This window comes from Barbatula barbatula, assembly GCF_947034865.1.
Source record: "Barbatula barbatula genome assembly, chromosome: 11".
Taxonomy (NCBI): Eukaryota; Metazoa; Chordata; class Actinopteri; order Cypriniformes; family Nemacheilidae; genus Barbatula; species Barbatula barbatula.
In genome coordinates, this window is record NC_136774.1 from 845,514 (window position 1) to 906,461 (window position 60,948).

The window sequence follows — 60,948 nt, forward strand, 5'->3', positions numbered from 1 at the left end:
ACTCCTCAATGGACTTTAGCTCAATATATAGACCTCGCCCTTCGGCTAAGCGGCTCGTCCTTTAGTGTGGGCTTTGGGGATGAGGGGTTCCACAATCTCACAGCATCCCTTCAGCCAGAGCTTCACGTCAGTCCTGCCGAGCAAGAGCCAGAGCTTCACGTCAGTCCTGCCGAGCCAGAGCCAGAGCTTCACGTCAGTCCTGCCGAGCCAGAGCCAGAGCTTCACGTCAGTCCTGCTGAGCCAGAGCCAGAGCTTCACGTCAGTCCTGCCGAGCCAGAGCTTCACGTCAGTCCTGCCGAGCCAGAGCCAGAGCCAGAGCTTCACGTCAGTCCTGCCGAGCCAGAGCCAGAGGCAGAGCTTCACGTCAGTCCTGCCGAGCCAGAGCCAGAGCTTCACGTCAGTGAAAGCAAAACGTTTCAAGTTACGACTGTAACCGTAGTGCCCTCAGATAGGGAACGAGACACTGTGTCAAGGTTGACACTATGGGGAACGCCAGTAGCGTGACGCATCTGAAAATGTTGTGTGAAACTAATCTCGTGACTTATCGTCGTGCCGCGATGACGTCACAAGTGACGCAGTACCGGAAGGTATAAATAGGAAGCGGACGCAGTGCAAATCAGCTTCTACAAAAATAATTGAAGCAAACGCTCCAGGCACAGAGAGTTATGGCAAGGCGACGCAGTGTCTCGTTCCCTATCTCAGGGAGCTACGGTTACAATCGTAACCTGAGACGTTCCCTTTCGAGGGAACTCAACACTGCGTCAAGCTTGACACTATGGGGAACGAAATGCCCACTACACGATAATGAATTGTGTCTGTCCAAGTGTGAAGGTGTCCACGCACATCTCAGGACAAAAGAGCCTGGGATCCAGGTAAGGAAGAGAGTTCCAGTCTGTAGTACCTTATAAACGTAAGTGGGGAAGACCATCCCACAGCATCACAAATATCCTACATAGACACCCCAACAGAAGGGCCCACGAGGAAGCCATACTCTGAGTTGAATGTGCCCTTACTAGCAGAGATGAAGGTATTCCACGCACCTCGTAAGCTAAAGAAATTTCCTCTACAATCCATTTACTAATGGTCTGCAGAGGCAGGTTGACCTCTGTTACAAGGTCCAAAACAGACCAAGAGTTGGTCACATTTTCGCCATAAAGAAAACCTTCATACATATTCTTCTAAGGCCCTTACAGGGCATGACAAATATAACCTTCGGTGATCCGCTGTCTGGTGAGGTGGAGGATGAAAAGCGGAACTAAGGTCCTGGCCACATTCCTAGGTACCTTAGGGACATATCCCGGTCTAGGGTGAAGAATAGCCTTAATCCTGCCAGGAGCAAACTCCAAACAAGATGGAGAAGCTGATAAAGCTTAAAGGTCGCCTGCCCTAAGAGAGGTCATGGCTACCAAGAAGGCTAGCTTGAGGGATAATTGTTTGTCCGAGCTAGACTCAATGGGCTCTAGAACCACAGTCAGGTTCCATGCAGGAACTCTCACCTGAGATGGAGGCCTCATCTTTAAGGTTCCACGCAGGAACCTAACAACTAAGGGATGTCTTCCCAGAGAACCCTCGGGTAGAGGGGAGTGAAAGGCAGAGATTGCTGCCACATATACTTTAATGGTAGATGGTGCAAGACCTGTTGAAAACCGGTCCTGCAAAAAGTCTAGTACTGAAGCCACCGGGCAGTTAACTGAGTCTAGATGCCTTTCATTACACCACAAGGTGAACAATCTCCACTTAAAGGCATAAAGTTTTCTTGTGGAGAGAGCGCTAGAATTAAGGATCGTCTCAACAACCTCAGTTGAGAGACCCCAATTCGACCAAAGGGGCTATTAATAATAGACTGATCCCTTCCTGTCGAACTCTCTCTAGAAGTGATCGGGGGAAAGCATTCAGACGCCATCGTGGCAATGTCTGTACCATGGCGTCCAGTCCCAACGGAGCTGGGCGAGTAGGGGAAAACCACAGAGGGCATTGAGACGTCTCTTGGGACGTAAACAGATCGATTATGGCTAAACCAAACCTTTGCCAGATCTGCTCCACCACTTCGGGGTGGAGACTCCTTTCCCCCGGCCTTGACAGCATGTCTGCACATGGGATGTACACTGCCCTGATCGATGTAAACTTCTCCTGGGCCCATAGGAGAACCTTGTGCGCCAGTCTGCAGAGAGGGCGTGATCTCAGGCCCCCTTGATGATTTATGGAAGAGACCACTGTCGTATTGTCTGTTCTGACTAGAACATGATGGCCTCTGAGGACTGGGAGGAAGTACCTCAGTACTTGTAGTACAGCTTACATCTCCAGGCAATTTTTGTGCAGTTGGTGATGCTGCTCTCTCCATAGCCCACTGGCTGAGTGATGTTCCACTATTGCCCCTCAGCCTGTGAGGGACGCATCCGTCGTCACTATCCTCATGTGATATAGCGTCCCCAATTTCAACCCTTGATTGAGAAACCAAGGATTCTTCCGTATACTTTAACCAGGGAATGAAGGCATCTGCGTGTTAACCTGATCATACGGAACGGGTTGCCTCTCAAGGAAAACCTTTTGCCTTTTAGCAACCACTGTAAAGGTCTCATATGCAGGAGGCCAAAGGAATCATGTTGGACGCTGCAGCCATTAGACCAAATATTCTTTGAAAATGCTTGACACTGTAGGCATGACCTTACTTGATCCTGTACACCGCTGTCAGGATCGATTCGACGTCTGCAGGGGACAATCGTGCCTGCATTGTGACCGAATCCCATACTATCTCTGTTGAGGAGTTAAGTTGCTCTTTTTGGCATTGAGCCGTAACCCCAAGCGCTTCATATGGTTGAAAACGAGATCTCGATGTCGAATCACCATCTCCTGAGACTGAGCTAATATAAACCAGTCGTCTATGTAATTAGGTATGCGGATCCCTTGAAGTCTTGAAGGAGGAAGGGCTGAATCCATGCATTTTGTAAAGGTGCGTGGGGAAAGAGCAAGGCCGAATGGTAGAACTCGATATTGGTAAGCTTTGCCCCCGAAAGCGAACCTGAGAAACTTCCGATGTTGAGGAAGGATAAGAATGTGGAAGTATGCATCTTTCAGCACTATTGTGGTTAACCAGTCTTATGATCTGATTCCGGCCACAATAATAGGGACAGTGAGCATCTTGAACTTGTATCTCCTCAGAGATTTGTTGAGATGTCTCAGATATAAAATGGGCCTTGGCCCTCCATCCTTCTTCAGAACTATGAAGTATCGGCTGTTAAAGCTTGTCTGACTCTCGTGGGGAAATACTCTATGGCCCCTTTTACCAAGAGAGACAAATCTTCCCTTTCAAACACCCCATTTGAGATTTTTAAGCTTTCTCCACTCGTAGAGCAAGTGTACTAAGGGGGTAAACCACTCGATATTGATGTCGGTTGTGTGAAGGCCGATGCCCTGACGTCCCAGTTAGCAAGTAGTAATCGGTCCGAGGCTGGCAGCCTTGCGGCGCCTGCGGCTCAGAATCAGCATCGGCGTATATGCTTCAGACCGGCTGCGGCCAGCATCCGGCTGCCGCACCTTAGGGTTTGGTTCAGACGTGTAGCATCGGCCCGCTTCTTGCTCAATGGAACTGGCGCGGATCTGGCTGCTGAAGCCTGTGCCAGCTCTGATTTAACTGTTTTAACTGTTAAACTAATGACTTATTTTCATGATACTGATTATTTGAGTCTTTTTTTAGATGTCTAATTTTATGAATTAGTAAAAAGGACAACATTGTTGTAAATCATAATAAAGTGCAAAAATGTATTATAAAAATAGATTATAATACATTTATGGATGATAAATGATAATGCATTGATACAATTCAATCCGGTCGTTTGTGCAATTATGTAAAAAAGTGCTTCGTTGCTGGTTATTCAAATCGGGACTGCGTGTTTATGCTACATATGGATGCAAAAAAATCTACTTCGTGTTTAATGTTAACGTGAAATATGAGAATGTGTGTGGAGAGTAACATTTGTTTCTATTGCATTATTTAAGTGTTGATTTAGCCGTAACTGCACCAAACCGCGAGCGTTCTTTTTTATTGCTTAACCTAATAATTTCTGTGTGTACCTCATTAATCACATAGCTGATATCAGCAAATGTGCTTATCCATACACAAAAACTGTAAGGTGGTCATAAAAAATATAAAGAGAGACTTTAAAGTGTTTATCAGAGCTAATGGATTGTGTAAATTTAAAATCTGGCAAAACAGTGACGCCCTTCCTAACCAGTGTGTGATTGGATGGCGGTCTCAGGGAATGGACGTATCCAGTGTGTGATTGGATGGCGTTCTCAGCGAATGGACGTATCCAGTGTGTGATTGGATGGCGTTCTCAGCGAATGGACGTATCCAGTGTGTGATTGGATGGTGGTCTCAGGGAATGGAATTTAAACGTGTACGCGCCAAGTAATTTCTCACTACAACTGTAGGAGATAAACGCAAACGTTTTATTCTGCTAGATTTTGCTTCTGGATCATCATCGAAAAGGTAAGCTTTTTTTTGTTGTTACTTGTTTATTGTTGAGTTTATTGGTTTTTAGCCTGTTAGATTGTTGTTTAGAAGGCTAAACATATTTTGCAACCTATAATCTTGCAGCAGGGCTGCATTGTTTAAGTATTTTAAAACACTAGTAAACGAGGCGTACACTAGTAACGTTACAGTTGCTTGTTGCAGATGTCTCCCATAAATTTTAAAGATTACATTAATACTATACAGTCGTGATTGTAATAGCCGTATCAAACTGTTTCTTTTAATCTTAACGACGTTATCCGTTCCACTTTTTCCCAATGCTCTTAACGTATTTAAACTGCGTGCTGGTGGTGTATTAACCTTCGTTGTATTTACGTATTGAACTAACTCTTTGCCCACAAGTTTTTACTTGTGTAACTAATTTTTTGTGCTGTTGACGGTTCAGCTGTTACACTAATGCTACCTGTTTACAAGTTCTCAATCGCTATTAGCACAACATTTTTGATGTTACTATCGTATTCCAATTTTTATAGACTTCAATTTATATACAAAAGGCTCATTGTTTGTAGCAGATTGCTGTCTGGGGGCTTTCCCTTCGCCTATTACCTTGTGAATATTGAAGCCATTCACACTGCTGCTATGCTAATGCAAGGCTACAGCTTATGCTATTGCCCATCCTAATAAATGGGTTGTGGGGGGGGGGGGGTAATTGCTTCAGAGTTTTGGTTATCAAAAAGTATGTCCTGTGTTTGTCTGTATTACAGTATTTATTTACTTTCACAGACCACGACAAGAACATTTCAGCGCAGACGATCACCTATGTAAGTCATGGCTGAAAATTATGAGAGTTACTCAGTGAATTCTAATATGCGAAAAAAGGCTAGGATAAGTGTTGCTAAGTTTTTGCAGTCTTTGCCTACTCATTCTTCGACTAGTAGTGACACTTTTTGGCATCCAGAGGTTTGTCAAAGGGAGGTAATTGAAGATAATCTTGATGAGTGTAATGTGATGAATGAGGAATCCCTTAACTTTGATTGTGCCGATAAGTGTGTACAGTCTGGTGTCTACATACAAAGGCGCATGACTTTCCCAGAGACCAGCGCAGGTTTAAGAACAAATGAAATGTTCAGGAGCATGTGTGATGAAGACCATCATATAACTAGCTGTCCACTAACTGAACTTGATATAAACATGGTATCAGGCTTCCCTCATGATTACATGCATTTAGTCTGTCTTGGTGTGATGCGAAAGTTATTAGACCTATGGACCAGTGGTCCTCTTAAAATTCGCTTGCCATCACAGAAAGTAGTCAAATTGTCTCAGAACTTGCTCGCTATTAAGAATTATGTCCCTTCAGAATTTGCTCGTAAACCAAGGTCAGTTGAAGAAAAAAACAGGTGGAAGGCAACAGAACTACGACAATTTTTACTGTACACAGGACCGGTAGTTTTAGTTGATGTTGTAAGCGCTCCTGTTTACAATAACTTTATGCTTTTCTCAGTTGCAATTTCAATTCTTGTTGATCCAACTATATGTTCTGTAATGTGTGATTATGCAAAGTCATTACTAGTGGCTTTTGTGGAGCACTTTGTGAAACTCTATGTGTATGTATATATGTGGTGTATAATGTACATGGCCTTGTTCACTTAGCTGATGACGTAAAATGTCATGGTCCACTTGACAACATATCTGGATTTCCGTTTGAGAATTATTTGGGTCAGTTAAAAAGATTGGTCAGACGACCATCTCATCCTGTTGCGCAGATTATACGCAGGCTATCTGAAATATCGAGTGGTGGTTCTAAAACTGATGTTTCTGTACGTTTTGGTCAAAAGGAGCATTGTGATGGTCCAGTTATACAGTTTGTTAATGTAGCTGTGAGACAGTACAAAGAAATACATCTCCAAATTTTTTGTCTTAAGGTTTCAAAAGGAGATAACTGTGTTAGTATTGGTAACAAAATTGGATTGGTACAGAACATCATTCTTCAGAATAATGATGCATATGTGGTATATGCAGAGTTTGAGTCGATCAGCAGTTTTTTTGAGTACCCAATTGATTCTTCCAGGCTTGGAATTGACCTTGTATGGAATCTATCTCAAGATCTGAAATGTGCAAAAATTAACGAGTCACTAAAAAAGTATGTAATGCTACCATTTCAAAAAGGTTTTGTCTGTCTGCCTTTATTGCACTTAAATTAATATCAATATCACTAATATTGTGTGCCATTTAAAACGGCCATGTGGTAATTCTTGCCACAACAGTATAATTTATTTATTAGAGGAATGTTTAAAGGTTTAAGACTACATGTAGTAATTATTATTTTTAACAGACATTGTGCCATTTCAGGATTTCAAGAATTTGTATTTGTTTAATATCATAAATTCTTGTCTTTTTGAAGATCTTTTTTAGGGAAAATGTTCCATATTGTAGAGTTTGTGGATTCATCGGAGGTGGAAGTTGTGCCGTCTTCATGGGTGGAGAAGGGTACCTGTGTCTGGCCATCATACAAATCGATGGCTAAAATTAACAAGGCTGTTACGCTGAAAGAATGTCCTGCCAATACTTGGACAAGCTTCAGGGTGCGAATTCTTCACACTGCAGGTATTAAAATAAAGCTTACAGTTGCTTACCTATAATTTTGTGTCTGGGGAATGTTGTCTCAACAATGTGATGTTTTATAGAAACGTATCAGGAAGCACGCCTTAAACTTCCGCAGGCAACTCTTATGTCAGATTTGCAGACAGATGACGATGATGATAGCATACTCAAAAAGAAAGAACAGGTTTGTTTGAATTTCAATTACCACAGTTGGTTTGTCACAATGTAAACTCTATCAACAGCATATTGGTTAATTAAAAATTGTTGATCCATTGTTATGCTGTGGACTATGACACTGTTAAAGATATGTTTTATCTCATCAGGGGAACTAAAAGGCACAACCCCGACAGTGAAGATGACGATACCCTAATTAGAAAAAAGGGGAAGAGCTGAAGATCCAGCAGACATTGAAGCACCATGGATACCACCCCCACCAGTCACCATGGAAGAAGTCTTGCAAACTCCTTGCAGGAGCAATAACTTTATGAGTCCCAGTACATCTAGGAGCATCCGTAGTCCTTCTGCTTGTGAGGAAGACCGACATGGTGTACTTGACAGACAATCTTGTAAGTATTCACATTTCATCCTCACTTTATCAACTTTTTAAAAGCCTCATAGTTTGTAAAAAAAAATTAAGTTGATGTATGCTCATTTATCATTTTTGTTTTTCAGCCATGATGACTGAAATCCTGAGGGAGCTGAAAATAATAAAACAACAAAATGTTTTGATCCTAAAAAACCAACAAGTTTTGTTTTAAAATGGTTGTGCAATTTGTCAATAAATATTTTCTTAAAATATGTTGTCTTAAGTCATTAAAACTTTAAAATACTATTCCAGAAATACTCTTTAAATTGTTAAATCTAGTGGTTTAATTATTCAAGCAATATTTTGCGGCAGCACAATTTATAACCGGGCCAGCTCTGGCGCGATGTGTATTTCAGTGCCTCGCCGATTCCATATTGACTCGCTGCAGCTGGGCCGATTGCTATCGGGCAGTGAGTACTTTTGCATCCGGCGTGATTACAGCGAATGGAGGCGGGCCGATGGGTATGGCTCTGGCAGGTAGGAATGTAAACGGAACTGGCCCGATTGTTTTTTGCTAACTGGGGTGGCTGACCAGAAGGGGATGGTCGAACTGTTGTCTTTATTTGCACATTCACTTGATCTACAACTCTGATGATTCCATGCTACAGAAACTGACGTGTCCCAAAGCATCATGGATGGCGGGGTTAACGTTAAGATTTCCTGAGGACTTCTTGGAAGGACCGGACTTTTCAGTCCTCCAAGAACCCTGAAAACCCGTCTGGACCTCTTTCCAGGAGCCTTCCGATTTGTGACTATAACTGTCCTAATATTCGGTTTCACCTGCCTAGCAGGTTTAGGAGGTTGCTACCTCGACCCCAAGCTCTCTGAGGGGGGGTACGAGTAGCTACGCTCTGTTTCTGCTGCTGCCTATGTAAGGAACTTGTAGATGGCTGGGGCTGTCCTTGGACTGCAGACCCCTGGGGGTAAGAGCGGCGAGGTCAATATTTATGAAATGCCCCAGCCTGCCCTTTTATCTCATGGAAACGGTCAACAGCTATCTCGACCACACCACCAAAGAGGCCTTGGTGTCATGCCATAGCAATTATCTTGGCATCATGCCATAGCAATTATCTCTAGCCCCCATCACATTCGGAAAATGCTAGAGCAGTGCATTGGGCTTCTGGATGGGGCGGGAGAAGCCACCATGCAGGCTCCCGTATCCCTTCCAGAGGCGATGGAACTGGGGGGCTGAGAAAAGGCAGAAGCCGACTCAGCACCCTCATTAACATCCATCTGCGAGCCCCACGAACGGAGACGCCGCGCCGCCTCGACAGTGGCGATCCATGAGGCTGCCGAATTTTGCCCGACTCATCAAACAAAGCAGCCCGAACAACGGAGTACACTCAGGGCTGCTGAAAAGAAATGGCACAAGACCAAGAGTCTTGCTGATCTAGGGGACTACCAATCACTACTGTCCTCTTTCTATGCTAGTGTTAACATGGTGAAAACATATGTTTATACCACCAAGGTGAGCAATGCACCTAACACTCGGCAGCTTTTGAAGACCTTTAACTCTCTTCTTTGCCCCCTCCAACTCCGCCCACTACCTCTTTCACTGCTGAGGACTTTGCGTTTTTTCACTGAGAAAACATCAGCCATCAGCAAACAATTCTCAGCACCGCAGACCTCGGTACACACTACCCTCACTTCTGACACCGAACTCTCCCCTTTCACCCCACTGTCTGACAATGAAGTCACCCGACTTCTCTCTCGCCCCCCCCACCACCTGTCCGCTTGACCCAATCCCCTCCCATCTCCTTCAGGGCACATCCACCACACTCACACCTGCAATCACACACATCATCAACCCCTCCCTGCTCACCGGCACTTTTCCATCCACATTCAAACAGGCCTAGGTCACGCCCTTACTCAAGAAACCCACATTGGACCCTACTATTACCGACAGAAACAGACCTGTCTCTCTCCTCCCTTTTATTGCGAAAACTCTTGAAAGGGCAGTTTTCAACCAAGCTTCCTCATACCTATCCCAGAACAATCTACTGGATGACAAGCAGTCTGGCTTCAAAACAAACCACTCCACTGAGACTGCACTGCTATCAGTCACAGAAGCACAGCGGCTAGCCAAGGCAGAATCCAAATCCTCGGTCCTGATTCTGCTAGACCTATCTGCAGCGTTTGACAAGGTCAATCACCAGATACTGCTAGCAACCCTGTCATCCTTAGGAATCTCTGGCTCCCCTCTCCGCTAGTTCCAATCCTACTGTTCTGGCAGATCATTCAAGGTGTCATGGAGGGGCTCGCAGTCCACTGCTCACCATATGATCACTGGGGTCCCTCAGGGATCGGTGCTTGGACCGCTGCTTTTTTCCATCTACATGACATCGTTGGGACCCATCATACTGGCACACGGCTTCTCGTATCACTGTTATGCTGATGACACCCACATCTACATCTCGTTTCACCCAGACGATATCACTGTAGCAGCTCGCATAACAGCCTGCCTAGATGACATCTCAGCTTGGATGAAAGAGCATCACCTGCAGCTGAACCTGGCCAAGACAGAACTTCTCGTGTTTCCGGCACACCCCACGGTCCAACACAATCTCACCATCCAGCTTGGCAAGTCCCCTATCACTCCCTCTGAATCAGCCAGGAACCTCTGAGTCATATTTGATGAACAGCTGTACTTCAATGATCACCAAAGACAATGCGATCATGCCGATACGCCTTATTTAACATTCGCAAGGTTAGACCCTACCTCACTTAGCATGCGGCACAACTCCTTGTCCGGTCCCTGGTCATCTCAAGGTTGGATTACTGCGATGCACTCCTTGCTGGTTTTCCTGCAAAGGCTATCCAGCTTTTTCAAAACATATATCAAACCGGCCTCCCCTTAAAAAGGGCATGAGGGTGCACCTGTGCCATACACAGTTTCTTGCTCTTGTAGCTCAACTGGTAGTGCCGCAATTGTCACAGGTTTCATCTCAACTGAGAAGATTTTTGCCTTGAATGCACCTAAACCTTTCCCACTAAACAATTTTATAGCCAAATGTCCGCATCATTTTGTTATTTTGCACAGAGATTGGTAGGTCTGTTAATACAGAATCTGTTGACTTCATAAAATATTACAAAACATGCTGTAACGTACTGGAATTTATTAGCAATGCAATGTAACGCAGCAACGATTGATCAAGTTTGCATGCCTGTAACTAAAAAAGATATCTTCATAGGCTTTTAGATTCTGGTTTGTCAACTTGTTTTCTGGTATTTTCATTAAGGCCGTTTATGATACAACCCATAGATTACAATCTTAATCTAACTATCTGCCAACCGCAGAATTTGCAATTTCGAAAAATCTAAATGAAGCGTAATGGTGCCACCTATAAAATGTCAACAAAGTAGAATGTTTTAAACAGCGTATCATCCACTGCTATGGGCTGTATTCAACAATATTACCTCAAACATACATTTTCAACACTTAATTTTTCCAGGACATACCAATGTTTCTAATGTATCAATCAGTCATATTTCTGTACATTCAACCACTACTGGTAGACGGTGTCACATTTAAAAGCGCTTTAAAAATGTACCTTTGCTAAAATCACAAAAAGTGAAATATCAATTTAGATTTTTTTTAGACATTTTGAGATGTTTGGTCGAATGCTTATAACCAAACAGATTATTGCCGCCATTGACTCCCATTGTAGGAAAAATGACACTGATAGTCTAAAGGCGCCCAGAACTGTTTGCTGTCCAACAATCTTCAAAATATCTTCATTTGTGTTTGACAGAACAAAGAAATGTATAAAGTAGTTTTTCCTACTATGGGTGTTGAGATCTGTGTGGTTATAATCATTCCTCAAAACATCTTTCGCTGTTTTCATCAAAAACAAACACATTTATACAGATCTGGAACAACTCGAATGAGAGGAAATTATGTCAGCATTTTTATTTTTGGGTGAACTGTCCCTTTACTAATAATATGTTTTAATGATATTGTTATAATACAGTATGTAAATAAATAAAGGCAACTTTTTTGGGTTTCAGCACTATTTGTTTTTTTAGACAATTCTCTTTAAATGAATATAAGCTGTATTCAAAGTGACCCACGGTGGTATTTAACCACTGAAAACGTCTCGGTTACGTATGTAACCTCTGTTCCCTGATGGAGGAAACGAGACGTTGTGTCGAACCGACAGATGGGGTTTGCCCTTGAGAACCTATCATTTTCTGACTATTTTGAAAAGGCCAATGAAATTGGCAAATTAAATTTGCATGCCGGGCTCCGCCCCCGGATATCCGGGTATAAAAGGGGAGCCGGCGTGCTCATCATTCACCTTTTGTGCTGAGCAGCCTGATAGCATCTCGTGACTGCTGCAGCGGATGGCTATAGTTGTGGCATGAAGGACACAACGTCTCGTTCCCTCCATCAGGGAACAGAGGTTACATACGTAACCAAGACGTTCCCTTTCTGTCGGTCTCTCGACGTTGTGTCGAACCGACAGATGGGGTTCCTATTGAAAACGCCACAGCACTAGCCGCGTCACAATCTATCGCGAAGCGACGTTGACCGGCCTAGGCGAGTCAGACGTAAACGCTGTCGCGAGATTGTAACCTTCCAGTAGGTAGGCAGGGGTCCCAGAGCTTTAGAAATGATGAGTAGCCCCTGCCCTCGGCCACCTCAGACGGCTCCATTGGCGAGAGCCGTCCGGTACCGTAGGACCCCTGGTTAAGCGCTATTCCCTCAATGGGGAGGTGCGCTACGGAGACCACTTCCCACCCTTGGGGGGAATACAGTGGAAACATCAACATGGTCTTACCGGCAGGGAAGAGCTCCTGGGAGGTATGTGCGGGATGCCTCAAGGTGGATGTCCACCTGGGGAAGGTCATGGGTTCCAGGAGGGGAACTAACTCATGACGAAATCTCAGACGGAACCACCCAGCTGGGGGGGGGTTACTACGTCTGAGCACTGAGGTCGTTTAGAGCTACATGAGGGTAACTCAACCTGGGCCCGCCAAAGGTGGGAGGCTGCTCCGCTCAGCCCGTTGCCTTGAGTGCTTAGTGATGGATGGACTGCCTATTCTTCACCCGAGGGGAAAGAAGGGAGGCAGATGATAGCGCACTGACCCATCTAAAGAGGGGCATGGCGCTCTTCGCAGGCGTACGCCCTACCGGCCGCCGGTCTCACATGGTGTTACCCTGTAAGACTCGAGCTGACACCGGTTCCACACGGAGGTTGTAGAACCTTGCAAGGTGTTGGGCGCAGCCCAACCCGCAGCTCTGCATATGTCTGCCAGAGAGGCGCCCTGAGCCAGTGCCCACGAGGAGGCAACACCTCTAGTGGAGTGTGCCCTCACTGCCAGCGGGCACGGGTAGTCCTGAGATCGGTACGCCGTCGTGACGTCCTTTTTGGAGACAGCTCTCCCCTCTGCTGACCTCCGAAACAAACAAAGAGTTGCTCAGAGCAAATAAGCTGGACTGCACAGTGGTGGAGTCGCCACGGGGCGTCAACTGACGAGAGAGCGCATCGGCTGTCTGGTTCAGGTTGCCCGGTATGTAAGTGGCATGCAGAGACTTCGTCACCTGCTGACTCCACAAGAAGAGGTGTTGAGCAAGTTGTGTTAACTGCCGTGAGCGAATGCCACCCTGATAGTTGATATACGCTACGGCAGTTGTGCTGTCTGATTGGACCAGTACGTGCTGGCCCTGCTAGAGGGACCGTAGTCACTTCAGTGCAAGCAGAACAGCTAGCAACTCCAAGCAGTTGATATGCCGGCACAGGTGGGCCCCCGTCCAGCGGCCCGACACTGCATGCCCTTTGCACACCGCACCCCAACCCTGTTGGGAGGCGTTGGTCGTACCACGACGCGCCACGGGACCTGCCCCAGGGGGACGCCAGTCTGTAAGAAGGTCATTGATGACCACGGGGTTAGGATACGACGGCAGAGAGGCGTAATGACGATCCGCCTCCTGCCTGTGTGCCACGCTCTCCAGGGAACTCGTCTCTCTAGCCAGTGCTGAAGCGGTCTCATGTGCATCTACCCGAGGGGAATTACCCCAACCGAGGACGCCATGTGTCCCAGGAGCCTCTGAAAAAGTTTCAGGGGGACCGCTGTTTGCCGCCTGAAGAGGTTCAGGCAGTTCAGCACTGACTGTGCGAGTTCTCAAGTGAGCCGCGCCATCATGGAGACAGAGTGGAGTTCCATACCGAGAAAAAAGGAGCTCTGGCGGGGGAGAGCTGGCTCTTTTTTCGGTTGACCCGTAACCCCAAACGGTCTATGTGCCGGAGCACCATATCCCTGTGCGTACACAACAGATCTCGCCGAGATAGTCGAGTACCCGCACACCTCTCTCCCTGAGGGGAGTGAGGGCGGCTTCCACGACCTTCGTAAAGGCCTGTGGGGACAGGGACAGACCGAATGGGAGGACCCTGTACTGATATGCCCGTCCCTCGAAAGCGAACCGTAGGTACGGTCGGTGGCGAGGGAGAATCGAGACATGAAAGTACGCGTCCTTCAGGTCGATAGCCACAAACCAATCCTGACACCTGACGGATGTCAAGATGCGCCTCTGCGTGAGCATCCTGAACGGCAGCTTTTGAAGGTGCTTGTTCAGGGTACGCAGATCCAGAATGGGGCGCAACCCTCCATTTTTCTTACGGGCTGTCAAACCCACTGGACATTTCGGCTGAGGGAACGGGCTCGATTGCCCTTCGCCAGAAGGGTGGCCACCTCCTGCCGTAGCACGGGAGCACCCTCGCCTCTGACTGAGGTGAAGAGGATGCCCCGAAACTTGGGCGGAGGTCTGGCGAATTGGATCGAGTAGCCGAGATGGATCGTATTCTCCAGCCACCTTGATGGTCTCGTGAGTGCTAACCAGGCACTCAAGACTGCAACAGGGCACTAGAGGAACGATCTGCTTCACCGACCCCGCGGAGGGTGGTTCGCTGGCTAGTGGTGCCGGCCCCACCTCGAGGGTGGGCTGGCTCCGCTGACTTAACTGCATGGCGGTGGCGCAGCTCAACGCACCGTCGAGGTGAGGGTGCTGAGGGCTGTGCAATTTTATACTCGGCTATGCGTGTCGCCACGACGCAACGTCGAGTTGCCAGACACCGTCCTGTGGAGAGTGAGTGCGGCTGAAGAAAGAAAGACCCAGAGAGAGAGAGACTGCTCTTTTTGTGAGGAAGTGGGCGCTAGGCCCCGAAAGGGGCCCAACAGATGTTGGGACGGGGCAGGGACCTTCCCTTTCCGACCGGCCAGCGATGGAATGGCGGGGATCGGGCCCGATCTCGATCTCCCCGGGTCCGGCTCATCAGGAACGCTTCTGCTTCCGCAGCGGCTGCTGACGAGACAGTGGTCGCTTCCTCGCCGCCTGGGGAGGGGGCACCGTAGCCGGAGTTGACGATGAGGAAGGCCGGGGCTGCTGGGAGGTAGATGTTCCCCGGGACCTCGACGGCCGAAAGGTGGCTGGGTCGCGGCAGGGCAGGATGTGCCTGATGGCCTCCGTATGCTTCTGCACTGCCGAAAACTGCTGAGAGAAGTCCTCGACAGCGTCACCAAACAGCCCTCCTTGCGAGATGGGAGCATCAAGAAAGCGAACCTTCTCGGCTTCCCGCATCTGCGCAAGGTTTAGCCAGAGGTGCCTCTCGTGGACCACTAGTGTGGACATCGTCCGACCCAAAGCCCGCGCCGTCACCTTAGTCGCCCGGAGGGCGAGGTCGGTGGCAGTGCGGAGCTCCTGCATGACCTTTGGGTCGGTCTTACCCTCGTGGAGCTCTTTCAGTGCCTTGGCCTGATGGACCTGCAGGATGGCCATGGCACTGAAGAGCAGAGGCAGCTTGTCCAGCGGCGTTGGAGGATTTCGACACTAGTGATGCCGAAACCCTACATGGCTTAGACGGGAGTCTAGGTTGATACCTCCACGTGGCCGCTGTCTGCCGGCACAGGTGCACCGCGACTGCACGTTCCACCTGGGGGACATCGACATAGCCTCTAGCTGCCCCACCATCAAGGGAAGAGAGCCGAAAAGGGCCGCTCCAGGTCTTGCTGATCTCCTCATGGACCTCATGGTCGCGCTCAGAACCGATGTACCAATTATCCAGCCGCGAGCGCTGGGGCGTGGGCAGTGCGGTGCACTGCAGCCCGATGCTCGCGGCGGCCCAAGAGAGAGCATGGCTGACATCTCAAGGTCTCCCGGAGGAGATGGCTCAAAGGAATCGTCATGGGCTGGATGCCAGTAGGTCGCCCTCCGATGCTGCGAGGGACATCTCATCTTCGTCACGCATCGTGTCCGATTGCGTGACGGAGGAGTAAGATGGTGTGGTACCGCCTTCCCGGGAACGGCCAGACGAGCGAGACGGGGCGTGAACGGTCCGCGAGCCATCGGCTGATGGATTGCCGCTCTCGGTAATCCCCATGCCACCCAAGCTGCTCGCTGCCACTGACGGCAGGGCCGTGGCCACTGCGGTCGCAAGCGGGAAGCAGACGAGGTGGTGGCTGACTGCTCCCGTGACCGCAATGTCTGTATAGTCATCACCCCTCACTGGAAGGGACAATACGCTGCACCAGGTCAAGATATCAGCTTCGTAAGTCATTCGATGCGAAGGCTCCGAAGGACAAAAGGTGAATGAATGAGCACGCCGGCTCCCCTTTTATACCCGGATATCCGGGGGCGGAGCCCGGCATGCAAATTTAATTCGCCAATTTCATTGGCCTTTTTAAAATAGTCAGAAGATGATTGGTTCTCAAGGTCGAACCCCATCTGTCGGTTCGACACAACGTCGAGAGACCGACAGAAAGGGAACTGAATTTACACATGAAGTCATATTGATATCATCTCTCAATGTTTGTATACAGGCTTTAAAAATGAAGATACCTAAAGACAAATATATTAAGAAACAGCATGTAAAATGTGAGATCTTAAAAGAAAAGATTTCTGTAATAGTCCTTGAGTTAAAGGCAAAGACCAAAGAGGATCTCTGTGTAAAACTAAAACAATATAGTTGATTACGTAGTAAATATTTACCAATGACATGAAATATTTTGTCCTTCTTCAACATTTAAGAAAATCTTTTTGTAAACGTGTGTTGGTGTGAATCCCGCATCTTTAGATTTTTCTCTCGTGTTCTCAGCGTTGGCCAGGTGTATTTATTTTTGTTCTTGTTTTCCTGAACACATGAGGGAAAATGTGCACCTGTGATTCAGCACATCTGTTAAATAATACATGTTGCTTTGAAAGCGCATATATCAAAAGAGCTCTTTCACAGCTGACACCCATGTGCAATTTTAACTGATGTCGGTTCCTCTGATGTTCTGTGCCGATGTTCCTAAAATCTTCATGATTATTTTAGCCTCATGCATCATCCTTAACAAAGAAGTAAGTGCACCTGGACCATGTTGTTGTTTTAAAAATTGGGATGTAATTATTATTACTGATAATAACAAAGCACACAGAAACAGAAATACATTGAAACATTATTTGTCTACACAATAAAAAAGACAATTCTTTCAAACCTGGAATGGACAGATCGTACAGTAATTTACTGTTAAACAGGCTGCTTAAGAATACAGTGGTTTAAACAAAGTCCAAAACATTATTATGAATATTCAAGTTTACATTTCTATATCCAAGATGTACAACACTCATACATTTGAAGTGCGCTGTGAATAAGCACAGCATAAGAGAATATTTTCCCTGAATGACAAGCAGTTGATGCGATGCTCTATATGACATAAGGCACAAAATTCACTTATTGCTGGATTCCTTTCAATGATCCCGCCAGCCAAAACCTGACAATACACGCTACACGCACGCACTTCTAAGGGAAGGACTTCATATTGAGTGATAAAGTAAATGTTACAAAACCTGTCAAGAACACATCCGCTTCATACTTCACCCTAACATCTTAAAGAAACAAATATACACAGGAGAATACATTTTCCTTTGCATAAACATGTAGCTTGTTGTAGACCATCAATATATGTTTATATACATTCACCAATTCTTACCATATATGAAATCTCCCAATTCACCCCACTCAAGAGGCAATACTGTAATGCAAAGCTTTCATACATCCTAGATAGCCTTTGCAGTACTGCCTTTAATAGATGCAACCTAAAGTAACACTCTTTTACAGCGTTTATCTAATACAGTTGTACAATGTAAATGATAATAGCCCTTGAGATTGATGAGAAAAAGGAGACCTAGAGAGAGATAGAGAGAGAGAGAGATTAAACCACTGTACTTGATCTATAACGCACATGCTGGTTATCATCCAATCTCTCTCTCTCTCTCTCTCTCTCTCTTCTGTCCACACACTGTATCGTCTGTAGTTGTGAAAACGGGACCTCGTCTAACATGTGCCAAAACGCCTTTACAACGGTCAAATACGACCTGGAGCGTGTGGCGTGTTTTCATGACATTTACCCAATACAGGTCCAGAATGATTATGACAAACATAGAAATCCAAATCTTAAAAAAGAACAGGACATAAAGTTTGTGGAATGTTGAATGTCAGTCCTCTTCTTCGTAACTCAGGTGACTTTGTTTCTTGCGGACATTCCAATGCAAACATTCGGCCAGACTCTCAAACCAGTCATTCATCGGATCACGGAAACAGATCGAGGGAACAGGGAAACAGGATGTAGTGATGGTGATACTACGAGGAAAAGAGGATTATTGACGCAAGATGCTTGACAATGACCCGATGACTCACTGGCCTCTCTCGGGTACTTTCATTTACTTCCTTACTGACTCCTCGATGCTCATAAATGCAATGAATAAGTCACTTTTTTCTAAAGCCCTCAGTGAATATGAATGTGTGATCTGCGCAGCAACACATTTAACAGATCAAATGAATGTGACATAACAGTGCAGAATAAATATGACATCTGAGCACACGGAGCTTCGGACGCCTTCTTATTCTCTTGAGCAACACAAATTTGTCCTTTACTATATAAAAAAAAAAGAAATGGGACATAAATCCGTGCAGGTTCACAGCGGGTGTGATGTTCATCTCACTAACCTGTCTCCGTGTGATATCTCCAGACGTTTTCGGCCATCGAGAGACACCCAGGCCGTATTTCTGGCGTCACGGCACAGCATAATCTAATAGAAGAGAAGAGGGTTAAGAGAGCATCTTCACACACTCACGGTGAGAGAAGAGCAGCTGTGTTTACCTTCAGCTCGACACCAGCAGGCACTATGATGGGTCTGAAGGACAGCGAGTGCGGGCAGATGGGTGTGATCATGGTGGCCGGGACATTGGGATGGATCATAGACGCACCGGCTGCCACAGCGTATGCTGTACTTCCTGTGGGCGTGGACACGATCACACCTGACAGACACAAAAACAGACACAAGGAAATTTTAACACGTAACGCTTATGGACTCAACTCATATCATAGCAAAAAATATAATAAATCAAATTTTGCGAAAACACTATTTTATTATAAATGTATTCTACATAACCACTCGATTATGGGTTTTACGATTAAACCTCACTTAACTTAAACAAGTCTTAAACCAAGAACCTAATTTGGGGCTAAAATCATCTTAATGTAGGTCTTAATAACCACTTTAATGTGCTATCTTTCAACGGATGTAAGTTTAATTGTTGGTGAATTATTTATGTGATGTTGGTCAAGGGTGTAACTGCTGTAGTCTTGTTCATTCCTCCAAGAAAGACTCACACATTAAATAAGCAAGCAGAACACATCGGAAATATTTTTGGCCTCACAGATTAAACACCTTTCATGCAGCGATGTGCCAAACAGGAAATAACCACACGGGGAAATAAAATAAACCAGTCCTTCTCATAATAATTATTTCAGCACATACGCGAGTGCCTTCACGCCTTTAATCCTTTGCTCATGAAAAGAAAACCATCAGGTTAAGGACAAACTAACCGTCCCCTTGTACAGTAGTGATGAGATGACCGTCCAGAAACAGGTCAACATTAGACAGATATGACGATGGACCTCTGCCCACCACCACTTCATTCAGCACCTGACACAGAAAGACAAACACACAGATGGAGGTCAAACTCTGTATTCTGATTGGACGAGCTGTCCTCGTTGAATGAGAATAAACATACACCTACGACTGACCCGCACGTTCTGTTTTGTTTCAATGTTTGTTTTCTACCCGGTTTCCTGTTAGTTGTATTAAAAGCAATGTGCTTGAATCTGATTTCTTCACACATTGATAGACTTCTGGATTACTGCTTAAATCAGGATCACACACACACACACCCACACAAGCTTATGCTCTCAAACACTTCCTTATGGCCTATTATCGTAAACCTTTTACACTATTACTCATGAATTCACTTCCTGAACAAATGATCTCATTTTTGAACACGTTCCCTGTACGGCCGTCCTGTAGACACACACACAAGCACGCACACACGTTTGGTTTATTATCTCCACAAACTCTATATTTTATCCCCTAAACCTACAAATCACAGAAAACTTTTTGCATGTTAGATTTTGAAAAGAATATTGTTCTGCATGATTCATATGCTTTTTTGCACGTGGAATCTCAACTTTGGTGCCCACTGTGACATGACGAGTCCCCATGAGTTGATGTGCATTCAGATTAAGGTCCCCGCCGGGATATAAAAGCAAGGCCACACACACACACACACAGGTGCTGGTCTGCTGCTACTAACTTGATAATGCTTATTTCTGTGAGCGGGCTCAGTGTCTCCTTTAGTGATGATCAGACTCTTTTCATCCACCGCTCCATTCTTCTCACTGCACGCTTTCACCACCTTCACCTTCAGACGAGTGCGCAGCATGATCGCAGCATTACCTACAGAGATGAACAGCCACATACTGAACACTAGATCAAATCCCATAGAATATCACAATGGGGTGGTTCTTCATTCAGGCCTGAAGACTAGTCCCAGACTTAAAATCAAGACTGAAACCAGGGCCATTGTTGCGTCTCAGACTGCACACTAGCAATGTTTATCTATAAGGCATGTTTGTAAAAACTACCAAGTAAACTACAGTCTTGTCTTAATCTAATCCCTGTCTGGAAAACCGAAGTCAAAGCCTCGTATTTATATATCATCTTGTACATGCTTGCCCTTTTAATTATTATAAAGGAATATTAGTTTGACCTTCTTAAAGCATGAGAAGAATGTTGAAGTCAGTATGAGCAGAAGAAACACTAATCCCAGCTTTCACAAACTGAACACACCATCATCCTCACAATTTACCTTCAATAACCTGTGTGACCTGAGACTGATATGTGTCGAAGTCAAAGGGTGTGAGAAACCCCAGAGAGCCCAGATGAAACGCCATGACGGGAGGAACACTCTCCTACACACACACACACACACAATGATCAACATCAATCTCAACACAATGCGCTGAACTTTAAAAATGAGTTCATTTACAGATTTATCCGTGTTACATAATATTTCATTGATGTATCACTGTTTGAAAATAAGAATGACATCTGTCAACATTTGCTTATAGAGTGGTTTTCAAACCTGGAAAATAGAGGAAGCATATAGTAACGTCCCATCTCCTCCCAAACAAATGATAAAGTCTACATGTTTGGATATGTCATCATAATCTGTAACACAAACAAACACGTTTCAATTCTAACACTGTTTTCATTTCTTTTGGCTTTCATTTCTTTTGGCTTCTTAGTCACACATAGTTTTGATGAGTTTACTATACTATCAAAACATTGATAAAGAGATAGTGACCCTAAACGTTTGAACGGTGGTGTGAAAGTAAAATGGTGTGAAAGATTTACATTAAGCAGATGCTTTTATCCAAAACGGCTTACAGGGAGTTCAGGGAGTAAGAAGCGATAAGTCACACAAGAGCAATAGTACAATAGGTGCTAATACAAAGTTACTAGTTTCAACAAAAGCTAGAGCACTACCTGTTGAGAGAAGAGAGAGAGAGGGTAAGTGTACAAAGGGCATGTACACATGTACAGTATATGAAAGCACAGGATTCTTCTACAGCAGGAGGAGCTGAAAGCCCGTCTCAATCCTCCTCATCAGGGATGGTATGGTAGACATACCCTTCACAAATCTCATCATGCAGTTTGTTGTCTATTAGTCATGTTACGGTTGTGAACGAATAATCCTTTTGAACGAATCGTTCTCGAATACACCTCTTTACTGAACCAGTCAGTCATCTGACATACGAATCACACATCTCATTTGTGAACGAGACGAGGAGCTGCTGGCCAAATGAATTAGAAAGCATTGCAATCGCTCAATACAGCACGTGAGTCACTCTCCTTCACAACAACAGAATTTGACTTATTTTAGTGTAATATTTATTACAATTATACAAACACATTTTTTAAATACTTCTACTACATTTAAGACCCAAATAATTGCCACCTCCTGGTGTAGGGATGTAATACCAAATGTCCACTGAACGAATCAGTGAACGAGGGTGAATGAACGAATCAAAATTCCCGTCACTATAGTGTATGTAGTCATGTTTTTTAAAGCAGCCATAACACACAGAGCCTCCACATAACTCATGTTAATTGTGAGTACTTGCAGAATAGTATCTCACCCTTCAAATATTTTTGGATTGATCACATTTATAAAAGATAATTATTTATGTACAATTATTTCAGAAAACATGCGAGTGTGTGGGGGGGAGGAGGCGGAAAAAAAGCATGTGCGCACACATTGCCAACAAAACACAAGACAGTTTCACTTACCGCATGCGGTTCATGTCTGGTATCGTTTAGCGCTGGGACCGCTGCTCCATCGATCAGTTTCAAACCATCTCCAAATCCAGCATTATATCCACCGTTTATATGACATTCATCACCCAAATGCAGCGAACAAACAATACAGCTCTCCTGCACACAAGTGCTCATGCTCCTTCTCCCGCTCTCCGCGGTTGATGCGTGGACATGCCGCAGTCTTTTCGGGGAGAATTGTGCAATAAGGGACTAAGAAAAGTTGCTACGTAACGATTTTTCATGTTCAAAAAAACTTTCAGAAACCTGTACGAACACTGGGGGTGTGTATCGAGCACAGAAATACTAAGTTGTTTTTGGACAAGTTGACCATGTCAAGCATGAGAAGACAACACGTTTAACATTGTAAAGAAGTCAGAATGCATGAAACACCGTTGCAGGGCCGCTTTAATGAAAGTGTCCTATAGCAAGAAGCTGTCAACTGGGATGTTTCCATACTGACAGTCAGGTTAAAGCTATTATGTGTGGCCTGTAAGACAGGAGCATCCACTCCACAGATGGACAAACACACAGAATGTAAAGAGCCTGCAGCTGCTGCTTCTGGATTCAGATGTTAGATTACAGTATATTTGCCCTCAGGAGCAGACACAGAGCAACACATGGTCATCGGGTCATTTCAGCGCCAAACCAGCCAAACCACATGCACGTCTTCAACAAGCCTTTTATGGTCTGAAGAGCTCAGTGAATCACTACTGGAGAGATACAAACCCTGTCCATGTGTTTGCTTTACATATAATCAGTGAATGAATGAAGAACAAGTGCAGAAGAGTCTGAAGTCACGTTTGGCTCTTTGGCGCTTTTCCTCCACTCCAAAGGGATAAGGAGGACTTTAAATGATTACACAGACTCTTAAACTTTAATAACTTGGGTTTTCAGTCTTTGTTTGTAAATATTCACTTTAAACAAATGATCATGTCAACACCGATCTTACATTAACAATCCACTATAAACTTGAATACTTGCTGAATTATTTCTCTAGTTTATCTACAACGTGACTGCATGTTGGTCTAGGCAGTATACACATTTAATATTGTGAAGTTTGAACCGCCAGTGGTGCTACAGAGATCTGAAAATAGTCTGAAGACTGTTTGCTATTATGTTGGTATGAAAAGAAGTACGGTTCAGGATGACTCGGGGTCGACGAATGAGCCGTGTGTTGTCAGTTGACCAATCAGTATGAAGTATCCCAGAGAGCAGTGCAAGAAGTTTAAATAATGTCTCACCTTCTCTAAAAGTGCAAACGTTTTTCTTGATGGAAGTGAAGCTTTCGTCATTGGCAATGGCTGGATCCTCCAGGACTTTCCACTCCACGTAAACAATCATACTTTTCTGAGAACAAATATATGAGCTCAGAGAACACTGAAGTGAAGCACGTTAATGGTTTTGTGATGGTGTGGTTGTCACCTGTGTCAGGAAGATGCAGAGCTCTTTGAAAGGCTGCAGCAGACTGGCGTCTCTGATTTTCTTGATAACAAGGACACATTTGGGTGGCCTACTCCATGTCAATCTCTGACTGGCTGGATCTTGAATATACCTGAATGTAAAGAAACGCACACTTCTATCATGTGTTTATTACACACTCAGAGCTTTGGAGGAACGTTCCAGATGCTGTAACAGTTCAACTGAACCAATGTCATTTGTTGTAGAACATAAATGAGAAAAAAGATAAATCAGCAGAACATTCCCTTACAATAGAGAATGTGAAGCTGATGTCACATGACACTCTATCATACATGGATCATACTCCAATCGTACTATTGTTTTGATATGTACAGTTGCTTGTTTTGTTTGATGTATGGAGAAATCGAAATTGAAAGAAAAATGAGATTTCCTGAATAACTCTGCATAATGCTATAGACGTTTTTAAAGCCACACTATGGAAGAATTTTGTTATGAAATATCCAAAAATCACTTGCACAATGTGAAATTTTTCATGCAGTTGTGTACTCAGATGATCCAAAACCTTCTCAAGAATGTGCAAATCCAGAGAAATTCCTATCTAAAATAATGTCCCGTCCCTTGTATTTGTCGCATATTAGTGACGTAATATCTGGAAGTGCTCATACAGCATCTCTTGTTCTGTTATTATGGATCACGATTACTCTTTGGCGAGTAAAGGAAACACAAACAAGTGTAAACGTAGTTTACTTTTTAAACAACGATTGTATGACTCTACACTCTAACACTACCAAATTAATCGACCAGGTCCAATATCATTCGCAAACTACATAACATTCCACGTTTCTTGCAAGCTAATTCATTACATCGAATAAAATTCATTCGTTACCTCGTCCGTGAACATGATGGGCGACCTCCATAATCCTTTGGATGGTGAAAACCACATGTCCCCTAATTCCACTCTCATACATAACGTCATTTAGCTTCGCCTTTTGTTGTTGTTTCGAAAGTACACCATCTAGTGGTCCAAACTTACATATTGTGGCTTTAACAAAGCAAGACTGACCTATCATAGTTTTATTTCCTTACCAAACTAGAAAAACAAAACCAGCCATCCTCCCAAGACGGTGCAACATTCAACACGGTGTGATGTCGATTAACAAGCTCTAGAAGTCTACCAGTCAGGTTAGAAAACTGTTAAAGCTCATCATTTGGTTAATGCAGTTTTATAACTTCTCCTCTTACAGAAAGAAATGTTTTGATTTGTAAAGTTGTAATCATTATCGTAGCGGGATAACTCTTCTCTGCACACAGCCTGATTCCCGTGGGTGTCGGCGGTTAGTCAACAAGAGGTTGTGTGGTGCCAAAATGAGCAGCTTTACAGCAGTGTCAAGATGATTAAAAGATTATGTTTCTGCACAACGTCTGTGTGCCGCACTTACACACGCCCAAACAGAAGACACCAGACGATGTCAAGCAGAAATCAAAAAAGAGAATGAAAATAAAAAGCTACAGAAACCAACAACAATGCTAGGAGGTTTTTGGTTGAGAATGTCACAAAATTATAAAGACCAGAAATCCATCAAGCAAAACCTTTAGACATGTAAACAGACAGATTCTCACATCAAATGTGACAGAAGAAACCTGTGCACCGATCTTTACTTTGAAATTGACTTGCTTTGAGCACAGTTTAAACTAAACAATAAATCTATCTGTACAACTTGCATTCAGTGGAGTGAATGGCTTGACTTTTATTCTCTCATCACAAACCTGAAAGCTTTATCAAGTAGACACTTACATGTCTGTTTGAGGATTCCTCAGCATGCAGGCTTTGGGTCCAAATGTGGTGACAGGACTGGGTCCATGAAGAGACTGTGTTCTCCTTGAAAACAGAGCAGAAAGTAATGCTGTTTACACCAGTGACAGCTTATCATTAACATTTCAGCCAGATAAAGAAAACAGGTTTCACACTATGATGACATGATGACCAGCATGAGGTCGTCTCTGGCCTTCAGCGGTATCAATCTCATTCTAACACACCACTCTGACGGACCTTAGCGCAGAGACTAACTCTAGACAAAGCAATTCTTGGTCTGGAACCCATTACCCCTTTCAATGGCCAAGGACCGACCCACAAGCCATACAGTTCGACGGACAGGTAAAGCAACCAATCAGGTTTTAGTGGCGTGGAAATGTCCTCGCAGTAACGGCAGGGCTCCGGACAAAAGATATATTAAGGGTCCTGTAGGGGACAAATGCGGGCGCATTTTTTAAGAGCACATAAACTTACATTTTTAAGTCACATAGTTTTAGTTATCCTGTTGTGTGTGAAACTTCCCCGTTTGCTCACAAACCGTCAAGTGGTTTTCCCTCATAAGCAGGGCCATACAGAATCTGCAGACCCTTTTGTTAAAACCACCCTAAAATTTGGGAAAAACCTGCAGAAATCCACAGAATGGTTTTAAATGGGTTTACATTTGTATTTTGTATATGTAAATGTGTTCAAATAGTCTTTAATTGCTCCCTGTATATGCATTTAAATGAATGTGACCGCAGATTTGGTTCTTCTGCCTTTCTGTTGGAAACATCTCTGCAAAAATATCACTCAAATTCTGTCTGGAGCCCTGACCAGAGCCGTGTTCATTTAACAACGCGTCGGAGGTTTTTGCCGTGAACCTCTAGTAAAGTGTGCCGTATGCATCAGATGGTGCGCCTGAGAATATCCTTCCCCTAATAACATAAAAGGGCACACACCTCGTCGTTCAATGCTAATGGGAAAGATGATTAAATAGCAGGGATCATCTCACTATATAACTAATAGTGCTGGGATGAGATATATCGCGATTCACACTAATTATACCGGACTTGGACTCTGAAATGGATTCTGCGTTTAATGCACAGCTCAGTAGGCCATCTAAACCATCTACTGACCATCTAAAATCACTACGAGATTGTTCGTTATAAACGACTCATTCGACAAAGCCACACTCATCAAACATCATCATTATAAATACACTTTATTATCATGAAAATCTCTGAAAAGGTTTGAAGAACGGCGATAGAATATGACCATTGCAGCCCTAATAACTAATATTTACATGATTGTATTATTCATTATGCTTCAATATTTTAAATAATTAAAACTTCTCTTAACGGACATATAAAAAGCAACAGGAAGAGAACTGCAATGGTACACATGAGAGGATATGAGGAGGAAATCTTTTCGGCAATATTTTGTAGAAAGAAGAAGTTTCGCAAAAATGGAAAGTCTTGACATACCAATAACAGAACTAATGTGATGATGCAAACACAGACACAGACACAATAACTTCCTTAAATACGTCATGTGTTTTATAACTCACCCGATATCATTTCTTTTCTTTAATCTATACGGTCGTTTCTTGTGCTTCTACTGCTAAATTGTAGTGTTTCTGTAAGGCTGTTTGCATTTATCTTTTTTTATCATTATTCACTTATTGACGAATACAGGAAGCGTTTTTGGCACCACGGAGAAATGACTTCACAACAGGCTCATGTATTTTGGTAAACGCATTCGTTTGGTGGATGTTTTTTGTAATACTTGCATCAACAAATTTCCTTTTTAGGCATTAAAACACACAAGGTCTGGCATGTATAAAACAAGACTGAATACTGAAACCGTCTAAAAATGTCAAGCCATAGCATGTATGCTAAAAAAAGGGAGGGTTTTATTCATCATCCATAATTAGACGTGCATTTCTTTTAAAACGTTTTAATGTTGAAAACTAGCTGTATTAGTTATGATCATTAACATTGCGGTTTACACAGTACAACAAAATAATAATTAACTGGTAATAATTAAATAATGAAAGGTTTCATTTTCTTACACACATCACATTCTATTTGAAGACGGTTTTACTTCTACTCCAGATAAATAACAACAAATCACACACTCAAACTGAGCTGTATTTCCCATTACTGATTGACTGCAAAGCTGCTTTCAGCGATGAAAATGATCATTGAAATATATACTGTCGATGTCTGTTTGCATGGCACAGACGTTTCCATGTGGCATAATAAAGTTATATTCCAGCTGAACCTGTGCTAACTTTATCCAGTACCTGAACTTAGCGGAGCTGTGGCCTGAGGATGAAGACAGACTCCTGGCTTTAGTTCTGCAGCGAAACCCTTTCTCACTGCCATCACAGGCTGAGCAACAGTACGGACGTGTCTCCGAGCTCACATCTGAATTCAGTGTCCAGTCAGACGCTTCACGGTTCTCCATCTGGAAGTAACAAATGGAAAGATCATCTCACATGACCTCATTATGTTGCATGTTCAGCAACTATATAAACAAGAATGTGGAACATTTCATAAGAAATGACTGACACAGACTATATCATACAGTTGCATTGGTCAAGCATCTAAAAACAGAATAAACAGCAAGCACACAAACAATCTGAGGACACTGTTAGATCAGCCTGACAGTAATAACTGTAAAATCACGATTCTAAGCTGATCTAAACTCGTGATTCCCCAGACACATGATGACAGAATGCGAGTACAGCTCACGCACGCACGCACGCACGCAGACCGGACTGCCTACAATAACGTACGTAAACACGTAAAGAACATCTCCAACATTCCTGTCGCGTGTATTAAAGCACAAACGTGCGTAAAAGTGTTTATATTATAACATTCGCGGAAAACTCTCATCATCTCTGAAGCGTTTCACACAGTTACGTCTTCAAAACTGAGTGAATTACCGAGACACATTTCAGTACTGAAGGCGCCTTTATGTCAATAATAAACGAGGTAACGTATACAAAATACAGGCAAAGGGTAAGACACCTTTCTGCGTCACCTGAGAGAATAAAACATGTCAATAAAGAGCAGGTTAACGCGTTCAACTGGTGCTGATGGGATCAGCGTTAATGTTCATTTACCTCAAACAGACGTGATCCGTTGACTCTCTCTCTCTCTCTGGTTATTGAGAGCAGGCGTTATCCCCGCCGACTCTGAACACACGGTGCCGATACTCTACGCCCATAGCTGTCGGTGTAACGGCGGACGGAGAACTAACCGGTTGAACCGTCTCTTCCTCACCTGTCATCCGTACACAACTGAGCACTTCCTCGACATGACGTCAGAGCTCTACGCAGCACTCCCATAGGCGGATAGTAGCCTTGCTCGTGAATATACATGAGATCATGTTTGTTCTATGAGCTCATTGGCTAACGCCAGTCGCTGAGAGAAAAGCAGCCAGCCAGCAAGCGAATCAACGAATCGTGCTATACAGAAGGCGTGACTAATGCAAATGATTGAAAAAATGATAATCGGTTTTATACCGGTTCGAGATAACCCAATGCCGTCATAATGACACCAAACATTAGAGACAAAAATAATAATTAAAATAAATAGAACAGACAGAGAGAAAGAAAGAAAGAAAGAAAAGAGACAATGCTTTATTATTTCTTATATATGTCAAAGCATTTAAATAGTGACCCATTTCTATTATAGTGACCTATTGCATGAAATTAAAAATGATCATTATAATTGTTTTACACAGTGGAGAAGTTTTTATTAGAAGTTATTTACCCGTGCACATCATTATTTAAAAAAGTTGTAATCTTTAATCAAATCACAAGAAGGGGTGTGAGGGCGGGGCTCCAATGACTGACAGATCTTTGAAATCTTTCACCTTTAAACGATCCAATCAGTTGTCGGTGGATGGCAACCTATCCTGAGTAAATTATTATTTTACGTTACTTCTTTTCTCTCAGATTTATCTAACGTTTATTGTCTGCTAAATGACTAAATGTAAATGTACTCCTTCTAATTTAAGCTCAACATCTATATTTGGTTTTATTTCTTTATGATTTCTAATAATTGAATAATGTTCAAGACTGCATACTATCCGTCCTAAATACAGTAGTATTGTATGTTGAAAAGAGATTTCAACGATTCCCCGGATCGGTCTACAACTTCCATAAGTGCAGAACGATGGACACTCAAGCGGCTAATATTACATACGACAACTCACCGCGAGTAGGTGGAGTTTAGTGACTCTACACTGCATTAATAAAATGAAATAAAAGACTCTTCACTGAATTAATAAATGTAAGTATAACTGTAAACATAACATATAGTTAAGAACAAGAAGGGCTGTGTTTTGATGATGGTGACTGGTAACAATCAAAGTGTGGTCTGGGCAACAGCATCTACCTTCGTTTCGTGTTACACCAGGCAAACGTTGCAAAAACACCCTGTCGTGATGACGCAAGAGTTGAAACTATGGCAGCTGAGAAGGTGTTTGAAGACTTTTTGGAGCCTGATGAAATGGGTATAAATATGTGTTGAATACAGCAAAACACACGTCTTCTAATATCTTCAATTGTTGCGTGTATCGAGCTGCAGCGGACACATTATGCAAATGCACATGCAGGTAAGATATAGTAACATGTTTGGTTATCTTCAGAAAAGACTAGGCAGCACTTGTAAAGGTATGCAAGTAGCTGGTATGACAGTTTTTGCATTCCTTGTAAAAATAACAGTTTCAAACTTTTTCTACAATGTAATACTTCAGTGAAGTGCAATTCTGTAAGGAAAAGCGCACACAGACTTTATTGAGCTGACAAACACAGAGAATGTCCTGGTTTGTGCAAGGGGAAGTGATCCAAGCAGGCAAAAAACATCCAAACGACCAGACAAAGAGATACTTACGAGATCTACGACAAGGCAAGAGGCCAACTTATGCCAGCAAACATCAAATGACGATCACACACAGGGCAAAGAAACTAGGAGGCATATTTAGGGTGAAATAATCGAGTGAGGGGAATATGCATTAATTACGGGAATGGGTAAAGAGGTGAGAGGGGTGGGCACGTACACACACTGACAGTGAGCACATGGCAGCAATCAAAACAAAGCCACTCGCTCGACAACAAGCGCACACACACAGAAAGAGAGAAAGACAGGCAGGTGGTTACACTCGAGACCTGACAAATTCTTGGTGGCAAAATGTGTGTGAACTTCAAGTGTTTCTAAAAACATGCACCCAAAGTGGGATTTCATCATTCCAAGAGCACGCTCGATTACTGAGTGGCCTCTAGAGTAGGGCTTCTCAACCTTTTTGACTCCTTTTCCCCCACTGTATTCAACAATATGCAAAGGTCACAAAAACTAGAAGATTTATAGCCAATTAAATACCCTGAAAGAAAAGTCACCACCTGGATTTAACTAAGCAAATAGGTATGAGCTTCCTTTGGATTGGAGGTGTAGGTTCAGCTACGTTATGTTCAACTAAGAATGAGGTCAGCTGACTACCTGAATACACTGAATGACAAGTTTATTCCTTCAATGGGTTCTTTCTTCCCTGATGGCACGGGCATACTCAAAGAATGCAATGCCAGGATTCATCAGGCTCAAATTGTGAAAGAGTGTTTCACACATGGATTGACCACCACAGAGTCCAGACCTTAGCCCCAAGGAAATCTTTGGGATGTGCTTTGGGAAGACTTTGAGCAGCGGTTCGACTCTCCCATCACCAATACAAGATCTTGGCGAAAAATGTGTGCAACTCTGGACGGGAAAAAAATTGACACTCTGGACAGTGTTTGACTTTTTTTTGGACAGGCAGTGTATTTCAGGGCTTGGTAATATTGTTTATTAAATGTTAAAATAGATCAATAATAATCTTATTTAACATGCACTGTATTTCAAAGGTCATTTGGTTTCATTAAAATTTTTAAGTTATCCTGAGGCCTCCCTGGAAGTCAGCTGGTGCCCCCTTGTGGGACTTGTTGGAACCCCTGCTCGATAGTGACGGCCATGCCTGTCACCGGCCTCTTACAGTATATGGTGTGAAAATGGCCATGGGTTGTTAAAGAAATGGATAGCCACCATCAGCTGAGAAGAAATACCCTGGTGGACAGTAAGTCACTTTAGCACAGATTAATCATGCACACTGCCTGGTAAACCCACAAAGATGTCAATGAAGCTGCCCTATTGGTCACACACTGCATGAAGCACAACTGATGGGAACCATCAAGACCAGCCAACATTTCATTCTGTAATGGCAGCCATCCATTACCCCAGACACATTCAGGACAGAGCTGCAGCGTACAAATTTAATTGACATTGTGCGAGCTGTCTCTTTAATACCGCGTGGTTTATATACATGTTGCTGCTGATTGGGCAGACACCCATCAAACAAGAGAAAACGCATCTCAGACCCAGTTGAACACCGTTTCCAGGAAATGTGTCTTTTGACTGATTGCTATTCATCCAACCACCAGGTGCCATCATCTTTCAAATATTGTGTCAAATTGTGTCAATATATAAATGTCAAAAGATCTTTTTATTATCATTTTCTTTATTGGACATTAAGTTTTACATTACATATGTCAGAGCCCTGCCCACTACCAGCTTTGACAAAAGAAAGTTATATTAGGCATTTATGATTTATGTGGTCTTTCATTATGATTCAACCTGACATTTTTCTCAAAATCTGGTTTACAGCTTTAATTTTGAGGCAAAGTAAATGGTGAAGGATCAAATTAAAATAAAGTTTAAGAGATTCATTACTAGGTTAATGGATTTTGTTAGCACTGCATAGGAAATTATCCAAGAATCTCTTGTATAGGCCTAATACGTGCTAGTCAGAATAAAACCGTCTCTATAAAAACTAAATCAACAAAACTTAATCAATAAACTTAATCAGGTAAGACAAAGTGTGCTGAAATCATAGTTGTGCTTTAACCTCTACTAATGGTTTGGGTGTAAGTCTGAATAGATGTTTGGAAGTATGCAGCAGTGTTCTTTTCCTGTTGAAATAACATGATGTAAGATTTTGGTATGAAATAGCAAAAGAGAATTGCATATGTACTGGCTATCTGGGCCAATGCATTGACAAACAGGTTGTCTTTGCTATTGATGAAAAAGAAAACAGTGAAGTATAAAATCCAGGTCACAATAAAAAAAACTAAACTGAAAGTTATTGATTTGGCTTCGTTGTAATTTTTCGGCAGATCTCTTGCCACGTAAGTAAACCCTATACATACAGAACCAAGAAACATGTTTACGAACGCAACTGTACTAATGAATATAACGTTCCCCCTTCCGCAGGTGAAAAAAATGAAGTCTTCAAAAGAAACAAAGTCCATGAAGGGTTTCGGAGGGCCAAAAGTCACCCACGAAACACAAACAATGAAATAAAAAACTGAAAATGAAATAACAGAGACCCACTGTCCATTGTACTTTACCCATACTCTGTGCACATTAGGGTAATCGGCAGCCATTTTAAAGACACAAACTATTTGAAAGGCTCGGACAGCCAAACAGGAAAGACAAACAGGATTAAAAAATGAATATATTACATTTCTCAAAGGACATTTTACTGCTGTGGGTTCACCAAAGAAAAAAAACCCACTCAAGCAAGACATAATCAAACACACTAACATCAGGAAACACATGTTACTGCCAGCAGACCTCACCACTGGAGTGTTGTAATTAAAGGCAAAAATAAATAACATGGCAAAGAGTAAAGTAATCAAGCATGCGTTACAAAATATAAGTGCGACGGAGGGAATTTCTGTGAACTGAAGATAGACGACAGGCCGTGGCTTACATGTCATGCTGCTGCCATCAAACCATTCACTCTCTCCACATGAAAAACATCGGTAAGGGTCCCCTAGAAAGAAGAAACATGATAATATAGCTGCAAGCGGCGATTACGGGTCAAGCCCTACAAGGGCACAAAATAACATACATGTTGTCATGTCTGATCGTGAGTTTTTGAAAATCAAGTTTAATATCATTGGTAAAAGTACTAGAAACACAATAAAATTGCTTATACCTTTTGACCACTAGGTGGCACTATCTGCAAATTGATGTGATATGAAAAAGATCTGTTACTGATGATGTGTAGCTTTGCATCAATACTCAAAAGATACAGCCATATGACCCTTTGGCATGCTCTTCCTCAAATTTGTTGACACGGTATATGAGAACTTTAATTTGAAACCTTTTAATAACTTTTGTCATGAGTGTTTCTACATGCCATACCAAACTTCGTGACAATTAGGCAAATGTTGTAGGAAGAGTTCGAAAAAATTATTTGGCTATCACATTTCTCAGCTCCAGACAGCAAATCTTCCAATGTCAATCATATGACATGATGGTGAAGATATAGCCTCGAAACCATTTTGGTGTGCTTGTCGTCAAATTCGTTAGCGTGCTATTTGAGAATGGATTGGCCAATAAAAAAATCTTCTAATAAGTTTTTGTCAGGGGTGTGAGTAGATGCTACGTACCAAATTTCATGCAAATCGGTCAAACACAAAAGGAGGAACATTATGTTTGAGCAAAGATGTGAATGTAAAAAACTGTTGGTGGCACTAAAAGGCAAGAGTTAGAGATCGCAAAGTTGCCAAGGTTACACATAAGACTGTCCTCTATTTGTGTGCAAATTTCTTAACTTCTCCATGTACAGTTCTATGGGCTGCTATAGACGTAATGGTGAAAGAAAAATTACAATGATTAAGGAAACACCCTAACAGATCCAATAGAAGTGTTTACGTAATACAGCCAAAACCAAACTCTTGTGTTCACCAAAACCAAGTCAAACTTCTCTGACGCATACAGTAAAGTATTACGGCTGTGGTGATTAAAAACAAGTTAAATATCAAAGTCTCATTGAAGACTGTCTAAGATACTTACGAGAATAATTCATATAGTGGTTTTGTGGGCATTTTTTACACAGAAAGCAGCAGTCATGATATCCCACACGTTCTCTTGAAAATCCCTCTTTACACTCAACAGAGCAGTTTGAGAAAGGAACCTTTATAGATCAGAAAACTCAGATTAAACACTACTCAGTGAATAGTTGAAGGCTCACAGAGAGAAATGAAGGAACTTACAGCGGTATTGTTATGCCAGGGCATGAGAGAGTTGTTGATAGTAAAAGTAATTTCTGGATTTGTCTCATATGTGCCCACCATCTGAATCCATGGAGGATTTGTTTCAGTGTGCCAAAGCACGACTGCACAACTGACTACTGGATCACCGTTAACATCATATTTCACATGACGACCACTAAGAGGGAAATCCAACTTCTTCATTTCTCCCAGAAGCTGTTGTAAATTGTTAGTATAAAAGACAAATAATAATTGTTTTATTAATATTTTATAAGAATTCTAGATTTAAATTACATAGCAATTTACAATCGTATATTTAATGATTGTAAATGAATAATAATAATATGAAAGTGGACCCCATCTGACAATGAGATCATTGATTAAAGTGTCCGTCCTGTGGTGTTTCATGCATTCTGACTTATTTACAATGTGTTGTCTTCTCATGCTTAACATGGTCAACTTGTCAAAAAACGAATGGACGTATTACGTAGTATTTCTGTGCTCGATACACACCCCCAGCATTTGTATAGGTTTCTGAAAGTTTTTTTCTGACATGAAAATCAGTGACGTAACAACTTTTCTCAGTCCCTTATTGGACAATTCTCCCGGAAAAGTGAAAGAAATAGCCCGCCCAGTTTCAACCGACGAGATAGGAATACCCGCCTACCCTCAAGATTGGCTGAACAGGTGTGTATGCAGAGGTAAGCACAAGGAAAAGACCGTCAAGAATATTTGTGAGATCTGATGTATATATGGAAGGAATGCAGGAGAAATGACTCCTTGGCTTCTCATAGAGGAGCTATTGCTGCTGTCCGAGGCTTTGGTAAAGTTGATTGGTGATGTCAATGATGCTCGTGCACTACTGTTGTCCAATCTGCCTACCTACACTATGCACTAAAAGTACTAATCGATAAAGGAAGTGACCATTGTTGCTTATCGTATAACAAATTAATCACATTGAAATGTAACATCTTCCTTGAATTTCAGCTTTTCATTATTTCTCATTTTTATTTGGTTAATTGGTTTGGTCAAGCATCATTTATTCATTAAATGTAGCATCAAAAATCTACTCACTCTTGAATGTTCAACTTCAAGGATATTCATTTCAACAATATAGAGTAATTTGGCAAATTGTTATTATTATTTAGAAACAAAGATAATAATCTTATAATTATATTATGCAAATTTAACTGCATTTACTCACCATGTAAGGTTTAACGGTAATGTTTGTTCTGCATTCATTGATGTCACACTGCAGAACTTTATGTAATGCATGAGCGATGGTATATATGGCCGAGTAGATAGCGAAGGAGAATGTGGGTATTTCCTCTGCGGTCAACATTGAGCAGTTGTCACAATCTTGATTACATGTCTTCATCTGAATTTCACTCTCCGCTTTATCATTAGTAGTCTTGTCAGCAGTTCCTTTGGCTTTATAGACGAATTCATGAAATCCAGGCAATGAAAACATTCTCTCTGTAATGCCAACAATTGTTCCAATTTTCTCAACTCCCGGCTCTTTTGGAAGCTGTTGATTCATAGACCATGTTTCACTTGCAATCCAGACTTTGTTACGGATATTGTTTGCTATCGCTGCTTTGATTATGTTCTTTGCATATTGTGACCCAGTGAAAACCACAATGACATTGACGTTGAGCCCATTAATCTTTTGTAGAGTTAGACTGTAGTTGACACTTTGACTAAGAACCTCTTGATAGGCCAAACAAATGCCAGTATTTTTGATGTAACTGTTAAACAGCTGTAAGCCGTCTTCACTGTTACTGTCTGGGTCTCGAAGAAAAGCTACCCAGTTCCATCCAAACCACTGTATGATGCGAATAATCATCTGTATCAAGTCTTTATTGCTAGGGATTGTTCTTATAAATGATGGATAGCGACGTTTATCACTTAACTTATAGCTGGTAGCTCCATAATTAACCTTTGAAAGAAAAAAACGATTTGAAAAGCAATTCACTTAATATGCTCAAACACAAAAGCATAAAAGTACTTATACGTGACTGTGTGTCAAAATGATGTGCTTTGGGGCACAGGGCGAAGGTTATGAAGTATGCGTATTTGCTTGTTACATTCTAAATAATTTACCAGTGGTATAAGGTCCATTGTCACCAGTGGTACAATAGTAGTTGTTCTTGTGCTTCCATATGGTCCGGTTAAAGCAATCACTTTAGGCTGATGGCTGTTGAGTTTTTCCTGAGGTTTTATTGATCCATTCTCTGAAACAAAACTCAAGACTGATGGGAAATTCTTAGTGTCAGAACAATAGTCAAAAATGTCATAGCCCAGAGAAACATTGGGCAGCAGGGTGGTGGCGTTATTAATCTCCTCAACAGCAAACCTCATTACTTGGAACATCTGATAGCCAGATTTTGACAAAGTGTGCCTACAAAACATCAGTGAAGAAGTTAATGGCACTTCATTTACATTTTGTATTAGTTTACCATGAATGCAATCCTGGGTCAATGTTGCTTTAATTTACAAAACTCATAAAAACAACAATAATAAATGTGTCATATGGCACAACAAGAAAAATCCTTGCTTACCTGAAACATTCAATGGCCTCCGGGGAGAGCAGGGGTGTTGCGTGTTGAATTTCATGCACTGGAAAAAGGCCACCCAATAAGTAATCTCCATCCAAACTGAACTCAGATGAAGAGCAAGACACTTTGAAAAAGACACAATGAGTAAAGGTAACAAGGAACGTGTACATGTGGCTCAGAAACATGGTTGCTTATGAAACAGTGTGCGTTATGGTTCTTATATCATTGTTTAATTTGCCTAAAATACATTTCATTTGCCTAAACCACTGTGTTTATTCACACCCTAAAAGTTATTATTGCTGTTAATGTTAGATGCCCCTAAGATTTTCTAGATAATTGTCTCAATTATCTGAATCCTTTGGAAGTTGTCGACTCATAGACCATGTTTCACTTGCAATCCAAATCAATATTTTTTAGACTGTAGTTTACACTTTGACCACACCCCCAGTCAACACCACATTATGTCTGCTCTATATGTGATCTAATGCAAACGAAACAATTTACCACTGAAGTGTTGTTTTAATGTGCCCCACAAGTGATTTTATTTTCATTATGCTCTACACATCTTTCAAGACCTCCACATGTCGCCACATTAATAATGATCTTTAACAGAAGCCTGTTTACAGTGTACTATTAAAGTGTTTGTTGTTCACTGTTACTGCTAAGAAACCTGGCAAATTAGACAGGATCGTGTCTGACATTATTTTATTTGAAGCATACCAGCTGGTAATATGCTTGTTCAAGCACCACGATCCCCCTCAGCAGCCAGGGCTCTTCGACAGCATGTTCCTCCTTCCTCCTGGATTTCAGCACCAATGTAGCGAAGTTTAATAAAGGAAGGAAGGAGGCGGGAACCGGCGAATGCAAAACAACTTTTAATATAATAAAAAAACAAACAAAACAAAAGTAAAATGCCGGCAGCTCCCTCACGGTCGACTGCCGGCGACACAAATACAGTACATAAAGGCCAGGGGTGGTCCTCTCTTCAATGTTGTCGCTCCTCTATTAAGCTTCCGGAGCTCCTCCGTGAGAGATGCGAGACCGGTTACACTTAATGATTAAATTAAGTTAAGTTTAGACAGATTGTGGATTTTAAATTTTGAAAGCTGGAGGAATCTGTGAAGGTTGCCGTGGCCTCGCTGCAGAGAGAAATGGTTGAATGTTTCAAAAGGAGAGATAGGAAGTGGGCAAAACAGTTGGAGAAAAAGGTTCCAAAGGTTCCAGAAGCCACAGACTCTCCTCCTGCATCGACTGCCTTCCCCAATCTCCCCTGATATTCCTCATGCTAACAGTCTCACCAGCTCAACTCCTTTACTGGCAGACAACAGAGCAACAGACGAAGAACGCTGTGCCACCCTACCAGCAGTGCCCGACCTGACATCCATCATCTCCGTCCTCCCCTTCTCCAGAGACTCACTGAGCAGCGCGCGGGTTGGTGATGGTGTACTCCAGGGACTGGCCATCTCTCCACCCACCTCCCAGACCATCAACATCAGCGTGACAAGCCACCAGGGCCTGCTGTATTGTTATATCCAGAGAGAAGATGGCCAGGGCAAGATACAGGTCATCATCCCGCAAGCCCTGGTCCAACCCACGATACAGAGCCTCCATTACAGGACTGAAGAGAAACATCATAGACGATTGAAAACTCTCCTCAGGATCCTGGAGGTTGACTGGTGGTCTACTATGTGCATGGACATCTGGGCATTCGTCAAGACCTGTGAGTCATGCGGTGGGGAGAACAAGGAGTATGCTCTCATCAACCCCAACAACAGACCACAGCCTCATCACCAACGCACAGCTGCCACCAATCACCATCAGATCAACAAGCCGGAGGAAATACCAGGGGGAGTGGCATACCAGCAGAGCTGGATACAAGAGGACCCCAGGAGGAAAGATGCTGTCTACCCAGTGACACCCAGGATTTTCTAATTCCTCCAGCAGACTAGTGCCTAGGTGGGAGGGTCTAGTTTTACCTTATGTATTACAAGCACACATCCAAGAGGACACCGGCAAGATGGACAATGGCTGACAGTACCTTCAATGGACTAGTTCCTTCCCAGGGCATTAGGCTAAGAGGGAGACTATGTGACACTGTCACACATGACCCATGTTTTAACCGCACTATATATTTGTATTAATAGGTTTTACATTTTGTCTTAGCCATTTAATTCCTATCATTGTTTTGTATGTGTTTTTAATTTGACCTTGTTGTATCGGTGCAGCATGTTTCAGAAACCCTCTTCCTTCCCCAGCTCTACATGTATAGATCAGCTACAAGGTGATCATGTACGCTATGGGGGTTCATTCGTATGTGATATGTGCAGATGCAGCATTTCTTGTATGCACACAGCAGCATGTTGTGAATGTATTGGCAATAGCAAGTCTCCGTACTCCATTCAGATCGCTTCCACCAAGATCAAATACATTTATATGTTTATGTACACTACCATGCTAAACTCTCAGAGAGTTGTCGTGACAGAACTGCTTTATTTCATATTTTAATTCATTAATTACAATTACATAAAAAAATTACAATCAAATTTGCATTACTAACAGCTTTATGGATCAATACCATATAAATAAAGTAGTGATAACTTCTTAACTCTACAGAGATTTACACAGACAGAAACGTAGGTAAATGTTAAAAACTAATGCTATTGTTATATGCCTTAAAAGAAAATACTTGCTAAAATGTCCAAATATTGATATATCTTTAATTAAATAACTACTATCTACTATCTTCATTTTAATACACTTTTAATTCATATTCTGCAACTAAAAACAGACATTATTGTGGAGAATGTTGTTGTGCTTTAACCTCTACTTATGGTTTGGGTGTAAGTCTGAATAGATGTTTGGAAGTATGCAGCAGTGTTCTTTTCCTGTTGAAATAACATGATGTAAGATTTTGGTATGAAATAGCAAAAGAGAATTCCATATACACTGGCTATCTGGGCCAATGCATTGACAAATGGGACCTCCTTGGCCTTGAGGAGAACCCAAATTGTCAAGTATGCAATCCAAATCACAATATAAAAAACAACGCTGAAAGTTATTGATCTGGCTTCGTTGTAATTTTTCGGCAGATCTCTTGCCATGTAAGAAAACAGGATACACAGGGAACCAAGAAACATATTTAGGAACAGTACTGTGCTAATGGTTATCACATGCCCTTTTTCACAGGTGAAAAAAATGAAGTCTTTAAAAGAAACAAAGTCCATGAAGGGTTTGGTATGTGCGACAGTCATCCATAAACAACAAACAATGAAATAAAAAACTGAAAATGAAATAACAGAGACCCACTGTCCATTGTACTTTACCCATACTCTGTGCACATTAGGGTAATCGGCAGCCATTTTAAAGACACAAACTATTTGAAAGGCTCGGACAGCCAAACAACAAAGACAAACAGTAAAGAAAAATGCAAACACTACATTTCTCAAAGGACATTTTACTGCTGTGGGTTCACCAAAGAAAAAAAACCCACTCAAGCAAGACATAATCAAACACACTAACATCAGGAAACACATGTTACCGCCAGCAGACCTCACCACTGGAGTGTTGTAATTAAAGGCAAAAATAAATAACATGGCAAAGAGTAAAGTAATCAAGAATGCGTTACAAAATATAAGTGCGACGGAGGGAATTTCTGTGAACTGAAGATAGACGACAGGCCGTGGCTTACATGTCATGCTGCTGCCATCAAACCATTCACTCTCTCCACATGAAAAACATCGGTAAGGGTCCCCTAGAAAGAAGAAACATGATAATATAGCTGCAAGCGGCGATTACGGGTCAAGCCCTACAAGGGCACAAAATAACATACATGTTGTCATGTCTGATCGTGAGTTTTTGAAAATCAAGTTTAATATCATTGGTAAAAGTACTAGAAACACAATAAAATTGCTTATACCTTTTGACCACTAGGTGGCACTATCTGCAAATTGATGTGATATGAAAAAGATCTGTTACTGATGATGTGTACAAAGCTTTGCATCAATACTCAAAAGATACAGCCATATGACCCTTTGGCATGCTCTTCCTCAAATTTGTTGACACGGTATATGAGAACTTTAATTTAAAACCTTTTAATAACCTTTTAACAACTCATGAGTGCAAATTGGTCAAACACTAGTTTGTGTAAAAACGTGAATGTGAAACTTTGGACTGTTGGTGGCACTAAAGGGTATTAACATATATGGCTGTCCTCTATTTGTGTGCTAATTGCTTAACTTCTCCCTGTACAGTTCTATGGGCTGCTATAGACGTAATGGTGAATGAAAAATTACAAATGATAATGAAAAACCCTAACAGATCCAATAGAACTGCCCATTGTCATTTCCTTTGTTAGTCTCCCTATAAGATGCCCGCCCTGTCTATTGTCTTGTGCTCGTTCGTTGTACCTGTATGTTGTACCTGTTCCCTGCCATGTGCCCTGGTAAATTTATGTTCTTGTACCCTGTTTGTTTAGTTCTTAGTTGTTATTCCTAGTTGTTTCTTTTTGCCCCCCTTGTGGGAAGTCTTTGTTTTCAGTTTTGGATTTTAGTTTTGTCAGCGTTTTCCCCATCGAGGGTGTTTTGGTTTTTGTGTTTATTAAAGTCTTGTGTTAACCCCTTTATCCCCGTGTCTGCCTGCACTTGGGTTCCCCCACCACGTTCCTCATCCACGTTCACGAAAGAAGACTGTCTAAGATACTTACGAGAATAATTCATATAGTGGTTTTGTGGGCATTTTTTACACAGAAAGCAGCAGTCATGATATCCCACACGTTCTCTTGAAAATCCCTCTTTACACTCAACAGAGCAGTTTGAGAAAGGAACCTTTATAGATTAGAAAACTCAGATTAAACACTACTCAGTGAATAGTTGAAGGCTCACAGAGAGAAATGAAGGAACTTACAGCGGTATTGTTATGCCAGGGCATGAGAGAGTTGTTGATAGTAAAAGTAATTTCTGGATTTGTCTCATACGTGCCCACCATCTGAATCCATGGAGGATTTGTTTCAGTGTGCCAAAGCACGACTGCACAACTGACTACTGGATCACCGTTAACATCATATTTCACATGACGACCACTAAGAGGGAAATCCAACTTCTTCATTTCTCCCAGAAGCTGTTGTAAAGAGAAGTAGAACTGTTCACAAACAAGGCAATTTTTGTATTTTAGTAGTTAATGTCTCGTTGACCTTGTTGATGTTCAAGAATTGTGCATTCAAATTAATATCAATGAAACTGCAATTGGGTTCTTTTGAATAAGTAATAATGTAAAATACAGCTAACTAACACAATAAAACACAAAAAAACATGATTAAATTTTTTGTTATAAAGAGTTGATTTGTTATTTAAAGTTATTTAAAGTTTTTTTTAATGTTTATTAAAAGCAAGTTTTGTACTAACTATTGTACCGGACCTTTGACATTGACGAGAATTCAGATCCGGACCTTTGACATTGACGAGAATTCAGATCCGGACCTTTGAATGTAAACTTTGAGAACCTATGGTGTAGTGTATGCAAGATTAAAAAGATGCGTCTTTAGTCTAGATTTAAACTGACAGAGTGTGTCTGCCTCCCGGACAGTGCAGGGAAGACTGTTCCAAAGTTTAGGCGCTAGATAGGAAAAGAAAAATGAAGACTTTGTGACCACCAACCCATAAACCGAATGTGGGATAGGTAAGCCATTAGTATCGGACAATGTGGGACACCATTGAATGGAAGTGCAAAACTGAGCTAAATACGGAATGAAGACATTTTTATATCATTCTTAAGCTTATCAAAGTCCATTACAACTACAACATAATTAAGGCATAGATAAAATGTTCCATCCATCCATCCATTTTCTTCCGCTTTATCCGGGGCCTGGTCGCGGGGGCAGCAGTCTAAGTAGAGATGCCCAGACATCCCTCACCCTAGACACTTCCTCTAGCTCAGGGGTCGGCAACCCGCGGCTCCGGAGCCGCATGCGGCTCTTTCATCCCTCTGATGCGGCTCCCTGTGGCTTTTAAAAATAATGAGTAGCTATTTAATTAAAATTTATTTTATTTTACATAGTTTGTTTTTAAAATGTAATTCTAAATTTTAAGATTATGGTGATCTTGTAACATCTAAATAATGTATTATTATAGTAATTTGTATCACAAAAAAGTGTTAAAATTCTTTGTCGCTCTTAATATGCGTCACAACCTCCAATGTGCGACACCGGCCAGCGCGCGATTTCTTGAACTTTTCTAAACCCAGGTAGGCCAACTCATATATGTCTGTGAGCCAACTATGGATAATGGATAATTCAAAGAAAAGAAAAGTCTCTGAAGAAAACAGAACGTTTAATGCTACGTGGGCAGATTCATATGCTTTCACTGCTGACGAGACTGGTTTACCAGTATGCTTAATATGTAATGAAAAACTAGCAAACAACAAAAAGTCAAATGTCGCAAGACATTTCCAGAATAAACACGCAGCCTTTGCTCAAAAATATCCGGATGGAGATGAGAGAAAAAAAGCTGTTTCGGAACTGATGCGGAAGGTTGATCTTAGCAAAAATCACTTCAAGAAGTGGATGAAGTCTGCAAATTCAACTACATATGCAAGTTTTGTAGCCGCTCAGGAAATAGTCAGGCATGGGAAGCCGTTCACAGATGGAGAATATGTAAAAGAATCTTTCATTAAGATTTCAGAACATCTATTCACGGACTTTAAAAACAAGAGTGAAATTGTGCAGAAAATCAGGGATATGCCCCTCTCTGCAAAGACTGTCAAAGACAGAACCATAAAAATGGCAGAAGACATCACCAGACAGCAAATTAAAGACATCAATTCAGCTGTGGCCTACTCAATTGCCTGCGATGAATCTAAAGACAAAGGTGATATTGAACAAGTAGCGCTGTTCTGCCGGTATGTAAACTCTGCTGGGCCACAGGAAGAAATGATTGAGTTGATACCGCTAAAAGGCCAAACACGGGGGGAGGACATCTGTGAGGCTGTCTTGAATTGTTTAAGAGACAAAGGAATAAACACCACCCACCTGGTGTCAGTGGCTACTGATGGGGCACCAAGTATGACAGGAGCGCATAAGGGCTTTGTAGCTTTACTGCAGAAGTCGCTGGACAGAAAGCTGCTGACCTTTCACTGCATCCTGCACCAAGAGGCACTGTGTGCTCAAACATTTCCTCCGGAATGCACAGAAGTAATGAATCTTGTCATCCAGATTGTCAATAAAATAATGGCAAAAGCTTTAAATCACCGTCAGTTCCGTTCGTTACTGGACGAGTTGGAAAGCACATATTCTGATCTCCTGCTGCACAACAAAGTCCAGTGGTTGTCCTGAGGGGAGGTGCTGAAACGTTTTGCCGCATGTCTGGAAGAAGTGAAAACTTTCCTGGGAAGCAAAGGGCTCACATTTCCTGAGCTGGAACAGCCAGAGTGGCTGGAAAAGCTACACTTCATGGTAGACATGACAGCGCTTCAAGGGAAAGGACGCACAGCCCTGCACATGTTGGAGGAGGTTTTGGCATTCGAGCGCAAGTTGACAGTGCTTGCCAGAGATTTACAGAAAGGTACACTGTCACACTTCCCCAATTTGAGAGAGTTCAAAGAAGCTCACATGATAAATTCGGAGTATTTACATTCTGCAATCATCGCAATGCAAACATCGTTTGGGAAACGATTCTGTGAGTTCAGAGAGGAGAAAAACACATTATCCTTCCCAGTCACTCCCCTGAGCCTCGATCCATCCCTGCTGAATACGACTGCATTGGCAGGTGTGAGTCAACCTGATCTTGAGATGGAACTGGCCGACATAGCCGACAAAGACATATGGGTGTCCAAGTTTGAACGCTTGACAGCAGACCTTGAAGATGTTGCCCGTCAGAAGGCCGTTCTTGCTCAGAATCACAAATGGCATGAAATTGAAAACCTCCCCAAACCGGACAAACTTGTGTTCGAAACTTGGAATGCTATCCCCGACGTTTATGTGAACATGAAAAAGTATGCACTTGGAGTCCTGTCGATCTTTGGATCCACATATGTATGTGAGCAGGTGTTCTCCAACATGAACTTTATTAAAAGCAAACATCGCGCACGCCTCACAGATGACAGCTTACGATCCTGCGTAAAGATGAAGGTGACGGCATACAGCCCTGATGTGCAGACACTGTGCACAGAGTTTCAGGAGCAGAAATCACATTAACCAAGTATGATAAATATTTTAATTGCCAATTATTTTGCATATCTTCATATTTTTTCATTGTTCAGTGAAATAGTCCTTTTATTATTCAGGTTGACAGCTGACTGCACGCGCCAGAAAAAGGATGATGGCACACAGAGAGAGGACGGCATTTTTGGTTTGCTGCCGGTGGATAATTTAAGTTCGGCGTTTTTTCTTAAATACAAGAAGGACTAAAATAGACTGAGTATTTTACTTGAAAGTAACCTTCAACCCAACGTCTTTTTTTCTGAGTTCAAAATGTTTTTGTTGCATGCAGAAATTAATTTTGTTGTCTCTGCAGTAGTTCATTCATCTCATGAATGCAACACATTATAGTTTGTTTATGCATAGCATAAAGGCAAATTGCAAATGCAGTGTTATTTCATTTTAAATGTCAAAAGGGTTTTGTGGCTCCCAGTGTTTTCTTTACTGTGAGAAACGGGTCCAAATGGCTCTTTGAGTGGTAAAGGTTGCCGACCCCTGCTCTAGCTCTTCCGGGGGGACACCGAGGCGTTCCCAGGCCTGCCGGGAGACATAGTCCCACCAGTGTGTCCTAGGTCTTCCCCGGGGTCTCCTCCTGGTCGGACGGGCCCGGAACACCTTCCGGGGAAGGCGTCCAGTAGGCATCCGGAACAGATGCCCAAGCCACCTCAGCTGACCCCTCTCGATGTGGAGGAGCAGTGGCTCTACTCCGAGCTCCTCCCGGGTGACCTAGCTTCTCACCCTATCTCTAAGGGATCGCCCAGCCACCCTGCAGATGAAGCTCATTTCGGCTGCCTGTATCCGGGATCTTGTCCTTTCGGTCATGACCCAAAGCTCATGGCCATAGGTGAGAGTAGGAACGCAGATTGACCGGTAAATTGAGACAGAGCACATTTGATAATTCGACCTCAGATTGTACGTTTAAACAACCACATTGTGCTCTAGCGATATCTTAAAACTACATACTGTGTCACAACAATAAATGTATTACAAAGGTTTGCCTGGGCTCAAATCAAAATAAATGAACTTGCGGGTGCAGCTTCTCTTTCAAGTGAAATTAGCTCTCTTCAACTACACTGAAATCTTTCATCACCTATACCTGAATTATGTTGCCTCAGTCTTTTAGGCATGCATTTGAATTAATTTCACTAGTGCTTATAAAAGGTTATTTAGTAATACACATGAATGATTTTCAATGGTGTTTGTAAGATGTATTTCAGTAATACATATGAATTGATTTCACTAAGCTTGATCAATGTTTTTATTTAGCTAGAAGAGCTTGTAAAAGTTATTTCAATAATTTAGGCCTAAACTGTGTTTTACCTCATTGTGGGTTTTTGTTTTATTCTTAATAAATATTTTTGTTGCTGCCACCTGCTTCCCTGCGATCTCGTCAGGCTCACCTCCTTTGCAGTCTTCGCCAAAGGGAACTCTGTTCTCATGGAATATGCGAACAGGTTCCTGGAGGCTGCAGAGAAGGTGGTCTTTGGGGAGACAGAGGTGGTGGCAGTGTTTAACTTCTCGTTCTCGATGAACCCCCCGGATTGTGACTCCCCCACCTAACCCTTTTGGACTTGCCCCCTAGTCCCCCCTCACTTTATGACCCTTTCATTATTATCGCTTGATTACCCTTGTTAATTTTTGCCATGTTTTGTTGGATGTTGTCTGTCACCCAGTCTGTCTTGTCACGTTAGTCTGCCCCCTTGGTGAATGCCAGGGGGCGTTCATTAAAGGGGGGGGGGGTCTGTCATGGTTCTGCCTCTTCATGTCATGTCTTTCTTGGTCTAGTGGCGGTATCATGACAGAACCTCGTGTTTTGTGTGGAGAGAAACATATTGTTGTTGATCACGACATAATATGCGTTCTCTTCAGTCTCGTCTTTGGCCCCGCCCCTCTTGTTTCCTCGTTAGCTTCCCTTCAGTGTTTCTGTACCTACACTTGTCCCTTGTTTATTAACCCTTGTTAGTTTCTCCTTTTTAATCCCCTTGTGTTTGCTGTCCTTTGCTGGTTTGTTTTGTATTGTAGCCTTGTTGGTCTTGTTTGCTATCGTCCCTTGTCCTTGCCTTGTTCCAGTTTAATAGTGAGTCAACTAATCTAGAATGCTATGATGGCATACTAAGACCCAAAGAAGAAGTCCACAGTACTAGTTGACCTAAACCCAGTTGGTCTTGGTGTAATTGCATAAAGCTCACACACTGCTCTACTCACAAACAGAGAGGGAAGCTCTAGTGACACTGGGCATCATCTGTAGGGATCACACTTCACAGTCATTCCTGACCACAAACCACGGGAGCTGATTTCTAACAAACCTTGAGGATCCCATCAGCCAGACTTAAACTCTGGAAAATGAGACCCTGCCAATGAAAAAAACAGTGTGTTAAAATCTGCCAATGGGGTGAGAAAAATAAACATGAATTAAGTTTTTTTTCTCACCCCGTGGGGAGATTTCTTTTTGCTTAATTTAAACAGAAACATACCTAATTCTTAACTTAATATCGCAGTGTCGGGTTTGCTCTTGCACCGCAAAAAATGTCAGTCTTTACAAGATGGCTTCAAGATTTGCCAAAAATAAGCATTAACGATGTACACAGCACGTTAGTGCCTAATTACATACTAATTTAAGAGTTATATAAAACATGAATTACCTTAGCTTAATCCTCAGAAACATTGGGTCATTAAACTGACAAGTTTATAACTATTAGTTATAAGTCCTAGCTTCACCATACACTCAAACTGTGAGGTTTCTCAGCTTTTCCTATGGATCTGTAGCACAATGACCTAACAATGACTTAACTTGTGCCCTGATTTTTATTAGAAACTAAGAGGGGGAGAAAGTAAATACAATTGATAATTTTATACTAACGTTACACCAGTGGCGGATCCAGAACGTGATAGATGGGTGGGCCTGTATTAAGTCGAGGTGGGCCTGAATGGGTTTTCCGAAATCAAAGCAGTTGTCCCGAATCTAGCAGGGCTGGGTTTACCGAAACCTTCTTAACGCGATGTTGTTCTTATGTTACACTGTATCTTATCGTATATGTGCACGTCACGTGTACATCACTTTTGAATAAGAAACGATAACAGGTCTATAAAAACATCCTAATACATACAATTTCAACTATTTCTGAAGTGATCATTTTATAAAGAACACCGCTTTCTCACATAACAGAGTGAAGCAGCCCGTGCATGAGAGAATCATTGATTCTCGAGCCGTTGATACCAATAGATAAAGCACCATCGTCGCGGACAGCACCTGGTTGCGTCGCATGTAAGACGGTATATCTTAAACAGCTTCCTAAGGTATTGTTCGGGGAACACGCCTAGAAATGGTAAACCTTTAGTTAAGTTATACGTTAGGAGTCTTTGTAGCCCGCTAAGAGACAAAGTTATCGAGAAACGCAGCTCTGAAATTATACTAGAGCAGCATAGTCTTGTGCTAAAGGTATATACCATTTCTAGGCGTGTTCCCCGAACAATACCTTTCGTATTGCACTAGGTGCTGTAGCCATTAAAAAAACGTATTTAGGTTCATATATGTAACAATCACCAGCTGGAGTGCCCTTGAAAACCACCAGAGGGCACTCCACATCAAACTTATCATTCACTCACAAAACTACATCTCCCATAACACACTTCCCGGACTCATCATCACTGATTACATTCACCTGTATCTCATCACCCTGTTAATCTCACTCTATATATACCATGTGCACTTATTCACACACTGCGAAGTCTTGTTAGCCTGTCTACATTTCTGAGCGTTTCCTGTATTTATTCTTCCGTGTATTACCTTGGACCTTTTTGTTGATTACGATTCTCTGCTGCCTGCCCTGACCTCTGCTTGTGACCATTGACGATTCTGGATATTCCCTAACATACCATACGCTGTTGTTGATCACTGCCTGTTTGACCATTCTCTGAAATAAAGCTGCATTTGGATCTGACCTGCCTGTCTCGGAGCAGTTTCATGACAGAAGACTTCGCCATACCAGGATCCAGCAGCCCGGTACCCTCTCTTTACCGAGATGTCAGTTCCCACTTCAAGGTCAGCATGGCAAATTTCCAGCTCTATCATTGACCCAGTAGATCAGCTATTGGGCCTTCGTCAGGGAGGCCTATCCATTGAGTGTATGTCCAACAGTTCTGTGCGATATCCTTCCAAGTACAATACTATGATGAAGGTTTGTTTAAGGACTTATTCCGTTTCGGACTGAATGACCCAAATAAGTCATGGTTACCTAGAGGGGAGTTTAATGGCACTTTAAGGGACTTCATTGACTATGTTCTGTTGTTATGTGGCTCTCCGTTCAATGTGGGAGAGGCAGAGGATAGTGTTGAAACCCCAAATAACGTTTTTTGGGGGGGGCAACAGTGTCAAGCGCAGTTGGCAGCGGACCTTGAAGTACCAGCGCCACTGCTCGAGATGGCTGCCTGCCTAGCACCACTGCACGAGATGGCCGCCAGCCCAGAGCCACTGCACGAGATGGCCGCCAGCCCAGAGCCACTGCACGAGATGGCCCCCAGCGCCACTGCTCGAGATGGCCGCCAGCCCAGCGCCACTGCTCGAGATGGCCGCCAGCCCAGCGCCACTGCTCGAGATGGCCGCCAGCCCAGCGCCACTGCACGAGATGGCCGCCAGCCCAGCGCCACTGCACGAGATGGCCGCCAGCCCAGCGCCACTGCTCGAGATGGCCGCCAGCCCAGCACCACTGCTCGAGATGGCCGCCAGCCCAGCGCCACTGCTCAAGATGGCTGCCAGCCCAGCGCCACTGCACGAGATGAGTCAAGTCAAGTCCGAGTCGACCTTCCAGAGTCAAGTCAAGTCCGAGTCGACCTTCCAGAGTCAAGTCAAGTCCGAGTCGACCTTCCAGAGTCAAGTCAAGTCCGAGTCGACCTTCCAGAGTCAAGTCAAGTCCGAGTCGACCTTCCAGAGTCAAGTCAAGTCCGAGTCGACCTTCCAGAGTCAAGTCAGGTCCGAGTCGACCTTCCAGAGTCAAGTCAGGTCCGAGTCGACCTTCCAGAATCAAGTCAGGTCCGAGTCGACCTTCCAGAGTCAGGTCAGGTCCGAGTCGACCTTCCAGAGTCAGGTCAGGTCCGAGTCGACCTTCCAGAGTCAAGTCAGGTCCGAGTCGACCTTCCAGAGTCAAGTCAGGTCCGAGTCGACCTTCCAGAGTCAGGTCAGGTCCGAGTCGACCTTCCAGAGTCAGGTCAGGTCCGAGTCGACCTTCCAGAGTCAGGTCAGGTCCGAGTCGACCTTCCAGAGTCAGGTCAGGTCCGAGTCGACCTTCCAGAGTCAGGTCAGGTCCGAGTCGACCTTTCAGAGTCAGGTCAGGTCCGAGTCGACCTTTCAGAGTCAGGTCGCGTCACCGCTGACCTTCCAGAGTCAGGTCGCGTCACCGCTGACCTTCCAGAGTCAGGTCAGGTCCGAGTCGACCTTCCAGAGACTGCCCGCGTCACCGCTGACCTTCCAGAGACTGCCCGCGTCACGTCTGCCCAGCCAGAGACTGCCCTCGTCACGTCTGCCCAGCCAGAGACTGCCCGCTTCACGTCTGCCCAGCCAGAGACTGCCCGCGTCACGTCTGCCCAGCCAGAGACTGCCCGCGTCACGTCTGCCCAGCCAGAGACTGCCCGCGTCACGTCTGCCCAGCCAGAGACTGCTCACGTCACGTCTGCCATATCTGAGCTCTGGGACAAAATGAGCATCGCCCAGTCAGAGCCTCATGCCAAGATGGCCTTCTCCACGCCTGTGTCTTCGGACAAGATGGCCTTCACCTCGCCTGTGTCTTCGGACAATATGGCCGAATCCACGCCTGTGTCTTCGGACAATATGGCCGAATCCACGCCTGTTCCTGAGCCTGTACCGGTTCCTGAACCGTCGGACCCGCGCTATACCCCTGAACCGCCCTGGCCGCCTTCACAGCCTGCTCCGCCCTGGCCGCCTGCACAGCCTGCTCCGCCCGGTTCCACTTCCGCCCCACCTTCCTCCTGGACAGTTTTAGGATCGTCTGGAATCCGCTCCTTAAAGGGGGGGCTATGTAACAATCACCAGCTGGAGTGCCCTTGAAAACCACCAGAGGGCACTCCACATCAAACTTATCATTCACTCACAAAACTACATCTCCCATAACACACTTCCCGGACTCATCACTGATTAGGTTTGTTTGGAAAGACTTTCTTTAAAGTGAATTTCGTTTTGTATAAATTGTATCTTAATTTTAATCAATGTTTAATCAAACAATTGCCTCGATTTAATAAATAAGAAAGCTGCTCGTGTCGTGATCGTGGTGGAAGAACCCAATTCCAGGCAGCGTTGGTGAAGGGGTTAACAAGACTTTAATAATAAGACAAAAAACAAACACCCACAATGGGGGAAAACACTAACCAAAACTAATAATACAAAATTGAAAACAAATACTTCCCACATGGGGGGCAAAAACAAACTACTAACTTAACACAGAGACTATCAAAACAAAGACAAAGGGAACTAGGAACTCTAACATACAGGGCAGGAAACATGTATAGGGCAGGAAACATGTATAGGGCAGGTGTCGGTAATGAGACACAGGAGGAAAGCTATACTAGGAACGAGAGGGGCGGGGCCAAATGAGGAGACTGGAGAGAACGCATCTTATGTCCTGATTGACAATAATATGTTTCTCTCCACATAAAACACGTGAGTCTGTCATGATTCTGCCCCAGACCGGAAAATCAAGACAAGAGAAGGAATCATGACAGCTCAGGTATATTTGTCTCATTAGAACCATACAAATAATTATTAATCTCAATACAAGGTTTTAAAAAAATTAGTGAGTAACTTGATTAGTGAAGGATTTTTATTGTGGTTTAAACATGCCTTTACATTTAATATGCTTTATGATTTCATTATTGATTACTAACCGTGCATAATATGTTGAAAATATAACCAGTGTGTGAGTTGGGTTAACCAAGAGTTAGGGGGGTGATATTGAGTGTATTTTCCACAGGAAATGGTATGTGTGTTTGTAAAGATCAGATTACACACGGAGCCCCATGGAATTTGGTGAGGTGTGGGGTGTTTCCATATAATGTGTTGCAGATGGTCCGAAAGCAAAGGAGTGTGAGCTGGTTGGCTGAGGCAGAACAAAGGAGAGAAAGCTGATTGGTCGTGTTCCCAGACTTCCCCAACCCCCCAGCAAAGAAAAGACATCAGTGAAATATTATCAATACCATGTAAAATAGTTTTTCGGGGTCGTTCCTTTGTGAGACGTTTTGCGTCTAAGGACCCACCCAGCAGCTGTTGTATTTTTGAATCTTCTGATCAATAAACTTCAACATTTTCTTAACACGATTTTGAACACGCCGAACATAGCACGAATGTTCATCATTAGCGTTACAAAATAATGGTAAGATACCATGTACACTTCTAGCGAACGTTAGTCGTTGGTTGTTGGCGCCAGATTGCAATAGTGGGTGCTACGTTGATGTTGCATTGACCAATGAAAACACATCACCAACACACTTACATTTTAAATAGTTATCAGGCTCACTTATAATTTTACTGTTTTAAACATAACATGTTATAGATAAAATACACCACATAAAGTAGTATCCATGTTTAACTATACAGAGTAGTATTATATATTTTTTATTTCTGATTGGGTGGGCCAGCTGTCAATGTGGGCGCCCACAGCTCCGCGCCTGCGTTACACTAAATATGAACACGTCGCTAACCAGCTTAGCGACTAAAGTTAGCTGCCGGCACACCACATTAGATTAAACTACTTATCCTCGTATTTGTGGATATAACTCGATATATAGAGCTTAAATCCTTTGTCCTGCTTGCTTGTTGGAGCAGGGGACCAGGCATCAACGATGCGGTGTAAACCGTTAATGCTTATATTTGGCAGATCTTTAAGACATCTAGTAAACACTGACATTTTGTGTGGTGCAAACCATTAACTGACATCCCGACTTCTGGCAATAGCGGAAGTTCGTTGCTACACTTGTGCACATAGTCTATTCTAAGGTGACTAAATGATGACAGAATTTTCCATATCCCTTTAAATACACAGCAGCAAGCTTTCTATGCTACCGGGCCGTGGAAGAAGTGGAATAATTACCTTCACATAAAAATACTAAATTCATAAAATCAGATTGACAGGCATAATAATTACACTATATCAAATTACAATATGTGATATGTAAAATATGAATTATTATTATTTTGAATCTATACTGTGTCTCATGCAAATTTAACTGCATTTACTCACCATGTATGGTTTAACGGTAATGTTTGTTCTGCATCCATTGATGTCACACTGCAGAACTTTATGTAATGCATGAGCGATGGTATATATGGCCGAGTAGATAGCGAAGGAGAATGTGGGCATTTCCTCTGCGGTCAACATTGAGCAGTTGTCACAATCTTGATTACATGTCTTCATCTGAATTTCACTCTCCGCTTTATCATTAGTAGTCTTGTCAGCAGTTCCTTTGGCTTTATAGACGAATTCATGAAATCCAGGCAATGAAAACATTCTCTCTGTAATGCCAACAATTGTTCCAATTTTCTCAACTCCCGGCTCTTTTGGAAGCTGTTGATTCATAGACCATGTTTCACTTGCAATCCAGACTTTGTTACGGATATTGTTTGCTATCGCTGCTTTGATTATGTTCTTTGCATATTGTGACCCAGTGAAAACCACAATGACATTGACGTTGAGCCCATTAATCTTTTGTAGAGTTAGACTGTAGTTGACACTTTGACTAAGAACCTCTTGATAGGCCAAACAAATGCCAGTATTTTTGATGTAACTGTTAAACAGCTGTAAGCCGTCTTCACTGTTACTGTCTGGGTCTCGAAGAAAAGCTACCCAGTTCCATCCAAACCACTGTATGATGCGAATAATCATCTGTATCAAGTCTTTATTGCTTGGGATTGTTCTCATAAATGATGGATAGCGACGTTTATCACTTAACTTATAGCTGGTAGCTCCATAATTAACCTTTGAAAGAAAAAAACAATTTGAAAAGCAATTCACTTAATATGCCCATACATGTTATATACAGTCAAAACACAAAAGTACTTATACCACATGGCTGTTGAACGCTTCATTCTAATTGGCTGGCAAACGTTCTATGAATGTGTATTATTACTCAGTTAAACGGACGCCTATGATGTAGTTTCAAATCTGTCGACCGAATTACAGTTTCATATCTCTGCTCCAAGTTAAACCGAATGTAGTCTCAGCCTCAGACGTCAATGTTTGCTGACGGACAGTTGGCAGAACATTTTATGCATAAGGCAGACTTTCTTGGAAACACTTCAGTATGTTTTCGAAGTCATCAGATTGGTGGGACTCTACAGGATTTCTGGGAGACGTGCATGTCGCATTGTTTAACTGTCCGCCTGGAAACAACACAAAGCAATTTGATCGAGGTAGTAAGCTGTTGTGTCTACTGCTGTTGGCTGCATTAAGAATTCTTCCCGATCAACTAAACGCTAAATTCTAAAAGTATGCACCTCCGAAGCAGAGCAAGTATGTATTTTTGTTTTCTTGGCAAATTACTAATCGTTTTGCTAGACAACATCCTTATTTATCATATGCTGTGGTGTAGACTCTTATGAAGCTGCGATGAAACTAGAATTTAGATGTTAACCAACAGCCCCCCGTTCAAGTCCATTACAAGGAGAAAAACCCTGGAAAGCTTTCAACATAAGCCTCGATTAGTTTTTTCGACAGAAGAAATAAACACACGGATGACTTACAAAAAAGAAAGAATTAAACAGCCAGTCATAAATTATTCCAATCCTTCTTAAAATGTCTCTAGCTGAAAAGGATGCAATTTGGCAACATAGGACGAAGGTTATGAAGTATGCGCATTTGCTTGTTATTTGAGTATGAAATACATTCCAAAATAATTTACCAGTGGTATAAGGTCCATTGTCACCAGTGGTACAATAGTAAGGGTTCTTGTGCTTCCATATGGTCCGGTTAAAGCAATCACTTTAGGCTGATGGCTGTTGAGTTTTTCCTGAGGTTTTATTGATCCATTCTGTGAAACGAAACTCAAGACTGATGGGAAATTCTTAGTGTCAGAACAATAGTCAAAAATGTCATAGCCCAGAGAAACATTGGGCAGCAGGGTGGTGGAGTTATTAATCTCCTCAACAGCAAACCTCATTACTTGGAACATCTGATAGCCAGATTTTGACAAAGTGTGCCTACAAAACATCAGTGAAGAAGTTAATGTCACTTCATTTACATTTTGTATTAGTTTACCATGAATGCAATCCTGGGGAAATTGTTGCTTTAATTTACAAAACTCATAAAAAACAACAATAATAAATGTGTCATAGGCATTCATATGGCAAAACAAGAAAAATCCTTGCTTACCTGAAACATTCAATGGCCTCCGGGGAGAGCAGGGGTGTTGCGTGTTGAATTTCATGCACTGGAAAAAGGCCACCCAATAAGTAATCTCCATCCAAACTGAACTCAGATGAAGAGCAAGACACTTTGAAAAAGACACAATGAGTAAAGGTAACAAGGAACGTGTACATGTGGCTCAGAAACATGGTTAAAGATGATTTGTTTCTCATGAAATGGTTGTAAAGGGGTTTTATAAAATATTTTAATTTGCTTTAAACATTAAATTTGCTTAAACCACTTTGTATATTCATAGGTCTGGGCATCAGTATCAATGTTATGATTTAGATATTAGTTTTCACAGACCTTGCTTTATCTACAATCCAAACGTTGTTTTCATGCTTTTGCATATCGTGACAGAGTGAAAACCACATTGGCATTGATGAAAATATCTTTCTTTTCATAAGGTGAACTGTAGTTTGCACTTTTTGCTCTGTAATTTGCACTGTCAAAGAAAGGCAGATATTTCTAACTTGTCAAACTTAGGCCATCTTCCCCAGTATTGTCAGATAACACAAGGGCATGAAACAAGAGAATAAATAAGGAGGATAATGAAGAAAGGCAAACAATAATAGGATAATTAACAATAATAGGATAATTAACAAAGAAATAAAGGGTGGGGCCAAGACTCATGACAGGAAACCTAAACAAATGCTGTGCTTCCAACACAGATCACAAGACCTTGATGCACGCAGGCAAGACAGACCTAAGGGGCTCTGCCTGAGCAGACAAAGTTTCACCAGACCAGGTTAAAGTTAAAGGAAAGGGCCATGGGGAGAGTGTCAGGACAGGGCAAGAAGTGGACTCTAGTGGGTCAGAGCATGAAACAGACACAGGTGGATGTATCTGCACAGCAAGATGTGGTCAGTGAGAAGGGTGGGGAACTGGGCTGACAGCAGGAGATCAACTTCTGCAAGAGAGTCAGGACGGGCACTCACAGATTTATTGAACACCAGATCTAAACAACAGTGGATATCCACAGGAGCAAGAGAAGTAATGAAAGTCTAAGTCCAACAAGAGTCCGAGAGATAGGCAGGAAACACTCGGGCAAACCAAGGAGCTTAGCTATGTAGGGGCTAAAGAACAGCCAAGAAATGGCTTGCTAAACTAGAGCTGGCACAATTAAGCTGAAGGAGTTATCACAAGCATCAGCAGGGCAGTCAGCAGCAAAGGGCTTGATGTAAAGAAGACACAGAGCAAGAAGAGAGACCAACACAGCAGAGTCTCGCACAGTCACATCAGACATGACTGGACACACCTAGAGATTATTTTCTGAAAATCTATGCTATTAACTCGACAGAACAAGACAGGAATATCCGGTATGTGCTATTGTTGTGGTTAGAACACAAATTAATAAACTAGACAATGTTGTTTGGAAAACAGCTAGACCTGTAGCTTGAACTAGAGGTAACTAGAGAAGTTAAGATTGGCTAGAATATTTGACAATCTGGCACAAGACAGGAGAAACACAAGGGATTAACAGAGGTTTTGCATGTGACATCACCGCACACGTCATGTCACGTAAAGTCAAGTGAGTCACGCCCACTGAGTGGCAGAAAGACTGAATGCAGCAGTGTTTACCGCTGTATGTAATCTATTGAGAACAGGATAAAGTTGTTGTGCCGATTGATTGTTATGATTTATGGCTAAAAATACAATGATTAATATATCCAGTGTTTCATGAGGTTATCTTGATAAAGTTAACTGCAAATACAAGTGTACACTGCTGGCTACCATTGTTTCACCTCATTGAGGACAGATTTTCCATCTTCTATGGGTTTTCTTTCTTGGATGGGATTCCGCTGAAGCTAAGGCTTGTCTCATCACCGGCGGCGCCAGGGGGATCTCAAGACCCTCACAAAAAACGCCTTAATCCCCCATTTGACCCGGCCCCCTTCCTGATTAAAAAATTTAAATATATATTAAAATATATATATATCCGTGATAAAGATTTAAAAATGGTTTGATTTTTAACGCAGAACAATAATAATTAATAATTTATTTGACATATAAAAAACGCAGAACAATAATAATTAATAATTTATTCGACGCCCCATGAACGTTGCTGCCGCTGCGCCTTTTTGAGAGCAAAATTGAGAGCAGACGGAAATAGGAGTGAAAATATACCCATTGCAGTAGAGGGCGAGCCCTGCTTGATCGTAGAATTAGAAACAGAGGACACAGAAGAATTGGAGGATGAGGAGGTGGGACCGGAGCAGCTTGCAGCCCCCGAGACGGAGGAGACAGGTGAGCAGATGGAAAGAAATGACGCCTCATCAATCGCTACAGCGGGCACGGATGGTGGGAATCCTGACGGCGGAGAGGATTTAACGGGGGATTTAATCCATGGCCCAGCCGAGAAACCAAGACAGCCTCAACTAAAATCATACCCACGTCGTTCTTTTGGATTGTTAATATGTTTTCTGTCATGGGTGTGGCTATGGCAATTAAAGTTTGAGCATATTGTTTGCAAACTGCAATTAATTAATTAATTTAAAACAAAGTAGTTGATATGCTGTGTTGTTTTATTTGTTTACTAACATTAATATGCAGTTATTATCGGTGTCCTCTGTATTTTTTGTTGGTTTTCATGAGACCCCCCTGGGAAATGACCAGGATCCCCCATTTTCCCCCCAATCAAAATTGTCTGGAGCCGCCACTGTGTCTCATCAACAATCACACTAACTCTTTGGAGGTGTGGCTATCTTTTGGGTACCCGTCATTTCTTTCTCCTGTACGCGCACTGTGGTGCAGGCTCAACCAGATGAATTGAATTGCGGAAATTAGAAGCTCGCTCGCGCCTAGTTCAGTGTTTCAAATACGCGCATCAGTCATTTGACTGGGGTGCGACAGACAAAGAGAACTAGAACATGGCAGCCATAAACTCTCTCTGTCTGTGTGTGTGTGTGTGCGGGCAGAACTAGAACAAGGCAGCTATAAACTCTCTCTGTGTGTGTGTGTGTGTGTGTGTGTGTGTGTGTGCGTGCGTGCGTGCGTGCCGTTTAGACAAAGGTTTGTGTGCTTCTCGGCAGTTCGCCCAGCTGTCTTCCCTCTAGCAAGTTGAGAGGACACGTCCAGAGGGTCACGGCAGTCGTCAGACCCACAAGAGAAAAAGTTACGGTACTCTAGGTATCAAAAAGCAAGCGTTGAGGGAGATTTGAGGATAGCGCCAACCACTGGAACCACAGGATAGGTATTTGGCTCTTTAGGGGACATTAGAGAGCATTGAGAAAATCCAGCTGCAGTACACAGGTGGTCAAACTGAGATGCCTGGGAACCTGGGATTCATTTGCAGCACAGGGGAGTACGTTGACCACAATGGCAGCAGATCAACAGCCACCAGGCAAGACCACCTCTTGGTTCCAAAGAACCCGTTTTTATCTCCTTCAAACCCGCATGGCCAGCTGTTAGACAATTAGTAACTAATTGCGATCATTAGCAGCAATACAGGGGCAATTATGAAGTTACTCAATTACAGGAAGTATCGTCCAAATATGAGCAGAAAGGTGGAACATGGTGACGAGTTCTAATAAACTGGATGGGGCACATTAGCAGGGGAGGAAGCGCAGTCCAAATATGGGCTAAATAATAAAACAGGAAGCCGGTTGCCAGGTTTGTCCATAAATAGAGGTCTAAAAAGAGTCAAGTAGGGCAATTATAAAATGGTAACAAAACCCACTACAAATGTGATTGCACATGCACAGTGAATAACCACTACAATTCAGAGTGCCAATATATAAATGCAGAAGTCACACTGGTCGTCCATGGCGTCGGAGGGATGAAGGTGTCTGTTGCAACCAAGCGCTACCTCCTCAAGATCCGTATCAGCACTTTAAGAGGGACCCTCAAGTCTCACCAACTTATCTGCTACGGTCTTGACAAAATCGCAGAAGTTCACAGACATGTTTCACCTTATAAGTTGCAGGAGATCTTCCTTGATGTTCCCTTCAAAGACCTCATTAGACCCAGAGAGATCCAGCCACCAGCCATTTTGATCAGCCACAAAGAAGGCCAGCTGGTGCCCCAAAAAGTCTGCTTTATTGGCGACCTGGTGTTCTGGGATGGTCCACTCGGCAAGACATTCGGGGCCACGCATCCAGATCTCTTCGAGGAAGTCAACCTGATGGCCCACACGTCCAAGACTCACTTTGCGAGATCTTTGGCGGTACGAGAGCCGTGAGGCTGAGGCTCACGGAGGAGATCGGGAGCTTAAAAGGACGACCGGCAGGACTGTTGACGAGAGAGGACCGGGCCCGGACATATGTTTAGTTTGTGTGTATGTTTTATTGGCCGCAGTCGACCCTGAGGTGGCTGCCGTTCTCTACTTCCGTGTTTGTTTATTTGATTTAATTACAGTTGTTAAATGTTTGCCGGTTCCCGCCTCCTTCCTTCCCTTCTATGGAACTTTATTACAGGGACAAACCTGCTGGTTGCATAGCCCAAGTCGCCATGCGAGAGACTGCAAACTCGCCTTCATTCAGTCACTTCAGAGAAGAGAGACGTGTGCTGGAAGAAGATGCCTATGTCGATGACATTCTGACTTCGATGACAACAACCTTGACCATCTGAAATGCCTCACAGCCAATTTCAAGCACATCCTGAAAGCTGGAGGAAAGATCCCAAGAGTGAGATACCCAAAACAGAGCCAAAGACTATGATCCTGCCAAACCAGCTGATGGAAGACGACAACAAAGCCCATGGCCTAGGTTACACCATCGATGATGACAAGCTTCATGTCATGGTTGCAGTGAACTTTTCAAACAAAAAGAGGAAGATGCGCGTTGAGAGAAGAAGTTAGAGATCAAACTCCTGATCCACCCACTAGGAGAGAGTTGCTAAGACAAGTCTCTGGCCTGTACGATGCGCTCGGCCTTGTGACTCCTGTCAAGCAAAAAGGTGCCATTCTGGTCAGGAGAGCTTTCCAGGAAGCCAAAGTAAAATACTGCTGAGAAGACACGTGGGGCGCTGCCTTGTCTTAAGGTCTCTGAGAAGACGCTATAAAGCTATTAGAAGAATATGCTTACCTGAGCCAACTTCTCTTCGCCAGATCTCTGACTCCACCAGATCACTGCGCAAAGCCCAGTGCCATCACGTTCTCTGATGGCAGCAAACATGCATATGGCGCAGTG

General features: G+C 42.9%; 3 protein-coding genes across 3 annotated transcripts; all 3 read right to left on the reverse strand.

Moving 5' to 3' along the window:
• Positions 1 to 17,015: 17,015 nt before the first annotated feature.
• Positions 17,016 to 28,922, reverse strand: nadka (NAD kinase a). Its single transcript, XM_079466982.1, has 12 exons — positions 28,698 to 28,922; positions 27,873 to 28,036; positions 25,571 to 25,654; positions 23,779 to 23,908; positions 23,598 to 23,703; positions 21,122 to 21,207; positions 20,846 to 20,948; positions 20,291 to 20,433; positions 19,527 to 19,626; positions 18,798 to 18,955; positions 18,644 to 18,726; positions 17,016 to 18,277 (listed from the first exon to the last, which is right to left on the reverse strand). Exons 2-12 carry the CDS (start codon positions 28,034 to 28,036, stop codon positions 18,133 to 18,135), a joined length of 1,302 nt encoding a protein of 433 aa, XP_079323108.1. The 5' UTR covers positions 28,698 to 28,922; the 3' UTR covers positions 17,016 to 18,132.
• Positions 28,923 to 33,482: 4,560 nt separating this feature from the next.
• On the reverse strand, positions 33,483 to 37,410 carry LOC306900284 (taste receptor type 1 member 1-like; the record flags this gene model as incomplete). Its single annotated transcript, XM_079467102.1, has 6 exons — positions 33,483 to 33,496; positions 34,471 to 34,591; positions 34,677 to 34,883; positions 35,872 to 36,606; positions 36,771 to 37,068; positions 37,229 to 37,410. The coding sequence occupies 6 exons, from the start codon at positions 37,408 to 37,410 to the stop codon at positions 33,483 to 33,485; spliced, it is 1,557 nt and encodes a 518-aa protein (XP_079323228.1).
• Positions 37,411 to 41,016: 3,606 nt separating this feature from the next.
• Positions 41,017 to 55,968, reverse strand: LOC306900285 (taste receptor type 1 member 1-like; the record flags this gene model as incomplete). Its single annotated transcript, XM_079467103.1, has 6 exons — positions 41,017 to 41,030; positions 41,928 to 42,048; positions 42,134 to 42,340; positions 53,660 to 54,394; positions 55,317 to 55,614; positions 55,787 to 55,968. The coding sequence occupies 6 exons, from the start codon at positions 55,966 to 55,968 to the stop codon at positions 41,017 to 41,019; spliced, it is 1,557 nt and encodes a 518-aa protein (XP_079323229.1).
• Between the last annotated feature and the right edge of the window lie 4,980 nt (positions 55,969 to 60,948).

Bases quoted from the DNA above. Each gene is read 5' to 3' on its own strand.
- nadka (XM_079466982.1), bottom strand. From the start codon at position 28,036: ATGGAGAACCGTGAAGCGTCTGACTGGACACTGAATTCAGATGTGAGC. The intron at 21,208-23,597 runs GTGAGACATTAT...TTTGTGTTACAG, and splicing joins CGTTTGCACTTTTAGAGAAG to ATTATGATGACATATCCAAA. The intron at 20,949-21,121 runs GTTTGAAAACCA...GTGTGTGTGTAG, and splicing joins ATGCTTCCTCTATTTTCCAG to GAGAGTGTTCCTCCCGTCAT.